General features: G+C 35.1%; 1 pseudogene; it reads left to right on the top strand.

Moving 5' to 3' along the window:
* Nucleotides 1-27,350: 27,350 nt before the first annotated feature.
* LOC129079809 (cilia- and flagella-associated protein 300-like) lies at nucleotides 27,351-44,653 on the top strand (annotated as a pseudogene).
* Nucleotides 44,654-72,089: the final 27,436 nt, after the last annotated feature.

Raw genomic sequence — 72,089 nt, 5'->3', positions numbered from 1 at the left:
TTTATAAGAAAAACAATACTTTGAATAGCTCATTAACACGTATTTCTGAAAAAACCCCCTGTGACTTTGTGACCTCCATAAAGTATCCCTGAATATAAAAGCAGAAATAAATCAGATGTGCGAACCAAATCTCGTACAAAAAACAATTGTGAAATTGCATTAAAATAAATGCTGCAGAATTTATGGGTAAATGATACTTCATGGACAGTAGTATGGCCTGTCTAGCCACCTTGCTAAAAGGCTGAGTTTTTAAAAGGCAATAACATTTTTCCTCAATATGATTCAGACTTCATTTTTAATCTTGCAAGTGTTTATTGATAGGCTACTATGTCTTTGACATTGCACTAGACACCAGGCACTCAGGGATTGATCCTGATTGTATAGGAACCACAGATGTTTTATCTGCAGCCAACTGATGTTCTCCTTTAACTCTGGTCTCTGTCTAAAACTACTTGGAAAAATTTGGATTAGGAGCAATAGAAAATTTTTAAAAAATGGCAGAGACACTTTTCATGAAGAACTATTCTGCAGAGCATACCTTATTTTTTTTCTTTTCTCTTTTGTCCCAAATCTAATCTATTTATCATGTTGGCATTTATTTTTTGTCAAATGTTTATACATTGCCATTGGTTTATCCTTTCACAAAACTTACCATTTTGTTGATACACTCAATTACTTGTTTAAGAAAAATTATAGTTACTGTAATCTGTGTATGCATTAAAGCAAATTGGATTTGAGGTTGAGTTCTTCAGTCTGGCTTTATATACACTTAAGAAAAATTTCCTTCACTCCTTTCCTCTGCCTACTACCCTTAAGATTGAGTCAATATCTTGAGACAGATGAGGGTCAGGAAAACCCTCTGAGGGCCAGGTAGATTTTTAGATTGAAACAGGTAATAATATATACATAAACTATAGCTAATATCTTGCAAAATTTTCAGAGTCTAATCATTCCAAAAGTGATTTACTATAGTTGACAGAAAGAACTAGAGGTTGAAAATCATGAGACAAACATTTGTCACTTTATAGCCAGATTGAAAAAATAATTTCTTATAAGAAATTGTAATGGACTTCTTTTTATATATCCACTACCAATACTAATATTTTAAGTGTGAAAAAAGATCTATTTAAATTATTAGTTATACAAATAACTTTTTTACCTTATTTAAAGAATCTAAACTCCATAGATATTTTGCAACCCTACCTTTTTTAAATAAATAAACACACACAAATATGTTTTAAATAAACAGACAAATAGCTTTGTAAATAGAAGTGTTCAAGAACAATTAATGAATCTCTTTAATAGCTTTCTTGGTCTCCCACTGCATCTGAGGCAATGAGTCAGAGGCTGGGATTAATCACCTGGTCAGGAAAAAGTTCCAAACAATCATTAGTGTCTGGAATTATATGAGGCATCTTCTCATGATAACATTTTAAGATTGCCAGGGATTTGCCTTACTGAATTATAAACTGCCAAAGTGGGAAGTAGCATCAATTACAAATTTATCCATTCACTAGAGAATCTAAATCTTTTATCATTTTGTAGAGAAAAACCCCGTACTGATATTTTATGTGTTATTTACACAGTTTTTTTAAAAAACAGATTTACTGACAGGATGCTAAACTTCTGTTTTTAGAGGTTATCTCAATGGTGCCATGGAAAAATTTCTATTTCACTCTAAAGCAATTATCATCAATAAATAAATTGATTGGGGGTAAAAATTTCAACCCACCAATCTTCTATGTGAAGATTTTACATTTTTCTTATGTTATGAGATTATGATGTAGCTTAGGCTGTGAGCTAGCAAGACAAGAATTTAATGAGGTATAAAACATATACACAACTTGCAATGTGAATGATAATGTCTTAACAGCTTAAGAAGCTTGCAAAACTGCATTACAAACTGAGGCATAAAGAGATACAGCATGTTAATCTCAAGTATATAAATCAGCAATCCAAGGGCCTAAGAGCTTCATGGCCTGGGGCAGAGTCAGTTTTCTTTAAAAAAACAATTCAGAATGTACAACACTCATAAAGTACCTTTTTTTTTCTATTCTAAAAGTAGGTCTAACAACATAGGTCTTAAAGACAAAGTGAAGTTAATTTTTAAAAAATTACATTTCCCTTTGAAATTTAGATAAAAGAACAAGAAATTACTTCCTTATTATAACTAAAAGCTGAAGCAAAGACAGGAAGGAAGAAATGAGTGTTGAATGGGAAGGTGGTCCTTTTCAAGTGTGGAGAGCACCAATCTAGTCCCTGTTTTGTCAGTTTAGGTAAGAGATCTCTGAAGGGTTACTCAGCCAGACTCATTTATTTTACAACTTGAAGACTTTCTGAGAATATGTTCCTAAACCATTAGTTCTAAAACCAAGTTCTATTGACTGACACACCAATCTTTCCTTACCTTTCTCAGTTTAAAACCAGCAGTTAGAGTAGCGGTAGAAGCTTGCTGGATGTCCTGGAAAAACTCCTGACACAACACTCCACAGCCTGTCAAATAGAGAGTTGTCGTTTTTTCTAGATTTTTTTATCCCCAAATTGGAAAAAAATAGTCTATTGGATTACAAAGGATTCCAACTTAATGATGGTTGTATTTGATTAATATATTTCAGGGAAAGACCAAAATGAAGTAGCAATATAACAAAGAGGTAAAGATAGAGGGTTTTTAAAAAATTATTATTTATCAGACTTCATAGTTTTATTTTCTAGATCTGCTAGTTAATACCTTAATAAATGTATAACTTTGGATAATTTATTTTCACTATATTTTTATCTCCTTAACTGTAATGAATTACAGTTAAGGAGAATTAAGGGGAATTATAATGGTGATAATAACAAGTTTGCTTTTTTACTTAGAATAAAACCTGGTGCACTACACAGAGTAACATTCTGTATAGAATTAAGCATTGTACAGCTCAGCCCTCCCTTGAAAACTCCTCATAATTAATCAGGGACACTAGTATACTTCTGTGGATATGTATTTCACATGGATTCAGAATACCTTCATAATTATTTTTGAAGTCTGACACTTCTATACACATTAGGAAAAATCTTGAGAAAAAGTTGCTTTGAAGGCAAAATGTTAATATCTAAGTTAATAGTATTTCTCTTAAAATGTGTTTTCTGTTGAAAACTTTTCCTTTTGTTTAAAGGAAAGCAGTCACATTCTCAGGTTTACAGCCAAGTTAAAAGTTAAAAAACATTTGACTGTCAAAAGTTTTATTACATGTCAAAACAGAATTTTTATTAGAATTGAATGAAAAAAATTCAAAGCTATTTTTATCACCTAAACTGGAAGGCAGAAATTTTGTTTTTTAATTAAAGTTGGTAGTTGTCTCTATCTTTTAGTGCTTGGGCAAAAAAGTTATTTTCTGTATATGCCAATAGAACTAAATAAATTTTAATTTAAAAATCCAAGTATACATTCCAGTATTTTCCAAAGTTGTCTGATTTTAAGTACCACCGGGAGTCCTTTGTGATAATTCAGATGCCTATGGCTCATTCCAAAGCTATTGAATCAGAAGCTCTGTGAGTTTCTCCCTAGAGTTTTTCTAGAGATAATCACTCTAGGTGATTTTTTTTTTTAATCCTCACCCAAGGACATGTTTACTGACTTGAGAGAAACAGAGACAGAGAAAGAGAGAGAAGTTGGGGGGAGGCATTGATCAGCTACCTCCCATACATTTTATAAACATTTTTATAAACATCTTTACATTTTATAAACAAAACTAAACTAAGTTATCTTAATTTTTAAAATCATTTCACACTATTCAAATTAGTTATATTTAAAATTGTAATTTCATTAGATTCATAAAGTGTTTTGACTCTCTGATGATCAAAAGTGAAAAGTGTAGACCATAGCTAAAGAGATATTTAAATGTAGATCTACTATTGCTGGTTTAATAGTGAAGGAATTTAAAATACTTTTTTCTTTAACACATGATTGAAACTATCTGCATGTTGGTGCCTGCTAAATATTGTGTGAAATTTTACCAGCTGGGAATTATCCCCTCATTCTCTGGTGTGATTAACACTTCCAGCTGTAGAATAATTAAAATGTCAATCAGTTCTGAAATGGAGCAAAACAGTTTCTCATTTGATTCGTCTGTTGGAAGGTTAAGTGAGGAGCACATCAGGTGTCTAGATCTCATCACAACAAGAGTTCACAACAAGAGTGCACACCCCGCCCCTCTCTTTTCTCCTTCTTCTCTCCTTTCTCACTCACTAATACAGACACAGAGACACACACACACAAGTACAGGCATACGCACATGTACATACACACACCACTCTGGAGGCTAAGTTTGGGTTCTGCTCAGATTTGACATTGATTTTTCAAAATTTGTTTTGTTGATTATCTTTAAAGAAAATTAGGGGACAGAAGGGTCGCAAGATGGCTGTGGAGTAGTAGGATATATCGCATATCTCCTCTCAGAACCAAATTGGAAATAAAACTAAAGAGAGGACTAGATACCCAAAATAAACTGAAGATTACCTGAAAAAGACTTTGAACCAAGGACAGAAAATAAAAAACCATCATTACTGATAGGAAGGATAAGTTTGTCAAAGGGGCCTGTCTGTTCACAAGGGAGGTGGGCCAAGGCGGCAGTGTGGCGCAGGAGCTTCCCCTTGAAAAGAGAGAAGCTAGGACCGCAAACCAGGCTGCCAAGCACAGAGCTCAGTGCCTGGAGTAGCAGGCCACATAGCACCCAGAAGTGAAAGGCCATGAGGTTTGTCTTTGCTGAAGAGTGACAAGACCCGCTGGAGACAAAGCCTCTATTTTTTTCTTTTTCTTTCTTAATTCTTAAAGGTGCCAAAGCACAGATTTTGTGTTTGCAACCACTGACCTTGGGCCCAAGAGAAGGGAGGGCAGTGCAGACTGGAGTTGCACAAAGAGAGTCTGGCGTGGGAGACACTGGAGAGAGATGTGCTGGGATATACCTGGATTCTGCAGCAGCCATCTTTCTTGAGAAGAGCAAGCCCCTTCTAGGGGAAAAATAAATTACCTTTCCCTGTGGGATACCACTCCCCTCAAAAACTCTGGAACCCTGCTCTTCTTATCCTGCATCTTTTTTCCCTTTTGTTTGGTTCTGTGTTTTGCCTTGTTTTGAATGTTTTTTTTTTCCTTCCTTTCTTCTTTCTTTTCTCCCATACTGCATCTTAACCCCTGCTGAGGAGATAGTAACATACAGACCCAGGGGGTATCAGAGATGGGCTTTAGGACACAGCCATACCATACATTTTCCTGGGAAACAGACTGGTGCTTCTTTTTCATGGGAGAACAGTAGAAACACACTCCCAGTTTCCAGCAGACCCAAAATCTGGGCTCTGCAGACTCTACCCATTAGCCTATTAGGGGTTCTACCCTGCCGAGTACAGGGGAAAAAATCCTGGACAGACTCAGACTAGGAGCCTGGGGGCATGAAAACATACCCACCATCTCTCCTGAATTCTAAAGGGCGTCTGCAATGGGAGATCCAGGAGTTCCACCCCTCCTGATCCTGACAGAAACCCTCTCAGAAATAGTTGGGTCTGTGACTAGTGTAAAACCGACCTGAGGCCTGCAGGCAGAGAGACAGGCAGGGGCAGATCCTGTGGTGACTTGGGTTGATTGCTGACATACTCCTGGGCCCAGTGCTGATAAAACCCAACTTGGAGAGCAGCTGGGCCCAACCTGGGCACACCTAAGCTCAGAGGAATCAGCCACTAACTGTGGATTGCCTGTAGCTTCAAACAGGCTGCCAAGGGCTAGACATAGATAGCATCTGACATTGGATTACACCAGCTTCAGACTACATCAGAGTCATATCCAAAAACTGTAGCAGGCAAGCACTAAACTATGCTTAGATGAATTCCACTTTGTTCTTTTTCATTGACCTTTTATTTTTATTGCTCTAGTTTTTCTTTCATATCTCTTATCTTACTCTTACCATTGATTACCCCATTGTTCCCTCTTTCTTTCCTTTTCTTATTTTTCTTATTCTTTCTCTTTTTTGAACACTTTTTTCTGTTTTCCTTTCATTTCGTTATTCATATTAGTTCTCTCCCTTTTTCTCTTCCCATAATCACTTTGTTGTCCTTTGGTCTTCACTGATTTTATTTTATTTTTTACTTTTGTCTTTCCCTAATATTCCATTTCCCTTTCCACTTTAATTGTTCTCTGAACTTTTGTTGTTGAAATTGCTCATGTTGGAAAGTGCTCATTTTGTTTTTGTTTTTTTGTGTTTTGCTTTGATTTCTGCCAGCACCTCAACGATAGCATCCAAGATGTGGTGGGGGTTGAGCCTCTCAGCCAGCCAGCCAACCAGCCAGCGAGAGGAGAGACCCTGCCAACGAACAAGCCAACAACATCCAGGACCAATATACAATAGGAGAGTCCACATACTGCACACAAAGGGCATTTTTAGAGCATCCAGATCAGAAGATCAAGGAGTCTGCACCACTGGGTCCCACAGGACTCCTACTACATAAGCCCACCACATAATATAGGGTGTCAAAGCAGTTCTATACAAATTATAGAAACAAACAAAAAGAGACAGTGAAAATGGGGAGACAAAGAAGCAATCTCCAAAAGAAAGAAAAGAAGGCATCCCCAGAAAAAGAGCAAAGTGAAACAGAGGCAAACAAATTACCAGACATAGAATTCAAAGTAATGGTTATGAGGATACTCAAGGAACTTAATGAGAACTACAGTAGCATGAAAAAGGACATAGAAGTTATGAATAAGAACTACTTGGAAATAAAGAATGCAATATCTGAAATAAAGAATACACTAGAAGGAACTAAAAGTAAGCTAGATGAAGCAGAGGATTGAATCAACAATTTTTAAGGTAAAAAGAAAAAGAAAGAAACACCCAGTCAGAGCAATAAAATGAAAAAATACTAAAATAAATGAGGATAGTCTAAGGGAGCTTTGGGAAAATATGAAACATAACAATATTTGCATCATAGTGAAAGAGAGGGAAGGAAAAAGAGATAGATAGACTGAAGGAATAATTACAGAAAACTTCCCTAATTTGGTGAGGGAGGGAGTCACACAAGTTCAGTAAACACAGAGAACCCCAATCAAGATAAACTCAAAGAGGTATATACTAAGACACATCAAAATTAAAATCAAAATTAAAATGGCAAAGTTTAGCATGAGAGGCCTATTTATTCATAGCATGAGAGGCCTACCTAAACACGCAGCAGGAAAGAGACAATTAGTTACATAGAGGAGCTCTGAAAAGGCTGTTCACTGATTTCTCAACAGAAACAATACAAGCCAGAAGGGACTGGCATGAAAAATTCCAAGTAATGAAACAACAAGGACCTGCAACTAAGACCACGCTATCTAGCAAGGCTCTCATTTAAAATGGGAGGTAAAATAAAGAGCTTCCCAGACAAAAAAAAAAAGGGGGGGGGGCTAAATAAGTACATTTTCACCAAACCAGCATTACAAGAGATGCTAAAAGGACTGCTTTAAGAAGAAGAAATAGAGAAAGAAACACAGTTACAGAGGGAAAAAATGACAATGAATAGTGCTTATCAATAATAACATTAAATGAAAATGGATTAAGTCTCCAATTAAAAGACATAGGGTAGCTGAATGAATAGAAAATGTGAGCCACATATATGCTGTCTATAAGAGATGTGCGTCAAAACAAAATATTTGCACAGGCTGAAAGTGAAGTGATGGAAAAAGATATTGCATCAAATGGAGGTGAAAGGAAAGCTGAGGTAGCAATACCTCTATCTGACAAAACAGACTTTAAAACAAAGACCATAACAAGAGACCATAACAAAGGTCGTTACATAATACTTAAGGGGTCAGTCCAATAGGAGGGTATAACTCTAGCAAATATATATGTACACAATATAGGAGCACTTAAATATATAAAGAAAATCTTGGAGGACTTTAAGAAAGAAATTGGCAGCAATGCAGTCATAGTAGGGGATTTTAATACTCCACTATCAACAATGGACAGATCTTCCAGACAAAGATTCAACAAGGATACAGTGGCATTAAATGACACTCTAAATCAACCGGATTTCATTGATATTTACTGAACATTTCACCCCCAAGGAAGCAAAATATACATTCTTCTCAAATGCATATGAAATATTCTCATGGCAGGACACAAAAGAAGCCTTAACAATTTTAAGGAAATTAAAGTCATATCAAGCATCTTCTCAGATCACAATGATGTGAAACTAGAAATCAACCTCAAGAAAAAAAACTCAAAACATTCAAAGGCATGGAGGCTAAATAACATGTTATTAAATAATGAATGGGTTAACAATGAGATCAAGGAAGAAATCAAAAGTACTTGGAACACATGAAAATGAACACACAACAACCCAAAACCTATGAGACACGGCAAAAGAAATCCTGAGAAGGAAGTTCATAGCATGAGAGGCCTACCTACAGAAGATAGAAAAATCTCAAATAAGTAACCTAGTCTTACACCTAAAAGAACTAGAAAAACAACAAACAAAGCCCAGAGCAAGTAGAAGGAAGGAAATTTCAAGATCAGAGCAGAAATAAATTACATAGAGAGTTAAAAAAAATTCAAAAGATCAATGTATCTAGGAGCTGGTTCTTGAAAATATAAACAAAATTGTTAAACTTTTAATCAGATTCATCAAGAAAAAGAGAATGGACTCATAAATAAAATTAGAAATGAAGGGGAGAAGTAAAACATATACCACAGAAATGCAAAGAATTGTAAGAAATTACTATACATAATTATATGCCAAGAAATTGGACAAACTGGACAAAATGGATAAATATCTAGAAACATACAGTCTTCCAAAACTGAATCAGCAAGGAGCAGAAAACCTGAATAGACTGATAACAACTAGTAGCGAATTTGAAGCAGTAATCAAAAAACTCCTGGCACACTGAAGCCCTGGACCAGATGGCTTCACAGGTGAAATTTACCAATCATTAAACAACCAAATAACACCTGTCCTTCTCAAACTATCCCAAAATATTCAAGAAGAGAGAATACTTCCAAATTCTTTCTATGAGGCCAATATTATTCTAATTCCAAATCCAGGTTAAGACACAACAAAGAAAGAAAATTATAGGCCAATGTTTCTGATATACATAGATGCTAAAACCCTCAATAAAATATTAGCAAACTGGATCCAGTAATACATTAAAAAGATCATACAGCATTATCAAGTGGGATTTATTCCAGGGATGCAAGAATCAATAAATGTGATCCATCACTTAAACAAAATAAGACAAAAATCACATGATTATATTGATAGATTTGGAAAAAGCATTTGATAAAATCTAACATCCATTTATGATTAAAAAAACACTCAGCGAAGTGGGAATAGAGGGATCACACTTCAAAATAATAAAGGGCATATATGAAAAACCTACTGCCAACATCATATTCAATGAGCAAAAATCAAAAGCATTTCCTTTTAAATCAGGAATGAGACAGGGGTGTTACTTTCACCACTCTTATTCAACACAGTACTGGAAGTCCTAGCCATAGTGATCAGACAAGAAAAAGAAATAAAAGGCATCCAAATTGAAAAAGAGGAAGTAAATCTGTCATTCTCAGATGTCATGACAGTGTACACGGAAAGCACTATAGGCTCCACCAAAAAACTACTCAACTTAATAAATGAATTCAGCAAAGTAGCAGGATAGAAAGTCAATTTTCAGAAGTTGTTGGCATTTTTATAGAGCAATAATGAACTATCACAAAGAGAAACTAAGAAAACAATCCCATTTACTATTGCAACCAAAAAGAATAAAGTACCTAGGAATAAATTTAACCAAGGAGGTAAAAGACCTTAACTTGGAAAACTATAGGACACTGAAGAAAGAAACCGAGGAAGAAAAAAATAAGTGGAAGCATATACTGTGTTCATGGACTGGAAGAATTAACATCATTAAAATGTCCATACTATCCAGTGCAATCTATAGATTCAATGCAATTCCTATTAAGATACCAGTGGCCTGTTTCACAGATCTAGAACAAATATTCCAAAAGTTTATATGGAACACAAAAAGACCCCCAATAGTCTCTTCAATCTTGAGAAAGAACAACGAAGTTAGAGGGATCACAATACCTGATATCAAACTATACTACAAGGCTATTGTAATCAAAGAGTCTGGTACAGGCATAAGAACAGACTCATAAATCAATGGAACAGAATAGAGAGACCAGAAATAAACACATGTCTTTATGGTCAATTAATATTTGGCAAAGAAGGCAAGAGCATATAATGGAGTAAAGGCAGTCTCTTCAATAACTGGTGTTGGGAGGACTGGATGGGTATACTCAAAAAAAAAAGCGGGGGGAAGAAAGAAAAGAAAAGAATGTAGACCACCGTCTTGCACCATACACCAGAATTAACTCAAAATGAATAAAAGGCTTCAGTCCTTGTGGGAAATTTCAGCAGTAAGATTTCAGATATCTTGTGCAGCAATATTTTTGCTGATATATCTCCTAGGGCAAGGAAAATAAAGGAAAAAAAAATAAACAAATGGGACTACATCAAATTAAAAAGCTTCTTCACAGCTAACGAAACCATCATCAAAATAAAAAGGGAACCTACTGAGTGAGAGAACATATTTGCCAATGATACATGGGATAAGGGTTTAATCTCCAAAATATATTAAGAACTTACATGACTCAACACCAGGAAGACAAATAATCCAATTAAAAAATGGGCAAAGACCATAAATAGACATTTGTCCAAGGAGGGCATATAGATGGCCCATAGACATATGAAAAAATGCTCAACATCACTAGCCATCAGAGAAATGCAAATTAAAAACAATGAGATATCACCTCACACCTGTCAGAAAGGCTATCATTAATACATCGGTAGACAAGTGCTGACAAGGATGTGCAGAAAAGGGAATCCTAGTGCACTGTTTGTGGGAATGCAGACTGGTACAGCCACTGCGGAAAACAGTATGGCATTTCCTCAAAAAACTAAAAATGGAACTGCCTTTTGACCCAGCGATTCCACTGCTGGGGATATACCCAAAGTATACTGAACACCAATTCAAAAGAATATATGCATTGCCAAGTTAATAGCAGCAGTATGTACAGTAGCCAAGATTTAGAAACAGCCTGAGTGCCAATCAGTAGATGAGTGGATCAAAAAACTGTGGTACATTTACACAATGGAATACTGTGCAACATAAAGAAGGAATTCCTACCTTTTGCAACAGCATGGATGGAACTGAAGGATACCTTGCTAAGTGAAATACACCAGTCAGTGAAAGACAAATACCATATGATCTCACTTACAAGAGGAATCTAATGAACAAAATAAACCAATGAGCAAAATAGAACCAGAGGCATAGAATCATGGAACAGAGTGACAGCTGCAAGTGGGGAGGAGGGAAGGGGGGACTGATCGATGGGAGGTGAAGAGGTTTATCAAAGAATATATATGAAGAACCCAAGGACATGGACAATGGCGAGTGGACTGATTATGAAAGTGAGGGGTGGGATGGGTAGAGGAGGATGAAGAAGGAAAATGTGGGACAACTGTAATAGCATAAACAATAAAATTAAAAAAGAAAATTAGGGGGCAAAATTAAGCAGATGATTAAGGCACTATTGAAGATAGTATTTCTCCATGGTACATATTTCTCAGATGTTAACATATGTTCCATTTAGGCTTTCCCCTCTGTTTTTTTGAGATGGAATTGACATATAACATTGTGTAAATTTAAAGTGTACATGTGTTGATTTGATATACTCATATGTTGCAGAATGATACCGCCATGGTGTTCGTTAACCCTTTCACCATCTCACGTATTTACCCTTTCCTTTCTGTGGAGTAAACACGTAAGATATTCTCTTAGCAACTCTTAAGTACATCATACACATTATTAACTATAATCACCATGCTGTACACTAGATCCCCAGAACCTACATTGTTATAACTGGAAGTTTGTTTAGTTTTGAAACTTCTTCCTCCCTGATCTGTCAGCACTGACCTGGTATATCTCCCATACATAACATCCCATCATCATCTCCCAAAAGCAGGGCCTAAAAGACCGATCACCTCTTCCAGGTGATAGAGGCCTTAAAAAAAAAAGGATTAATATTCAGAGCATGCAGCTGTACTTTAGAATGTTCTAGAGTCTTTTGTCTTGCATCAGTACAGTGGCTGGAAAATGCAGTGCGGAAGTAAAAATTTAAATCCATACATCTCTGAGAGTTCCAGCCCTACCTCTGCTTCTTAGATATCCTTTTATAGGCCACAATGCCTGGAGTCAGCAGTGGCTGTGTGGCTTTTATGTTTTTCTGTTAGAGTTCTTTTTAACTTAATTAAGGCTTTAATAGGAATTTTGTTTCCCTTAGAGGGTTATTGTGAAGTTTAAAGTGGTCTTAGAAATAAGTACCCCAAATACCTGCTCCATCAAACATCTTTTTGAACTTCCTGTTTTACTCAGAGGAATATTGCTAATCAGATATATGAACTCTTTTGGATGAGTCTGATATTCACTCTAAGTAGCAATCCCTAAGACTTTTGTAGTGGTTATTTTGGCAGTTTCTTTGAAGTCTGTTCAAGAAGAGTTGGTAGCAAAATGTGAGTGAAAAGGGTGTCTAATTGGTGGAAGCTAAAAAGGTTGGGTTTCTGAGAAAGGTCCTCTCACTTGTGGGAACCCTCAGCATCTCTTTAGCTGGAGCCTGCTTTGCTGACACCAATCTCCAGGTGATGTGGCAAAGCCCCTGTGATTCATTTGCTTCTAGTCAATAGCGCTTTTATAGATTTAACCCTTTGAAGTTCCTTTCTTATCTTTTCCCTTCTTCTAAAGTCCTTGTGCACACAAATAATATCTATTGAATATTGAGAGTGCCAGGAAATTTACTCTTCTATTTTTTTTTTCTCTTCAATACTAAACCTCCTTGTTCCAAAAGAAAAGTTAAGATAGCAGTAATCTTGATTTAGTTTTATGGGCAACAGAATCACTTCACTGATTTTTGGAGACATTATTCCCATACATTAAAGGTAATCTTTTCCTCTGATGACTGTTTATTCATCGAGAGGCTGAGATTATATCAACAAAGGCTAGTCCATTGATCCCTTAGGAAGGAAATTTGGGATACAATGAGGGAACTGAGACTTGTTCAACAACAATAAAAAATTTCCTTTTTAAAAGGAAAAAGCAATTTCTTCAAATACAAGGCCTGTGCTTGAAGTGTTAAAAATTGTAATTATTGTTGGCATTTTACTCAGTGTCACCAGTATTTTAATGTTGGTGGGCCCCAAATGCAATGCTCTGGGCTATTTTTGAAGAGTATGGTACATTAGAAAGTAAAAGATATAAAGTTACCAGAAAATGTCAACATTGCATCTGAATGAGTTCAAAGCAAAATCAGTCCGTGCCCTGATGGTTTGTGCTTTTTCTGGGAACACAATAACTACAAACGATGCCAGGGGAAAAGGGAAAGGGCTTCTGTTGACTTCAAATAAAGGCGGCATCTGAAAAAAGGGAAGCAAATGGTACCTTGATACGCCATTAACAAAAAGCCTTGTATATCTACAGCTGCACTCTGTGAGCACTTTGGAAATTAAAGAATTGCCAGCTTTTCCACTTTGGGACAAAAAGCATTTGTGTTAAACAGCCGGTAAGTAAATGCAGTAAACATATTTTTACAGTGAATAGAATTGTTTTATATTTTGGGGACTGATTGTGAATTTCCACGACTTCTTGATTAGCAAACATTTGGCAGTTCTGCATCTTTAGACATTAAAATGCCAAAACAGATTTTTATTCTCAGACTGAGCTCCTATACATTTTTTTTCATCCTTCTAACAATTATCCTCAAAGCATTTGAAGGCACTAAAATAAAACGTGTTCTGAAAACACATTCAGAAAACACATTCTGAAAACATTTTACCTGGGTGACTTTAATAAGCATGTAAATAAAAAAGTATTGGGTTGCTGTCAGAGGCAGAGATGAGAAGACAGTACATGTGTAATGAATGAACTGTTGGCACTTCCTACGGCCTTGCCTTGGGACAGCCAAGGGCTTTGCTGCAGTACAAGTAAGAGTAAAAACAGATGTTTTGCAAAGCCTCTGGGGTTTCTGTCTTAGTAGTAACATTCCTGCTTAGTTTTTGAAATGAATAAATTTCCAAGAGATTGAAAAGTTCTCAGCAATGACTTTTATCCATTTTTACTTTTGAGTCATGTTCTTATGAATTTGTTTAATGTTATCACGCTGAAATTATCTCCTTTGGGAGGATTTTTTTCTTAAATGATAATTTTGAGTACTTACACTTTGACATTAGCAATTCTTTAACTTTTGTGGCAGCATGGATGGACCTAAGATTATGATACTAAGTGAAATAAGCCAGTCAGAGAAAGACAAATACCATATAATCTCACTCATTTGTGGAATCTAATAAACAACATAAACTGTCAAACAAAAGGCACGGATATGTGGAACAGACTGACAGCTGTCAGAGGGGAAGGAGACGGAGGGACTAGATGAAAGAAGGTGAAAGGATTTAGCAAAAAAAGTATGTACACATAACATATAGACACAGACAACAGTGTGGTGATAGCCAGAAGGAAAGGGGGCTGGGGGCTGGGTGGAGGTGAGCAAACTGCGGGGCAAATGGGGACAGAAAGAGACCGTCTGAGGCAATGGGCACATGATGTGCAGATGATGTTTTATTAAGTTGTACATCTGAAGTCTGTATGGTTTTGTGAACCAATGTCACCACAATAAATTCAATAAAAAAAGATTATGAGACTAACTGTATTTGTTTTGCATCTCACCTTTCAATGTTATTTTTGTTATAGTTAGACCTTGTACTCTTTCTTATAACTAAATAAATTGAAGCCATTTTAATTCTGTCAACTTTATACAAAATTGAAAATTTAGAAAAAAAACTCAGTAAGTAAAATTGTTTAAGTTTGTACCGCCTTACATCCCGGTTGTAATACAGGAATTTACAAATCTTCTGTGATTATGTGTGTGTGCGCGCGCATGTGCACAAGAGGGCATTCATGGTTTTATCATTATAATTAAACTCGAGCTTCTGAAATAAATTACTACAAAGTGGCTTAAGACAATACACATTTAACCTCTTACAGTTCCAGACGGGAGCAGTCTGAAATGGGTTTCACTGGGTTAAAATCTAAATGTCAACAGCATTACCTTTCTTTGGGGGATTTTAAGGGAGAATCTTTTTTCTTGCCTTTTTCATTTCCTAGAGGATGCTTGCATTGCTTGGTTCCTGGTTCCCTCCTTCATCTTTGAAGTTGGCAACTGCATCCCTCTGGCCTGTTTCCAACAGCACCTCTCCTTGTCTGACTCCTCCTGCCTACCTCTTATAAGGACCCTTGTGACTATATTGGTTCCACTTCGATAACCCAGGCTAGTCTCCTTATCTCACTCTCAAAATCCTTCCTCTCCCAGATTAGCAAAGTCATTTTTTTGCCACGTTAGGTTTCCACAGATCCTGGGCATTAGGGCATGATTGCCTTGAGGGTGAGGGGGATCACTCTGTCTGCTATGATCCTCTTAGTGGCAGGATATTTTCTAGTAAGGAAATTCTTGCTATTCCTCTCTCCCTTCAGCAATATCATGATTTCTTACTTGTTCTGAACTTCAGCATTTTTATCCATATAGTTCACCTATTACCGTGAATATACACAAAATAAGTGCGGATGTAACTTGCCCAACCCCTCCTAACACACCAAATTTAACAGCTTTGGGACTTCCCTTACTCCCCATTCCCCATGAGGTGGGAACGTCTTGTACAAACTTTCTCAACCTGCATTTGTTTTTCTTCTCTTTTTCTAGTGCTGCTTTAGTTCCCTGAAACTGAAGCACAACTTTTTCCTGGAGGTGACACTTTCATTAGAATACTTTACAATGGAAGTGATTTCTTTTCCTACTTTTCCTACTCGAGGTGCAAGGAAGGGCAGCGTACTTCTTATTCTTGATGCCACTACCAGATCATTCAGCCATCCCTCCTCCCTTGAAGTTGATGATATCTAATGGCTACTTTTATCTCCCCATATGTGCTATGAATTATTTGCCTCAAGGACCACATCTTCATATTCTTTATCACTTTATTTTTATGGCTTGCAGGGATTATTTCTCTCAGAGAGTTTATTGTCTATGTTGCTGTTATCAAGCAAACTAGTTTCATTTGAAACATCAGTGGCTTCCATATCACAACCACGTAGGCTCCTTAAGTATGATACCTTAAACCTTGAAATTTCTTGGAACTGACCAAATGTAAGATGATGAACACCAAGCTTCCACTTTGTGACTCCCATTTTTCTCCTCCAGATTTGTTCCTTCATTTACTTTTTTTCTGAACCTGTTCTTCGCCGTCATCTGGTTGTCTTTTGCCTTCCTATCCTGTGTTTCAGCCTCTTTGTGATTCTTTATTAATACTTTAAAGCAGTGCTTCTGGAAATATCTGAATTGAAAAAACAGTTTTTATTTGTAAGCCTGCTGTCAACTGATATTTTAGTAAAACACAATAAGTGTTAATTATTTGAGAATTAAAAATAAAAGACCAAGACAATAATAAATGCAAAACAAGTATTTTATTGTAAGATTCAATGGACATAAAATTATATTTCAATAAACATAATTGAAACAAATAAGATGGCATAAAATAAAAGAATTATAAAAATTAAACAATGCATTGAGAATATGCTTGTGAATGATTAACAGAGTATAGCTATTTTATTCATAGTTGTAGTATTCTGCAATCATAACTAAATATAAGAACAAAATGTTTTAAGTGAAAAAGCAACTCTTCATACTTACACCCATGTGTTCTCTCTGAATAAATACCACAAATACAGAACTTTGTCTTTAATGTAAGAAAAAAAGTTTGATTCTTACCTGTTAATTTATCTATTTTAGAGCTTGTTGATAATGATGTACTTTTAGGAGTTAACCATATCTAATTTGTTTCTATTCCTTTCATAATACTCAAAGTACAGAAACTAGTCTCACAAAAGTATATCGGCAGGAATATGAGAGTTAAAGTAATTTTAGCAAGCTTAGGTTATGTTTTAAAAATTTTAATCCAAAATAATGTAAATGATGCTGTACTTTCAAAATGTATGTTCAATCCTTCATCAGTAGCTGATTTTAATAATTTATCCTGGAGAGTTGTAGTTAAAATTAAATTATCCTTAGATAAGGGAAATGGATTCCAGAGCCATGAATTGCTTGTATATGGAAAATTTTCTGCATTCTTCTTTTGATGGAAGATTAAATTAATAATATTCTATAAAATTCATGAGTTATTTGGTGATAACTTTTTGAAGATGAACAATATTAAAACAATCACCATTTGCAATGACAATTATTGTTGACCCTGGAAGACATCAAAATAACCTGTAGAAATTCTGTTCTTTCAAGCTTCTAAATTTCACTTTTTCCCTTTGTTTCACCTGCCATCAAAAATATATTTGATTCCTTCTTTGCATGGAAGTATTAAGATAATTATACATACCAAAGACATCAGATAAATAAGCAAGCCTGACTATAAAATCATATTTTTATAAAGCTGGAACTAAACTGGAAATATGTTGAGTTTATTCCCTAGTTTAAATATTTTCAATAAATCTTTCCCCTTAATAAATATTGTGCCTTACCACACAGTAATAATTTTTAAATAATCAGCTTCTATATTTATAAAATAATAGAGAGTAATTTCAAAGTTAACGCATTATCCTATATATAATCACAATTTTCACTATGACATCAAGCTTTCAGTTTAGTTCAGCTGAAAACTTTTTCATAGGAGAATTTCTTGATGAAGGGATCTCTTTGTTGATAAATTCTTTTGGCTCAAGCTCTGGGATCTGGGCAATAACCCCAGAATGTTTTCCTTGTCTTGTGTCTGTGAAATGTACCATCAGAAAATACTTCTACACAAAGCTTAATTTCCAAACACATTTGCTGACTCTTACACATTTCAGTTAGTTGTGTTTGTTGGCAATAGGCTGAAAAAAAAAAGAAGAAAATTGTCCTTCATATCAGGATCATACTGGAATTATTTATACTAAAAGTATACTAGAAAAAAAAACACATTGGCAATATCTGTGCATTCAAGAAATTGCAATTAAAAATATATCACTAACTTTATTTGATTTACTTATCTGCCCTTCTTAGCATTAGTCAGTTCCGAACTTTGAAGCTATGTTATCACTAGAAAGTGGCACTTAAACCATCTTGCAACAGACACACCCAGAATTTTTAAACAAACATCTTTGATGTAGTCTTTTATGCATATCTTTGGAATTAACATAGACTTTTATTCATAGCAAATCAAAGTGTTACTGTCTCAGAAGTTATCAAGTTATAATGGTGAGAATTATTGAATATCTCCCTCTGTCAGCTTTGAATTTAACAATCTTTCAAAAAAATTTTTTATTTTAAATTACTTATGTTCTTTTTTTTTTAAAAAAAAATATTTTATTTATTTATTTTTAGAGAAAGGGGAAGGGAGGGAGAAAGGGAGAGAGAAAGCATCAATGTGTGGCTGCCTCTCGAGTGCTCCCATCCGTGGATTTGGCTGGCAATCCAGGCATATGCCCCTGACTGGGAATCAACCCAGTGACTCTTTGGTTCATAGGCCGGTGTTCAATCCACTGAGAAGCACCAGCCAGGGCTTAATTTACTTATATTCTTTATATCATGTTTCTTTATGATTTTAATCCTTTACTAGCCAGTGTATCTCTGAAGTAGTATACTTAGGTTTCAGCATTTCACCATCAGTTCTGATTAAAAAACCAAATTCCATATATAAGCAATTTTATATGCTTTGTCATAAAACCATTATTAACTTTATTAATCTTAAGATTTCTGGAATTACTTCCACTGTCCTCATTTATTTGTTTACATGACTTATTATGACTACATATAGAAAAATGATTTTTTTAATATTTTATTTATTCATTTATCCTCACTCAAGGATGTGCTTATTGATTTTAGAGAGAATAATAGGAAAGGAGAATAAGAGAGGGAGAGAAACTGATCGATTGCTTCTCATATACACCCTGACCAGGGACTGAACCACTACATAGGTGTGTGCCCTGATAAGGAATTGAGTCCTGGACCTTTCAGTTTACAGGACAACACTCCAACCAACTGAGCCACACCAGCCAGGGCAAATTATGTTTTTTCTTGGGAAAAAAAAGGAAAGTGAAGCTTATTTCACCTCTGTAAATTAAGATTCAAAATAAATACAAATTTTATTTTCTAAATTCATTTAATAATGTTCAACTACAAATTTTAAAAGAACTTGATGAAAAATTAAAATATAAGTAAAAAGATATGAAATATAAACAATTACTTTTTATATTTGAATATGATTTTGAGTTATGGTTGATGAATTAATCTTAAAATGTCAAACATTATAACACTGTCACATGGGGCACATGTGACTCAGCATGAGAGCATCACACCAGGTCTGGGTTAAACCCTACTCAATGAGATGAGACTACTGATCATGCATTTGGGTGTCACAGTAATGTTGAATTTCTATAAACATTTATTTTCAATTTTTATACTTATCTCTTTCCAGACAGAGGGATATACACCAGGTCACAGACCATGCTTTGGTCTTAAAATTACAGGGCATAAAAATCTCCTGTGAAGGTTGTTAAAATGCAGAATTAGAGTCAGTAGATCTTTGATAGAGTTCAATAATCTGAATTTTTGAGACACCCCCCCCCCCCGCTCAGGTCTCTCACAGGAAATATTTGCATTATATTCTCCAAGAAGGCACTATTTGACTTCATTTTATGCTGATTATACTTTTCCAATCCTTGGAACTGAAAATGGAAAAGTCAGTGCTTGTGCTTACTGTTACTACCAGAACCAATAAGTAGAGACAAGGATTGAATTTTTATGAGCACTGTATTCAGATGGCCGGTGATCTGAGAAGATGGTAGATGGGTTATGTACCTTCAAAAACCATCTTACCAACTGATCTCAAGCTGGTGTTTTTTATAAGGAGAAGAAAGTATAGGTAAGGGGTTTGGAAGAAATGGTTAATTGGATTAAGACTTGTAGTCCCACCGTTTTCCTAGTACTTCTTTATTTGTTGATCAGCAATTCTTTATCTGCATCACAGCATTCCCTCCCTGGTACGCAGGGGCTCAGATATCATCTCCATTGCTTGCAGACCCCCCGGGGCACAAAGGTTGAATTGCTTGTTGGACCTCCTGGAGTCACATGGTCTTGCTTTCCAGTTCCTGGAGTAACAGTTTTCCACATATATTGGTCACTTAAGCCTATCAACTAAAGCTAAAATCTTTAACTCTTGAGTTCCCCTGTCCAAACCATGTTTCTGAAGATGTTGACTAAGAATTACTTGCAATGAATGTCAGCAACCTAGGTTAATGGCACTCATTGCAGAATCTCAAAGAATGGGATTTGGGAATCTGCATTTTTAAAAAGTTCTACCAGGCACATTATGCATACTCAAGTCTAAATCCTACTGGCCTGCATACTATGTACTATCTACTTTTTCCATTTATCTTCTATTTCTAGTCATTTTAATTCAAACATAGAACATTTATTATACTTTTATATTTCTAATTGCTTCCTCCTTTTCTTCAGTGTCTTCTAGTCCACTCCCTCCAAGGTTTTTCTTTTCTATTTAATGAGGCAATTTAATCTCATGACTTTAACATGTAACCCCTCTGAATCAATCAGTATTTATAATTTGGACTTCCATTTTTTTGTTCCGTCTTATATTTTCAATTCTTCTAGCAACTCATCTTATATTTTTGGCATACCAATAAAAGTATGAAAAAACTGAACTTATCTGCTCTCCCAAACTCTTATATGTTGATTTTGATTATTTTTGGTTGATTTTACCAATATTACTATTTCTCCAGCTCCCTGGATGAAGCCTTTAGAGCTGTGCTTATTTCTCTCTGTAGCAGGAAAGATTTACAATAGCTTCTGTGATTCCCAGCGCCTGAAATATACACTTTTCCTTAATCCCATCATTTTTTGTGGAGGCAGAACCTGTGGCTCGTTTCTAACAATAGAAGATGGCAAAGATGAAGGGATTGCTTAGATGTAACTAAGGTTCCTCATCAGTTAAATGAGTTAAGCAAAAGAGAGATCATCCTGAGTGGGCCAGATCTAATCAGGTGAGCCCTTTAAAAGTGGCTCTCTGCTCTCCTGAAATAGGACACTGAAAACAGTAGAAAATCCCCTTTGACAACTTTTAAGAAACAATCTGCCCTGAATTCTATAGGTGCAGGAAGTGAATCTTCCAACAACCTGAGGAAATTGGGAAGTGGATCCTCTCTTTGTCGAGCCACCAGATGAAAAAGCATGTTGGTTGCCACTTTGATTTCAGCTCATGAGACTTTAAGCAGAGTACTTAGCAATGCCATGCCCAAATTTCTGACCTACAGAAACTAGACAATAAATTTGTGTTGGTTAACCACTGGGTTTGTGGTAATTTGTTATGCAGCAGCAGAAGACTAATACACTAATTTTCCTTCAATTTTTACATTGGCTCTTCAACTAAATTCTGTCTCTTCTGCCTATGTAATATTTCTAATTTCTATCATTCACCTTTCATTGCTACCATTTTGTTTCTGAATTTTATTTTTTCTCTTTTCTATCACTGAAGTGGTCTTTGAAATGGTCTTCTGTTCTCACCACTCACCCTAAGAATCACTAGAAACACTGATCATGCCTCTCCAGCTGGAAGTGGAGAAGATCCCTGTGGCTATAAAGTGGAGTTTTGATCAGATGATTTTGGTTACAGAGTACAATTGAATGACCATAATGTTCAGGACAGGGCTATAGAACAGGTGGCTGAAATGGAGAGACAAGGACTGATAAGATCTAGAGATGGATAAGAAACTGAGAAATCACTGTACTGCATAGGCTATCCAGGTAGACATTGAAAATATAAAAAAAAAAATGCTGGTTATTTTAAAGTTATGATGTGATGAACTGAGTATAAATGAAATGACTCATTTTGTATTGTTTCTTATGCCTTTGCTCATGGAAACGTAGTAATAGGGTCTCTTGACTTTTTGAGAAGAAATAAAAGGAAATATGCATTTTATGTAATAACAATTTAATATTAACAAAAGTCATGTATTTCAAAATCTAGACAAAATGTTCGATACCACATAGGAAAAAACCCTGTGGTTGTTAAACCTGCTTAAAAAAAAGGTGACTCACTCAAGCTCTTTCAAATAGTGGCTGCTTTCCATTAGGAAAAAAACAAATGTTGGTGTTAATCAAACCAGCATGGAAGTTAATTAGAACCCCAAAAACAAGCAGATGGACTTAGCACCTTGGACACATGAGTATCCTGTTTTTAAAGATGACCTCAAAAATTGCATAACAATCAAGTCTAGCACTAGTCAAAAGTAACAAATTAGCTTTTCATTTTTTCCTTAGCAATTTAGTCTTGTTCCTTGAAAATATTTCTTTTTTAAAGTATATTTTATTGATTATGCTATTATTATTGTCCCATTTTTTTCTCCCCTTTCTCCCCCTTTGCCTGAACCCACCCTCTCTCCAGCACTCCCCCTCCTTAGTTCATGCCCATGGGACATACATATAAGTTCTTTGACTTCTCCATTTCCTATGCTATTCTTAACTTCCCCCTGTCTATTTTGTATCTACCAATTATGCTTCTTATTTCCTCTACCTTTCTCCCATTCCCTCCATTCCCACTCCTTGCTGATAACTCTCCATGTGATCTCCATTTCTGTGATTCTGTTCCTGTTCTATTTGTCTCCTTAGTTTGTTTTTGTTTTTGTATTTTTTTAGGTTCAGTTATCAATAATTGTGAGTTCATTGTCATTTTACTGTTCATAGTTTTGATCTTCTCTTTCTTAGATAAGTCCCTTTAACATTTCATATAATAACGGCTTGATAATGATGAACTCCTTTAACTTCACTTTATCTGGGAAACACTTTATCTGCCATTTTCAATGATAGCTTTGCTGGATAGAATCATCTTGGGTATAGGTCCTTGCTTTTCATGACTTTGAATACTTCTTGCCAGCCCCTTCTTGCCTGCAAGATTTCTTTGGAGAAATCAGCTGATCATCTTATGGGATCTCCTTTGTAGGCAACTGTCTCCTTTCCTCTTGCTGCTTTTAAGATTTTTTCCTTATCTCTTTAATCTTGGGTAATGTAATTATGATGTACCTTGGTGTGTGCTTCCTTGTGTCCAACTTCTTTGGGATTCTGAGCTTCCTGGACTTCCTGGAAATCTATTTCCTTTGCCAGATTGGGGAAGTTCTCCATTATTTTTGCAAATAAGTTTTTAATTTCTTGCTCTTCCTCTTTTCTTTCTGGTACCCCTATGTTTTGGATATTGGAACATACAAAGTTGTCGCAGAGGTTCCTAGGCCTCTCCTCAGTTTTTTGAATTCTTGTTTCTTCATTCTGTTGAGGTTGAATGTTTATTTCTTCCTTCTCCAAATTGTTGATTGAGTCCCAGTTTCCTTCCCTTCACTGTTGGTTCCTTGTATATTTTTCTTTATTTCACTGTGCATAGTCTTCACTTTTTCTTTTATTTTCCAACCATACTCAATCAATTCTGTGAGCATCCTGATTACCAGTGTTTTGAACTCTGCATCTGATAGGTTGGCTATCTCTTCATTGCTTAGTTTTATTTTCCTTTTTTGGAGCTTTGATCTGTTCTTTCATTTGGACCATATTTCCTTGTCTTGGAGCACCTGTTCCATTGTAAGAGGTGGAGCCTTATGTATTCGCCAGCTCTGGGCAACTCATTTTGCTGTGTTGTGGCTCTGTCTGTGGGGAAGGGGTCAGAGAGGGAACAGTACCACTTGCTCTTCTCTCACCCCACTTTCAGTCATTTCCCTCACCACACACAAATGAATTGGACCCTTCTAGTGTTGACTGCCAGGTGGGTGGGTTTGTGAATTTTCTAGGACCCCATGAGTCCCTCCAATGGACTTTCCTATGAGACTGGAGCTTTCTCCTGCCACCACAACCACCACAGATTTTTATAGCCAGAGGTTTTGAGGTTTTCTTTTCCCATGCTGGAACCCTGGGTTGTGTGGTCTTTTTTGTTCCCCAGGTGTTCCTTCTGATTTATCCACATGTGAATTTGGGACTGCCTGGACTGACAGCTGCCACCTTGCCATGCATCTCTCTGTCCTGGCTGCCCATCTCCATCCCTCCTACTAGTCTGGATGAATGTTTCTTTAACATTTTGGTTGTTGGACTTCCATATAGTTTGATTTTCTGGCAGTTCTAGTTGCTTTTCGTTTTTATGAGCAGTAGCCCAAACAATTTCATACGAAGTTGGTTGTTGTCCTTTTGGTTGTGCGAGGAGGCAAAGTGTATCAACCTATGTCTCCATCTTGGCTGGAAGTCCCCTGAAAATATTTCTGAACTGAGAAATCCCTATTAATTGTTGCATATTTGTTGCTCAAAAGAGGGTAATGACCCTTTACTTTATTGTATATACCCATCACTTATTTTTTATGTGTGCCTTAAAAACAACTCTTAAACATGAAGCTAATTCAATTAATAGTCTCATTAAACTTGAATATAGATACAGAATTTTAGAAATTAGAAAACTTTGTAACACTGCATGGACAACATTTTTTTACATGCCTGGGAATGAGGGAAGAAGAGATGGCTCTAACCTCTCTAGTAGACATTGTTAGGATAACTGCCTTATCATCCCAAACCTCTGGAGGCTTGTAATGGAAATGCTGAGAAGACAGTGCAGCAAGGTGTGTTTGTTCTCAAGAGTTCTTTGATGTTTTAGGTGCTTCTCTCACCCTTTTCATGTGAACAATCTGCCTAATCATTGGTTGCCCAGACCCATCTCTAATAAAAGAGAGGTCAGGAGTCATATCATATGTTGCTGGGACAGGTTATATTATGTCATGTCACATTTGTTTTTGATAAATCAGTAACTCTACCGATGTCCCACGATTCTACTAAAAGATCAGAACAAACTCAACTCTGTGTGTCTCTCATTTTGACAACTAGCCCAAATTTTCTCTTAACTAATATCCCTTGAGCTTCTAGTTGCTTGTGACTTTTGTATCCTCCTCTGGTTCTGTGGAGCATCTTCTCTTCTTAACTGTAGAATAAAATTTGGGCCAAGACTAACAACTCAGGCGTGGACTGCTGCACAGATACTCATTTGATTGGTGAATTGTGATGTCAATTGTTTAACACTTACTATGTTAACTCATTACTTCTCTCCAGTCATTCATAAAAAATGAAATAATAATAACAAAAACAAGTGCACATTGGAAATACTGCACTTGAGTGACTGGTAAAAGAAACAAAAATGAGGGGAAAAAAGGGAAAAAATTAGAGTTTTTACCCCCGTAGAAATAGATCACATGCTGTATATCACTGCTAGAGAAACGATTATTACTGATTATAGAACAGTGAGTTGGAGTGTCAGGGGAGTCTCCACTCATTGGCCAAGATGGCAGCATGGGAGGTTCTTATACTGAGTGTGCTGAAAACTAGAGGCGTGAAAGCTAGGAAGAGGAATGAATAGAGCCCCCAAGCTCACCTAAAACTAGAAATACAATTGCATTAGGAAAAAAGGCCTTCCCATCCCTATCTCAATAACAACTGAGGGCTTGAGCAGGAGGATTGAGATGTTCTTTGATAGGAGAATTTACCTCTCCCCCAGGCTGTGAGGCATATGAATAAACTGTTTTCCTTTTACATCAGCACCTGCCTCATGACTTTAGCTTTTGGTGATAGCAGAGGTTTGCAAAACTCCCATTTTTGATTGGTAACACCATGAAGCAGGAAGACATAGCACAAGTGTGGCAAGAAATGTCTTTTTATGTTGGTAGGTCTTGTCTGGGAACTTGGACCCTGTCCAGTGTAATGGCAAAAAGCAGTTAGTGCTGGCCATGGGGTACTCTGGCTGGCTTAGCAGTCTCCTCCACATGTAGCTGACAAGATTTGGGGCAACCTTCGTGAGGAACTGGAGAGGTCTGGGGAGCTGTGTTCTTTTTTCCATTTGTGTGAATCCTTTGTATTTCTTGCTTTCAAGTTTTAGCAAAACAAATTGAAGACAAATAAAGCCAAGTCTATGTCATCTTGCTTGTCAATATCTGAATCCTGATCAGACTGTAGTTTGTTTACTTCATTTCCTCCTCCAGTTCAACTCCAGAAATGATGTACACTGTAAAAAGGTAAAAAGTCTTGATCTGGAGAACTGAAGTCAAGGTTGAGAAGAAATGCCGAACAGAGAGAGGTGGCTCTGTGCTGGTGTAAAAGGAGCAGCTGGCAAAGCCCAGGGGTTTGCAGGTACAGCATGGAGACTGGTGGAAGGAAGGAGCTTTGGAGTTGTGCTCCTTTCCCGCAGAGATACACCACCTGCAGAGATGCCCAACTGCCCATAATTCCTCACAGAAAAGCAGCTGCACCTGTCCAGTATGGAGACATCAGAGAGGCTCAAGACCATTCAGGCTGAGCTTCTGGCTTTTAAACAAACCTGCTCCCCTCTCCTACTCTCCCTTTCCCCTAAACTCTAGATAACCAAACCAAGTGAGAAAAAGTCTCTAGGTAGAGAGTGATGTTGGAGCAAAAAAGTCCCTGAGTGGCGATGCCAGCCGTTGGGGAAAAAATAAATATGACAGAGGAGAGAGGATCAAGTTCAGTGTCTTCCCAGTCACTGCCCTGGGCTACAGTCCTCCAACCTTAACCAAGCCAGGAGCAATAAACACTGCTTTATCCCAATCCACATTATGAGGGAGAGCCTGGATACCCCCAGGGGAGGGTGTGCTTACTGCCAAAAGGAGCCAGACATATGAGGGACAGTCCTGATAAAGGAGAGTAAATAAAATGAGCAAGCAAAATTAGTTGAATCAGATAATATAATAGACAGCTCTAGAATTAACAATAAAATTACTATTCTTGAATATATGCTAGAAAAATGGTAAAATGAAGAAAAAGCAAACCATTGTAAAAAAATAAAGTGGAAAAATTTTGTATAAATATAATAATTATAATTTGCCCTGGTAGGTGTGGCTCAGCTAGTTGGAGCATCATCCCATAAAACAAAAGGTTATGGGTTCAATTCCTGGACAGGGCACCTGTCTAAGTTGTGGGTTTAGTCCCTGGTTGAGGCATGTACAAGAGGCAGTAGATCAATGCTTCTGTCTCACGTTGGTGTTGCTCTCCCTCTCTCTCTCCTTCTCTTCTCCTCTCTCTAAAATCAGTAAGTATGTCCTCAAGTAAAGATTAAAAAAAACAAACAAACCCAAGTTGATCACCTGTGTTCCATAAGTGTTCATCCTGTTAAAAAAAATAACAATTATAACTAAATAATAGATCGGATAAAAAACAGAATGATTACAACGGAAAATGAATAAACTAGAAAATCAGGTCAAGAAACTCATGGAAAGAATTAGGAAGATAGAAAGAAATTATGAAGGAAAAGTTGAGGTATTTGAAATTTAGACATCAAAATCTAATTATTAAGAGATAGAAGGGAGGAAAAATTAAAGAAGAAATTATTGAAGAAATATCATGTACAACTTCCTAGAACTAAAGCAAATTTAAATGAGTCATATCAAAAAGATCCTAAGGTGCAAAATAGAATCAATGAAGAAAAAAATCTCATATGTAGATATATTATGGGGAAATTTAAAAACATCAGTATTGAGAAAATTCCAAAAGCTTGTAGAAAGATTGTGTAGATCTTCACAAAGAAAAGAAAATGAACCTCAGTCTTCTCTAGTAATATTTGAAGCAAGAATTAGGTGAAGGAAAAAAATGTGAACATGAGATCTTATTCCATTTTTTATTATTAATATTTTTAATATAAAATATAAAGAATAATAAAATAGGCACTATATATCTACTATATAGGTTATGAAGTAATGAATCTTTACATTTCTTGTGGAAGTACTTTTCTTGCCCACAACAAATCAAACGTCTTCCTAGTATGCTGACATTGTTAGACATCCTTCCATGCATGTGCTCATATTTTTAGCACTTGTGAATACACTTCTGGACATTATATTATTTCATTATTTTGTTCTGTGCATTTTTTAAAATACAGAGGCCAGATGTCTTATTATCATTATTACTGTCATTTTTTTTTTGATGCTCGGATGTTTCTTCATCTTCATAAAATAAAAACAGCCAAAGAGGCACATGGAAAAATTAAGGTAATACCGTGTATATTTTGATGCATGCAACTAAACAAGATTTAATTCCACTTTAGTTATTTCCAATGGCACAGGCAGGAGCTCAGTGATGCATACGTAGGTGCAATATTACTTAAGGCCTTTACAGAGAATAAATAGTGCCAGCATTAAAATATATGTCCGTAGAACTGTTTTTCATCACGTAGTATTAGAAACTCTGAACAATTTTAGTTAGGTTCTAGTTTGAAAATGACCAGTGGATTGTATAAAAGATATAAATTGTGTTTATCTGCAATTATTGACAAGCTAATGAAACTTTTCTTCCAATATCATAGTTATAAAAGCAGTGTCTATGTTCTCATTGATATTATTAAAAATTTCTATTTCTGATCTTTTCTCCATTACTCATTTAAGATATTGTTGAGACTAAGTTGTTTCATAACGATATATTTGTGGTTTCCACTTTCACTCCTTAAATAGCATTACTTCTTTTATGCAGCCATCTTGATCAGTTACTTGCTCATAATATGACATGCTGGCACTTTCTGTATATTCAAGAAAGGGCTCACTTATGCTACTTTTCAGATAGAAAATTGTTCACTAGATGATTTCTCACTTTCCGAAGTGCCAAATTAATCTTCTTTGCTCAATTTTGTCCCAATTTCTAGGACCCTAGATTAAATGCATTTCACCAAGCTGTTTAAGATTATTGATTCCCAATGTTCTGGTACAATTTTCCTGTTCTATTTATTCATTTTAAATATTTTATTTTTAAAATATTAAATATTTACAAAAGGTTGTAAACAAATGTACAAGAAAGTTACATGGACCCTTCTGTAGGTTCACTGAGTGTTAATGTCTTACATAACTATACTACAACGTCAAAACCAAGAAACTGATATTGGCACAATTCATAGAACTTACTTAAATTTCATAAGTTATGCATGTAATTTTATGCAGTTTTATCATATGTGTACACTGTGTATGACTAATGACTGTCATCAACATACTCAACAGTACTATCCCCATGAGGCTCCCTCACGTTTTCTCTTTGTAGCCACCATGCCCTTCCGCTAGCACTCGTTTCGGCAACCACCTGTCTATTCTCTATCTCTATAACTATGTTATTTTTATGAATACTACATAAAATCATGCAGTATATATCTTATGGAAATTGGTATTTTTCACTCAGCATAATTTCCTTGAGGTTCATCCAAGTTCTTGTCTATATCAATAGTTTGTTCCTTTTAATTGCTGAGTAATATTTCATTCTATGAATATACTCGTGCTTGTCTTACCATTCACCTGTTGAAGGATATCTGAGTTTTTTCTAGTTGTTTTCAAGCTATTACAAACATAGTTGCTATGAAAATTCATGTATAATCTTTTTTTGTGAATATAAGTTTTAATTCCTCTGAGATAAGTACCCAAGAGTGCAATTACAAGATAGCATGATAAGTCCACTTAGTTTTTAAAGAAACTGTCAAATTATTTTTCAGAGTGGTTATATTTTACATTCCTATCAGTAGTTTTTCACCAAATTTAGAAGTTTTCAACCATTATTTCTTTGAATACTCTGTCAGTCTTACTCTTTTCCTGGGACTCTGATGATATGAATGTTAGGTCTTCTGCTACTGTTCCATTGATTCCTGAAGCTCTGTTTTTTATCATCTGTATTTTGTATGTTTTTCAGATTAAGTTCTATTGATCTATTCATCTACTTTTACATTCACTGATTCTGTCCTTGATCATCTCTAGTTTACCTTTCAAAAAGGTTTTCATTTTGCTTATTGTGTTTTTCAGTTACAAAACTTTCATTTGTTTAAACTTTTACTTATTCGTTGAGATTTTTTATGTTTTAAGAGAATAGTAATTGATTGCTGAGGCATTTTTAAGACAGCAACTTTAAAATCTTTATAAACTAATTCTAAACTAATCTTAATATCTGATTTATTGCAATATTTACTCAGTTGATTGTTTTCTCATTCCAGTTCTGATTTTTCTGGTTTGTCATGACAAATGATTTTTAATTGTATCATGGACATTGTAGTTATGATGTTTTGAAGTCTGTTGACCTTACTTAGCTCTTTTGTTTTGAGAGGTATTTGCTCAGTTTGGGTTCAGTGTCTAGGTTCTGGTCTATTTTTGTGGGCTGTATTTCCCATGACAGTTCTGTTTTCAGAGCTCTTGCAATGCTATTTCAGTGTGCTTCACTTTTGGGGTACTTCTGGGAGTCTCCTTTAATCCCTGCCAGTAACATCTGTGGGGTGAATGGTGCTAGGTGTTATTGGGCTGTGGGCAGACGGGACCTGAGCCTGGATCTTCTTATGTCACTGGGAAACTCAGGGGCTGCTTACACTGGCCTTATAGTAGTAGATCCATGCACTGCTGATGTTTGGGTGGTAAGTGGAGACTAGGACTGCCTGAGGCTTCGTTGTTATCACTGCCGCTGACAGAGGCTGCAGCTGGGGCCTGGGCTGTAAAGCAGAGACTGGGCATCCTCCCAGATATATACTGGACTCCCTTTTATTGCTCTTATGGGCAGAGAAAGCAGACATCATTGGGTGATGTGCATGTGTAAAAGTGTGTGTGTGCATGTTGGGGATTGCTGTCGTAGACCTTTCTGGCATCTTTCCCACAAGTGTATGGTTGGTTAAAAGAAGCCTCAGAATCTCACACATTGTTATTTCTCAAGTTCTGAGGTTCCCAGCCAACTTTCTTCTTGTTTCCAGCCTTCAAAGTCATTTTATCCTTGTCTTACAGGTAATTTTCAGGATATTTGGCTGTATTTAGAGGAGAGAAGCAGGAAGAAGTGAGTCTATGATATCTCATTTCAGAACCAGAGCTACTCATTTTTGACTGTAAATGTGTGAGCCCAGTGTGGTGGTGGGAATGTAGAGGAAGCAGGGAAGCAATTACCCACAGGCTCGAAGTTCTCATTCAGTTGCTTTGTATGTTTTAAACTTTATATAAATGAGATCATACTTTAGCCTTTCTTTTGAAAATTAAGCCTTTTCTTTAACTCTGTATTTGTGAGATTCATTCATATATATATGTACGGTTCAAACTTAACTCACATACTACTATCTGGTACATCTCACAAATTATTCACTCATTTCTTTTGATGAGTATTTAAATTGTTTTTAATTCCATATTTTATTTTTAAATACTATCTAATAATTTATTTTATACCGAATTGCTATATTTTACTCTACATTTGATAGTGAAAGAGTAATCAAACACATTTAACTCTAAAAGTACTTGCTAAAAATATGTAGATATCAATAAAACAAAAAAGAAATAGGCATAGTTAGGAAAACCAAGGTTTTCTTTGAAATGATCCAATTAATAGGCTCAAAAATGTTTTGGCTAGAATGACCAATTAAAAGAGAAGTTGCAAATTAAGCAAAAAAGGAAAATAAGGAAATAGAGGAATAAACTACTGACACAAGTGGGATAATAACATAAATAATTATGAACAACTATATTAACTGAATTATTAAAAGATGATAATTTATCTAGACAAATAGATAAAAATGTAAAAAGCCAAAACTAAGGCAAGAAGAATAGAAAGCCTCAATAAATAGTTATTTAAGAAGATGGAAACAGCATTCAAAGACTTTTCCCCTTCAAAATTTCTTGACACAGTTTGCTTAATAGGTACACTTGACCAAACTTTCAAAGGTTGTACACTCCAGCTTTTATGTTTCTCAAGAAAATAATAAATGTGGAAGAGTTACCCAACTACCTTTTATGAAGTTGCTTTAATCTTGATTCCAAAACCAGATAAGAGAGCAAATAAGGTAAAAGTATGAGTTCACTTAACTTATGAAAATATTTAAAATACCAAAAAAAAAAAAACTAACCAAATTGAACTATTTTTTTTTTAAACAGAATATATGACAATTAAATAGGGCTTAATATAAAGTCAAGGCTAGTTCAAAACAAAAAAATCTGTCAATGTAATTTATCACATTAATGGACCAAAATAAAAAAATATCATTAAATAACATTCAACAACTCCTTATTATAAAATAATCAGACAACTGCATTTGGAAGATAACTAATTAACTTGAGGACATCATATATTAAAAACACCTATTGAAATACAATTTATAATATAGAAAAGTATATATATGCCCATCAATTCCAAGAATAAGAGAATGATGCCCATTTTTACTCTTGACTTTGTATTACTAGAAATCCTGTGCAGTTATAAGGGGAAAAACATAAAAACTGTAAGGATTAAATAGAAAAAATGAAAGTATCATTATTGGTAGGTTATATCTTCTAAATAAAAAATACATTGTGATAAACTACCAGGAATAATAATGATACAGGGAAATCTGATCAGATTATTGGAGAGGAGAAGGGAGAAGATGTAGGGGGCGTTGCCAGAGGCAATGTTAACAGTTTAGGACAGGATTAGCTGAGAAGCTGAATGCCTACAAAGTGTAGGGAATTATGGGCCAGAAGATTTAAAATAAAAGGAGGGCAGAGACTGGCTCTCTTGATGGGGGGTTACCATGTCCCATGCAGAGTTCCCCTGCATCACTGTGGATGGAAGAAAATAAAATAAGTCATTCCAGATCCCTCTGGGTCTGCCAGGAAAAGGGGGTGGCAATTCCCTCTAGTGGAGAATGCCCCAAGGTCTTTTCTTGAAGTGGCTTTTATTGAGAACGATATACACAGGGGTATACAGCATGCATGCAAAGCTCATCAATCAATGTCAAAAGGCTATGATTGAAGGAACACAGACTTACCTCAGGCCAGGGTTTGGTAGGAGATGGTGGCACCCATTCAGCCCTGAAACCTGGGAAACATCACATTCTATGCTTGACCCCAAACATCAGTACTCATTAACTCGAGGGCATTCTTAGCAAAGTACATTACATAGGATCTAATGCATTCCTTTTCCAGGCCTAATTGTCCCCAGGAACTGCTCAATCCAGTTTAGGTCTATACTTGCCTTTAGTAATGTTTCACTGACCCAGTCAGGCAGCGGGCAGAGTAGCCTAGAGATAAGGAGACTTCTTTCAGATAGAATGAGGACTCTGGCCTTGACAAAGCCGAGGGGTATCTTTTGCCCCTTCTCCATGTCTCCCAAGTCTTTGCCTGATGGCCCCCATGTGACTGCCTGTCTTAGGTTGCCCCTGCCATTGAGGGGTCTTACCCGTCATTGACTAACCAGCCATTCTCCAGGGCCAAGTAGGGTGATGTGAGGGAGGCAGGGGCTGTGCCCCTGCCAAGGGCATAGGTTTTATCCCCTCAGGGGCCTATTTCCCCAAGGCCTCCTTGCTCAGCTCCAGCCTTGGGGCCCTCTCACCTGTTGGCGAGGCTACAGTCCCTGATGCCAGGCGGGATGGTTCCCAACACTCTCTGGCTGCCTTCCTTGAAGATGTCTGGATGATCATGGGGCAGCTGCCTGTGTTTCCCAAAGGAGGGTATTTTGGATGGGAGAAGAAACTCTGGGTATAGCCTAGGATGGGGCTAGCCTGGCAGAAGGTGACAGGGTTATTCTCTGGGTGTTCTGGAGGGGAAGGGCTCTAAGGCAGAAGCATGCCATTCTTCCAAAATTGTGTAGTTTTTGTATCTTATGTTGTTTTAGTTTGTAAACTAACCCTATAGAAATAATTACAATATACCCCAGGGGGATGATAGGGGAACTCAGGAGTTAAAGATTTTAGCCTTAAATGATAGGCTTAAGTGACTAATGCATGTGGAAAACTGTTATTCCAAAATTGTGTAGCTTTTGAATAAAGACTCCTTTCCTTTATCATCAAAAATTTGCCTCTGGAATTTTGCTTAGAGGGTGGTGGTAGGCAGCAGGACCCCACTTGTTGTTTGGTAACACTAAGGGTCTAGGGAAATGGCAGATAAAAAAGTAAACTTACAGACTTTTAGTTTCCAAGTAACAAGCTTGGATGTCACTGTTCCACCATAACAAGGAAAAAGCTGAACAGACTGAAATATTAACAACGCTACTTGGGTCCATAAAAGAAGTGAGGACATAAGATAACTCTCTGCCCCTAAGATTTGAGAAAGAGAGAGCTAAATACAGGAGCCATGGCTTAGCAGAGCAGAGATTCCCGTCAGAAACCTCCATGGGAACTAGTGCCACAGTAGAAAAACATGACTGTAATTAATGGATTGCTGGAGGCTCAGTGTGGAGAAGTCTGAGAGGCTGAAAACCCCACAGGGCCTTGATCACAGGGAGGGCTCCACAATAGTTTGAGATTTACTTCCAGGACCTCCACTAGGCTCTCACAATATGTATTGAAGAAAAAGACCCTTGACCTCTTGGCAGGAGTAAGGGGAAAAGAACCTTTTTAGAAACAGACCAGAGCACTCTGTTACTCTTACTCAGGCCCATTCTTGAGGGAAACAGGTAGCCAGAGCCTCACCTCCTGGAGTATCATCAGAGCCTCACTGACCTGGGGGGAGGGGAAAATCCAACTCCAGCCACTCTGACCTGCCCCACTTAAGATTCAAAAAGGTCCACTGGATGGACAATCTGCAATAAGCTTTGCAAGAAAAGCAACAATGACAAGGGTAGAGTCTAGATTTTAGTGGGTGAATTGGAATGGTGGAAGGTGGGGTGGGGTGGTGACTATAACAAGTGTAGCTCATAGCCAAGATGTTTAAAAGAGAGAAGGCAAAAGAGAGACTAGTAATAGGCACATGTGAGATCAAAGAAGCAGTTTTCCATCTTTCTCTTCATCATTTTCTCCCTCTAAAGCCAATTCTGGTACAACTGTGAGTTCTGTAAAATTGAACTCCAATAAACATTTCCATCTTTATGTAAGAAAACTTATTATTTTTTTTTAGATGATAAAGACAAGAGTGTATTAATAGGCTTTGTGGAGAGTTCAAGCAAAAATAGAGAGGCAGAAGATAAAACAGAGGCAGACAATTGGTATAATGAGGCCCTAATATAAGAGTGAAAGGATGGAAGGAAAATTAAGATCAAGGATTAGAGCTAAGAGGCAAAATTATCTTCAGTTTCAAGTGTAATAAAAAGGAAAATTGGGGGAGGGAGAGGAATAGAATTTTTGTACGCAGTAGAAAAGGAAGTTAAAGAAATTCATACTATGAAATTGCCTTTGTTTCTCAGTGACTTAGGAGGCAAACTCATCTTCTGAAGGTATGGTGTCAGGTTAGGAGCTTGGGAACAGAAATTAAAGTCTCAAATTGAAAAAAATGGCATTTTCTCTCCTTTTTTGGAATGGAACCAGCTTCAAGATGCTCAGTGAATGGTCATGTCACCATGACCTGAACTGTCTTCCCCGTTGTACATCTTTCCTTATAAGTAGCAAGCCAGGGCCAGGTACCTGTCACAGAATTCCAGCTGAGTGCTAAATGTGTGGTTTTCTTGAAAACCTCCTCAACAGTCACTAAACAGATGGCCTTCTACAGTTAACTTCACCAGAACATCTTGTCAGGCCAAGCCTGTTTAGCTTTGAAGATGGTTTAAGTCATAGCAATTTTCACTGGCCTAACTGTATTTCCCTGTAGGGCTTTTCACCTACTAATTATTTACCCAAGGATAGTAGCTTTTGTAAAAGCTAAGTTCAGTAGAAGAAGATGCAACTACCCTTTTCTTTCTTTCTTTTTTTTTAAATCTAATTTATTCCTTTACTAAAATGGTTCATTTTAAAATATGTCCAATTACTTGATTTCCTTGCTTAAAATGTGTCATAAGCTGCTTATCCTAAGTTGGGATAAAGCCATCATTTTTTGTTATGGCTCCCAAGGGATTAATTGCCTGACCTGGATCCCTCAACCTCGTCACTTTTCCCCTCCGCAGACCCACCTCCCAGAGGAGAGTTTTACTCTAAAAATTATAATTTGCACTTTTGTCTCTGAGGTTTCTCATGGGTTCTTCTCTATTACTGATTTGTATTTCATCATGCTAATTTATGCTCATGGGTCATGTCACTGCTTAGATATCACTTCTTCTGAGAATCTTCCCTAACCTTCCAAGGATGAAATACTCCCACCATATGCTCCCAAGCCACCAGGCGTGTCTGCTTGACAATTGCCTTTTTATCTGTCCATAACCCTTTGTATTTCCAGTCACATCAAGTCAGAGACCATATCTAAAATGTCACTGTTCCTTCTGCAGCACCTTATACATAGTTTCTGACACATGGTAGGTACTCAGAAAATATTTGTTAAACTTAAACCATGGTTCTACTGTTTTATGAGTTTGGGAACAGACTGTATAAAAACAACAAGATTGGAGTTTGGAGAAATGATCCAGTTCTGGTACTACATTTTACAAGCTATATAACCTGGTAAAACTATTTAAACTTTTGTGAATCTTATTTTTCTTAGATATAAGATGGAGACAAGTCTATCTACCTACATATCTCGTTGTTGTAAGAAGTAAATAAAACATGTATAAAAAGTACAATGAATAGCACAGAATAGGGTAACATTAATGACACATAGTGTCTTTTACTTAACCCAAATAAATCTCTGCAAGATATACAAAATTATGACAGCCATATCAATTACCTAGAAAGTATTTGTGTAGTGTGTACATCGTTTTTTCCACTTAAAATTTTCTAATTGTTTTCCCCCTTTTCCTCTCCTTCTACTCATTCTTTTAAGATGGCAGCACAAAATACATTTGAAAAGCATTATTTATACAATTAGCTATGATATCAGTAACAACTAAAAGTAGTAATATTTATTAAGCAATTATTCTGTCTGGCATTGTGGTAGGGAGTCTATATTCCTAGCACTTATTTTTTGTTATTACTTTATTCATTGTTATGGAAGAAGTCATTTTCTCTCCTTGCAGTTAGTGGTGACTGGCTGAGAATCATACCAATTATCTTAATAATTTAGGTGGACAGAGTGTGTCTAATATTTCTTTTGTATTCCCTCACCTTTTCATAGTGCTGGTGCACCCTAGGAAGAGAGGAGATACATGTGGAGAAATTGACTCTGAGCTGCTCCAACTCCACAGGTTTTGCTCATAAAACATGCCAGTCTATGGCTGCACAGATGCAGCCCTTTCTTCTTGAAGATGCCACTGATCTCTGGGCTATCCTTTCCTGGGAAGTGCCATAGACATCCTGGACATTTTAATATTACTGAGATTTCATGTTCTTGTGTCTTTGGGTTTCTAAAATACATAATTGTCATATTCTTCTGTTTCCTAGTAGATTTTGAGCTTTCGAAGGAAAGAGCTGCTTCTTGTCTTCGTACGCTGAGAAACTAGTATTGTACCTGTTACATATAGGCTTCCCCAAACTATTGTTAAGTGACTATTTTGAATAAATCACCCCCTTCACTTGCACACATGTACACATACATGAATACTTTCTAGGTCATTGACATGGCTTTCATGCTTTTGTGCATCTTTCACAGATTTATTTAGGTTAAGTAAAAAACACTATATGAGCAGTGTTGGCTCCTGTGGAAAGTTTGAGTTCTGAGAAGAACAGCTGGGGGAAAAGGGGATTTGCAAAATGAATAGTTTGTGCTTCTCTGCTGAAGACTGGAGAAAGGAGACAAAATAGGAAGCAAAGAGTGCTGGCATGACCTTGGACATTGTTCTCGGCTCCCAGCTAACCTTTTCTGCCTCCTCAGTCAAAATAGTTTTTTTTTTAATTAAGGTCTTTGTTCTCATCTGTCAAATAAACATGCTAAACATGACCTTCACAGGATAATCCTCAGGAAAAGCTAATAAATGATTGCAAAATCTGAGAGAAGGAAAAACACTGGGTAAATCTTGAATAATAAACCAGGACCTTTCTGTACTAAGTCAAACTAAGAGGCATTTAATTTGGAGTCTTCCAGTGTTTGGCTATCTGTTGCAAGAAAAGAATCACAAAAAACATATATATATAAAAGAAAAAGCTGACAGTTGAAAAACTAAAATGAAAAGTAACGACATAAACAATGTTAGAAGATGCCTTCAAGGAGACAAGTTATCTGAAAGTTGAGATCTCAATTTAGAACATTTCTTTTTCTCTAATTGTTGTTATGTGTGCTGCTGCAATATGATGGAATAGCCATAAACTTAGGGTGATAGGCTTGCAGAATAATTTAATTATAATTTAACATTTACTTTTATGCTATGCAATTACTTACATTGCTTTTTGCTGAAGACAATACATTTAAGCAGCTGCACACAATGAAAAAATAGCTGACAGGGTCAATTCTAAAGTTATACTAAGGTTTAGTTACATTCCTTTCTCACCCAGTGGACTTAACAAATTAGGCAGCATGAGACTAATTGAAAGAAAATCAGACAACTAATCAGGGACCCTTGATTCTTCTCTAAATGTTTTCATGATTGAACTCCCTGAATTTTGTAGTTTGCTCCCTCTTTAGTTGTTAAATCATTATTATCTGTAAATTTTGCCATTGGACGGTCTGTGTTTCTTTCATGCACTAGGATTTTGTGAGAATGATAACTAATGTTGCTTAAAGAATCCAAGAAAGGCTGTGTTATCTATGAGATTAAATTCATCCCAAAAGCCAGTAATTTATGTATGTTGGGTGTCTATGTTATTGTGCAAGATTGGTTTATAAAGTTTGGCTGTTATTTTGTACTCTAGATTCCTTTTTATCTTTCCTCTTCCAGAAAGTGTGTATTACAAGTAATTTTCCCATTAGTTTTTACTGCAAAATACTTGTTGCCTGGTTACAATGTAGAAATGGCTATGTGAAAACATCACTTAAGACATTTTTTGTGTCAAATATCATTTCCATGTTCTCTCTTTGTGACTTGAGAAATAGTCCATGTTAATTTTAATATTAACAGATATATCTTTTGCTATCAATACATCAATTTTCACTTGCATAATTTAGGATTTGGAGTGATTCTGACAGTATCAGTGTCTGTTAGAAATACAAGTTCCAAATAAAAGGTATAACTTAGATGTCTATATTTTTAAAGGAGACATAGACATTTTTTAGTCAATTTAAATATTTTATGGAGTAAACCAGACATATTTTAAAACAGTTTCACTGAGATATAATAAACATAAAAATTTCACCCACTTAAAATATAAAATTCATTACTTTAAAATGTATTCACATAGCTGTGTGTCCATCTCCACAGTCCAATTTTAAAACATTTTTACCTGTCCTAAAAGAAAAGCCACTAAGCAATCAATCTGCATCTCCGTTCCCCTCTCCTCCTCCTTCTACTCCTAAGCAACCATTAATTTACTTTTTGTCTCTATGGAATTGATTATTCTGACTATTTCCAATAAGAGAAATCATATAGTACATGTCTCTTGTGATTTCTTTCACTTAGTAAAATGCTTTCATGGCCAGTAATGAGGTAGCATGTACGAGTACTTCATTCCTTTTATTTTCAAATAATATATATAGAACGAATATAACATTTTTTATTTATATATTCATCAGTTTGTTAATATTGGAGTTGTTACCAATTTTTGATTTTTAGGATATATTAATATGGATACTTGTTTATATTTTTTGTATGGACGTATGTTTTAATATTTCTCCGGTATATACCTTAAAGTAAGAATCACTGGACTATAGGCTAACTCTACGTTTAACATTTTGAGGAATAGTCAGTCAACTGTTTTTCAAAACTGCTGCACAAATTTATATTCCCACTAAAAATACAAGGGTTGCATTTTCTTCATACCCTTGCTATCCCTTGTATTTTTTATTATAACCATCCAATAGGTATGAAGAGAGAGCTTCTTGTGACTTTGATTTACGTTTCCCTAATGACTAATGATAGTGAGCATCTTTTCATGTACTCATTGGCCATTTGTATATGTTCTCTGGAGATGGCTATTCAAGTCCTTTGCCATTTTTTAAAATCCCTGACTTGAAAATGTCTTTATTGATTTTAGAGAGAAAGAGAGAGAGAGAGAGATGGGAGAGAAACATTGATTGGTTGCCTCCAGTATGAGCCCCAACAGTGATCAAACCCAAAACCTAGGTATGTGTCATTACTGGAGATACAACATTTTGGTGAATGGGATGATTGATATTCCAAAGAACTGATCCACCTGGCCAGCACAATCCTTTACCATTTTTAAATTAGGTTTTCTTTTTGTTATTGAATTATATACATTAAAAAAATATGTATCACATTTGTTACTTTCAAGTTACTTTTATATAACAATCCAACAGGTGTGATCTGATGTTGAGTACTTTCTCAGGTATTTATTTGGGTATTTGTGCATCTTTGGAGAAATGTTTTTCAAGTTCTTAGTCAATTTTTGGGTTGTATTTTTTAGTTTTTCTTTTTGTTGTTGAGTTTTAGAAGTTTCTTTGACATTCTAGATATTATCAGATACACAGTTTAAGAAAAAAAATCTCTTGTTTTATAGGGTTGTTTTTTATTTTCTTTGATATTGTCCTTTGATGTACATTTTTAATTTTGATAAAGTGCTATATATCTATTTTTTGTTTTGTTGCTTGTGCTTTTAGTGTCATATCTAAACTCCTTAATCAAATCCAACTTCTTGAAAATTAACTCCTGCTTTTTTTTCTAAAAATTATTATATTTAAGTTATTGATCCATTTTGAGTTAATTTTTATACATGGCATAGGGTAGAGGTCCAACTTTATTCTTTTGCATGTAGAAATCCAGTTTTTTCAGTACCGTCTGTTGAAGAGACTATTACTTCCCTGTCAAACAGACTTGGCATCCTTGTTAAAATCAATTAGCCATAGATGTATGGGTTTACTTTTGGACTCATAATTCTGCTCCATTGGTCCATATGTCTATCTATCTGTCAATACTATGCTTTTTTTGATTACTATGTCTTTGCAGTATGGATCACTTGTATACCATACAAATTGAGGATCAGTTTTTCTGTTTTTGCAAAAGGCTATGGGAATTTTGATAGGGGTCTCATTGAATCTACAGATTTCTTTGTGGAGTATGGGAATCTTAACAATACTAAGTATTGCTGATGATGAATATGAGATGTATTTTCTTTTATTTATTTCTTTTGCAATATTTTGTTGTTTGCAGCACATTAGTATTCACCTCCTTGGTTAAGTTTATTCCTAGGTATTTTATTTTTTCAATGTTATTGTAAATAAAATTGCTTTCTTAATTTACTTTTCAGATTGTCCAGTGATGGTGTGTAGAAACACAACTGATTTTTATGTGTTGATCTTAAACCCTGAGACTTTGCAGAGTTCATTTATTAGTTCTAGTTGTTTTTTTGTGTATTCTTTGGGATTTTCTATTTATAGAATTTCATCTTTAAACAGAGATAATGTTACTTCTTCCTTTCCAATTTGAATGCCATTTATTTCTCTTTAATGTCTAATTGCTACGACTAGAACTTCTAGTACAATGATTAATAACAGTGGTGAAAGCAGGCATCCTTGTTTTATTTTTGATCTTAAGAGGGAAGCTTTCACTCTTTCACTATTGAGAATTAGGTTTGCTGTGGCTTCTTCATAAATGCTCTTTATCATATTGAGAAACTCCTATTCCTAGTAATGTCATAATTTTTTCTTTCAATCATTACATGTTTGAAAGAACTTGAGAAAGAAAAATGGTCTATTACACAGGTATTTACCATTTTTTTGTTCTATTTTTTCTCTGAAGTTTTACTATTTTTTCTTTTTTTTTACATGGGTATTTACCATTTTTTTGTTCTTTTTTTCCTCTGAAATTACCATTTACCCTCTATTATCATTTTTCTTCCATCTGAAGAACTTTAGTACTTCCTTTAGAGTAGATATGCTGGCAATAAAAATGTTTAGATCTCCTTCAACTGATTATGTGCTTATCTAACCTTCATTTCTCAATGATATATGTTTTGAATATCAGAATAGTGGATTATGGTTTGACAGTTCTTTCCTTTGAAAACTTTAAAAATGTTATTTGGTAGCCATGGTTTCTGATTAGAAATCTATTGTCATCTAAGCCATGATGCTCCAGAGATATGTAATTTTTTTTCTGGCTGGCTTTAAGATTCTTATGTCTTTAATTTTTAGACATTTGATGTCATGATTCTAAATATGGGATTCTTCATGTTTATTCTATTTGGGATTTGATGAGCTTCTTGAATTTGTAGGTTTATGCATTTAAATAATTAATTAAGTTTTCAGCCATTATTTTTCTTTTTTTCTCCTGTACCTTGTATTCTCTTTTCCTCTGGAATTCTGACTAAATAAATATTATAGCTGTTGATGTTTTCCGACAGACCCATGAGTCTGTTTAGATTGTTTTCATTTTTTGTTTCTGTCCTGATTGTATAATTGCTATTAAAATATCTTCAACTTATTGACTCCTCTGTTTCCTTTATTTGTTATTGAGTCATTCTAAGGAATTGTTTTATTTCAATTATTGTGCATTTTAGTTTTAAAATTTTTATTTGGTTCTTTTTCATATCACTTGTTTTCTCGCAGAGAATTTATGTATTTCCACCCTTTTACAAATGTTTCACCTTTATTTCTTGAAGCTTGGTTATAATAGCTCCCTTAAAATCTTTGAAGCTTGGTTATAAAAGCCCCCTTGAATAGATGTCAATCCTGAAATGATGCAAATATTGCTAAAATGATGCAACATTTGCATCATTTCAGGATTGACATCTATTAATTTTCTATTCTTTGTAGGTTATTGAGATTTTTCTGGTTTTCATATGCTGACGAATTTTAGATTGTATCTGGGAAATTTGGTGTATTGTGTTCTAGATTTCTGGGTTGTTTTTAATTCCTATGGAGATTATTTATTTGTGTGTATGTACATGTGTGTATGTGTATCATGCACATACTCGTATTTTGTCAGTTAATAGACCTGGCTAAATTTAGGCTGGAAGTTCTAGACTCCCTTCTGTGGGCTATGGTTTTAAGGTGGTTCAATTTTCAGGGAGAGTGCAGTGTTAACTGGCTCCATCTGTGTACCCACTATCTAGAGGACAAGTCTGAGGTCTTCAGGTGGTCTATCAGTTCAGTTCTCAGAGCATTTGATTTGTTGTTTAGAGCCACACTCATGATCATATTATATGCAACTTTATAGGATCACTTTCTTGAATTCCCTTTTCTTAACAGTCTCTGATACTTTCTGACTCCCAGAGGCTCCCACTTTTCTCTTCTGTCTAAGAAGCTAGGTCTTTAGTGTCCTCACTCTGCTATGTTCTTCCCTCAACTGGGTCTGCCTTCAGGGCCAAGTCCCGGGACTACAGAGAAACAAGAAAAGTAGGATACTCCCTCACATTCTCAGGATCACAGTCCTTCCTGTTAAGAGTGAAGAGTTCCATTCCCTAAGAGTTGAGGTGCCTGCCCAGATGCCCATGGCATCTACTGCTCTACTACTATTGTCATGGGTTTGCCTGGAACTAGGATGGAGAGAATGGAAAAAATAAAAAGCAAAAACAGTGATTTTTTCTACTCTCTCTTACCCCTGGTGCTTCCTTCCCTGATGTCCAGATCAGAAATGGGAGCTTGTTTTGTAGCTCTTTCTGCTTATACAAGAGTGGAACTCTGGCTTCTGTACTCCTTTTCAGTCTAGGCTTAGAGAAGACAAGTAACTCACTTTCACATGGTCTTATTTTGAGTTCTGGCTTCCCTTTCTCATTCTACCTGCTACCATGGAACTTTTCTGTCCTAAGAGAGTTGCTTAATGCTATATTCAGTAGGAGAGACAGAATATGTTGCTTTTATTTGAACTGGCACCAGAAACTTAAAGGTATATTGAAAATATTATATTAAAATAGATTGCTTCTTATTTTTGTCTAATTCATTTACTCATTCTCCTGCCACATATTTTTAGGTCTACATTTTCTAAACCACTCAAAGCAAATGGCACAAATTATTTTTGAAAAAAATAATTGAGCAAATGGAATATTGCCTTATAAGACAATATTCCAGCCCTCCATGATATTTAGCCTCATACTTTAATTACCTTACCATCAACAATTGCTTCTTTGTATTCTGGCTCTGCCAGTGGGCCATGCTGAGCAGAATCAAAGTGTAGACATTAGGTTGACCAGAAATTTCAGACCTATCAGAAGGATGATTTCATTATGAAACTAAAGTGAAAAAAAAATTGAAGCTATAAATATTCCTTGCATACAACTGGTTAAATAATGAGGATCTTGTATGAGACAGTGGACATATTGTTAAATATTTAGATTACTTTTGTGATTTCTTTTTTATTTCTGATTAGTTACAAAAAATTTTGCTAGTGGAAGACTCAGAAAAAATATTAAGTTTTCACATATTTAGATAGAAAAGAGTCCCTGCTTTGTCTTTTCAAACATTTTTGCCTTGGTGAGTCCCTTTGTCAATATAAAGATGTGTATAATCCATATCTAGAAACACCAAAACTTAATTGTAAGGATAGAAAGAATTCTCAAACAAACAAAAAAATTATTTCTTATCAACTTTAAAGTTATAGTATATGATTCTTTTGATGTGTACTGTCCTTTAACAAAGAGTCACAAACAGACATTTCCTTACTTTATTGTGAGTCCTATCAAGCTTCATGTTCATATTTTATTATTTTTATACCACTGTTACAGTGTGGGGGAAATTTCTTAACAATATTATTTCAGGTTATCTATATTTACTCTTAGTTACCAATTTTTTATTTTATTGATAATACTGATATATAGATAGACTGAGAGTTAATACAAGTAAAATGTAAAAGAACCTACTTAGAGTAGAAGCAAACAAATGCCAAGATGGCTTTCTTTAAATTTGTCTGGAAAACTAACATAGGAACAAAATTTCATCCCTAACATAATCTATAACAACATATCTGTAGAATATTTACAGAAAGTTACAAAGAACTAAAGATCTAGTTCACATTTGTTACATTAAGATTCAAGTGAGCCCTTGATTTTTTATTTATTTTATTTTAGAAGCTAATTCTGCATTGAAATTGTAGCAGAAAAGTAAACATCTCTAAAACTAATCATTAATATGAGTTGTTAGCTTTTTAAATTTTAGTTTTATTTAATTACATTTCTTCACTGCATACTTACAACTTGAAGGCTGTGAAAAAAAATTACTTCTTTATATCATCCCTCTAAATTTTAAGCCAATTTTCTTTAGTTTTACCTAGGGCATATAATATTTTGTAAGTGAAAAATTGTTAAATATTTAGTGGATTTTGGAATTTAAATTGAGTGTATCAATTTAAATAAAAATTCTTATAAAAATATATATATACATATTTGAAAACAATGGCACAATGAAATGAAAGAATATTTCAATAATTCTCCCCCTCTGATTACAGGAGAGCGTAAACCTCCATCTGTCGTATAAACATCCACAATCCATAGAGTTTGCTGAATATATGCTTCAAAATAACATACATATGTAGAATGTTAATTTAGGCAAACTGGTAGTTCTGATTGACTTGACATATATCACAGAATTTTTTTTCCTCTAATTTTATGGTCTTCACAGCTCTTTATACATTTTTCACTACATAATTAAAGGTATACCAAACATTTTGCAGTGTTTAATAAGGATGTAGGTAAGTCTGAGGATGGATAGTAAGCAGCTAGGAAAATTTCTTGGCAAGTAGAATGGGCAATCTGAGACAAGGTAAATTAAATAAGTCCAAACAACTTGAACGATTTATAGCAGCTAGTGAATCACAAGACCTTATCTACCCTAACTAAGGACACTTGAGAACAAATGGTTTATACCTCCACTCCCTGACCACAGAATAAATAGCTTAAATCACCCTGGTTAGGGAGATAGAGGAAAAAAAAACCCAATAGATGACCTTTGTGCCAGCCAAACCTAGGGACGGATGAAGTCAGGGGAACAAATAACAAAAATCCAATTAAAGCCAGAAGGACCCAAGATTAAAGAAAAACCATAAAGCAGACCAAAGAATAATGCCAAACCCCCAATATGCTCAATTTTGATGCATCAGCATACTAAAAACACACCTGGAATGGTGATGGATATTCTGCTGAAAGCCTCCCCTAAGATTCTCCCCTGCAGGAGAGAGATAAAACCCTCAATACAAAGGATGCCAGTGCAGGCTCTCTCTAGAGCATGCTCATGCCTCTTCTTGGGCGTGAGCTTTTTGCTTTCTGGTAGGCTCTAAACATGCCCATGACACTTGCAGGGGCACAGTGGGTAGCAGCTGGTCGTCCTGGGCTTACTCACCTGACCCTATCACCAAGGCCCCCTATTTCACTGACTTTCCAGTGAGTTAAAAGCAGCCTTGCCTTGGGTCACTTGTTTCCTATAATGTTTCTAGGGAGCCAAAGCAGAGTGGGCAGATGCTCTCTCTTCTTGATTGTTCTCCTAAGTCCTTCCTTTGTTTCAATGTTCCCTACTTTCATACTCTCAAAATGACCTGCTCTTGCAAAATCTTTCCTGCATAAAGTCAAGAACCCACACAATACAAGCCTACTCAAGGCAGACCCGCTCGGTACTGGTTTCCAGCCAGTAACAAGTCCAGGTTTAACCTATAGAGGAGGTGTAGGAACACTGGTGGCGGGAGTAGAAGAGCAGCACATAACCTCAACATTGTAAAGAATCAGATATACCTGAACTTTGTGTGAGTTGAAGAAGCAAAACTGATTTATAACAAAACTAGTAAGTGTAGAGATAAAGATTTTTCAGAATCTGAAATGGAAAAAAAAAAAAGGAAAAAAACAAAAAGACAAAAAAGGGTTATGTTTCCCTGAGGTGAATCTTTTGTGGTAGACTATAACAAAGCAATAAAGGAATCGGCAATACTTGCATACCCAGTGGACTATTTAAATATTACTGTGAGTGAGAACAAAAGACTTCAAAATTTCCCTAGCTCTCTTGTTTAAATCTATATGGGAATACAGATTTAGAGCTAAATGGAGCACAATCACACAGGGAGCCTCAGGAGGCTACAAGGACAATGAATATTGATGGGAATTCACTTCTATGTTGTGCTCTGAACAAATGACAACAGAGTAGTAAACAACTATTTCCTTGGAGATGCAAATAGATTCCATAGGCTGTGAACTGAGACTCTTTCCTACTCAGATCTTATTCAAAGCAAACAGTGTATTTAGAAGGGTACACATACCCTAACAATTAGACTGGGTATGGCAAACTAGAGACAAAGAAACCAAATTAGTTCCAACTCATTATAAGTATAAACAAGACTTTTTCTCTCTCACCAAGTAGGCTAGAGATGGCCTTATTTTTGTTTCACACTTTTAGAAATAAATAAATTCATTCTGGAAAAGTTAACTTTAAGTATTTAAGATTTTCCTGGATCTGAAGTCTACCAGTGCTACCCTTCAGAGAGAGATACAGTATTTTCTGGAAAATTGTTGCTAATATCATTTTTTCTCCTTTTGAAAAACTCTATTTTCCAAATAAGGAAATTTCTCTCTAGAGTCTGCAGTGGTCCATAAGTGGTCTTTTAGATGATAAAATGCCATGAGGTGTTAAGGGAAAGGTAGGTAAAAAATTAGAAAAATTGACTCAAAATCTAAAAATGACATTCTGAAGAGAATTTTTTTTTCTTTTTAGAGGTGAAAAGCAGCAAAGGTGGTTGAATGGAAATTTGGAGAAGAAAAAATATACTCAACATGAAGGTAGATGAATAAATAATCAGAAATAATGGGGTTGACTACTAAAACTGTCCTTATAGAATTTAGTATGATGTCTATAAATAACTATAACACTTTACAGCATTAGCTTAAAGAACAAATTTAGATTATTTGAAAAACAGACAAAAAAAGTAAATTTCTGTATTGCTTTATTTCTTCAGGGAAAAGTAGTCTCAAAACCTATTTTGGAATACCTGTGACTTTTTGGATAACAAGGACCCGCATTATTATTCTTTGTGTTTCTAGGATCCAAGCTGGGCTTCATATACAGAGACAAACCAAGAGTATGTCTACATAGCAAGTGCTAAGTGTTAGTCCATAGGGGATCTCAGATATCACCAGACATGCATTAATATGGGGGAAAATGTAATTTGCTGACTTTCTCTTTCGGAAGATGATTGCATTATGTAAGAAGAGATTCTTTGGTATGTTAGAAAGGATTCATTAGGAAGCTAGATTTCAATGAGCGTGTTCAAGAAATAATAGATGTCTAGCGAATTGCCTCCCAAGGAACATCTTTTGTTTTATTTTATTTTTTTACTTACTGCAGAGCTTTAGTGTTCCCTGTAGAAGGTACCAACTTGCCACAGAAGACAATAGCAGGAAAATAAAAGAGCAAAATAGAAGGGGAATTTGAGCTTTCACCTGTAGCCCTCATTTGCTCCTTCTCACATGAAACCCTCAGTCTTCTATCTAAATAAAGGAATTTAGATAATGTCTGTTAAAAGAGTCAGCAAATTGCTAGCCTCCTTCAGGCACCCACATGATTCAGTATAGATCTATTTGTATATCACCATTAAAGGTGATGTATATACATTGACTGCTAGTTGTTTCTCTTCTGTTTCCGGATATTTCTGCAAACAGGAAGTAGGGAAAGCCAATCTTTTCTTTACCCACACATTTGAAATTATGAACTAGATATGGCAGATTCTGTTGGCAACTATGAATTTCATCAACTTTCCTGAAACGTTTCTCTATACCTTGGTGCCATAAACCCAGCTGTCAGCTGTCTCAGCTTTCCTCATCCCTTTGCTTCTGGTACTTGTATTGTACAGAGCTGCTCTCAGATGTGCACAGGTTCTCACACCTTGCATTCTCAGTGCCTTTCCAAGATGCGGTGGAGTCCTGATGAGTTGAGAATATTATCAGTTCTTTTTATCTCAACACACTTGCAGCAAGATGGCCCAACCATGGCCCTATTTTCCCCAACCATCATTAAAGATATAACTCCCTTAGATCATCCTTTTTCCCTTTAGTTCTCTCAACCAACTATTTTTGTCCTTGACAAACTCCTAAAATTTCTCATACATTATCTGAGAAACTTTGTTCTTGGATAGTTAAATTCCCATTCGTCCTCAATCATGTCACTGATCCTTCAGAAAATGCTTACCCTTAAGTGATGATGGGCTCTTTTTTGAGAAACTCTTCTTTGAAGCTTTTACGAGTAGAAGGAAGGCTGTATTCTGCCAAACCCTTTAAATTTTCTGGTCTGTGGTTTGTTGGGTGTTTGGCCAGAGGCTGCTGGTCGTTTTTGGTTATTATTCTTCTTCCTTCTATGGTAATAAAATGCTAAATTTTTTAGCTGAATCATAGCCATCTTAAGGATATTTCACAGAATCTCTTAAAACTTGCTGTCGTGAAACTAGGTTCTAGTTAATGGTATACTAGCAAGAGTAACATATATAACTTCCTCCAATATCTGTAAAAAAAGGAAAAACCTTCCTCTAATTTCTCTCTCTTATTAGCTGGAAGGTTGACATGATGGAGCTGGACCAGTTGTGACTTGAATAGAGGCTACAAATTAGTATATTAGACTAATATATTTGCCATGTATGTAGCATACACTCAAGTATTTATATATTGATTAATTAAAATATAAAAATAATTTTTATTTTGAAGAAATATATACATCTAAGTCAATTTTCATTCAATTATGAAACAATTTCTGTAACATACAGACAAGCATTTGCTAACCTTTCTTTAAAAATTGCTTAAAAGGAGCTGCCTCATGGCATAATTAATTAATATTTGTGTTATTATGTGGATATGGTTATTTCAATGGCACTTTAGAAGGGCAGAAGTAAACATGCAGGATTGAATCCCATCATGAACTTAGAAATTCTAGAAATTTTGAATCTCTTAATGTTAACACTTCATTGTAACAAGTTGAGATTTAGCTCTTTATAACTTTTCTCATTTCGTTCTTAGATGAGTTTGGAGCTAAAGACCAGGCTAGTAAAGAGAGGTTTTGGGCAAATTGAAGTGCACATACCCTCTCTAATGGAGGTAATTTTTACTGTGTTCCAGCCAACTGTATAACCCAGGAAATTGTTCTATCTTGTCCATTGGTTCATTAGCCCTTAGTTGTAGAAATGAGTTCCTGTTAAAGATGAAACAAACTAACACTAATAGGCCACTACAACATACTTGCATGCTGTAGCTGGCCTAAGTGTCCCCAGCATGTGACCACTGTTTTATACTAACATGGTTTAAGAATAACTCCTCTCCTCTGGATCCCTTTTTGTATCAGCAGCTCAGTTATGCCTTGTATTTGAAAAACTGATAGGAAACAAAGTTTTGAGAACAGCAAAGACAGGAACTGGGAGCACTTTCACCTTAGGTGCTTCTTGATCTGTGAGTTTCATGACACCATGGAAAGAGACAGTACGGTTGTATACATGACATTGAAAATGTCATCACAACATGACTGGGCCAAGTAGGAAAAAATGACCAACATCTCTCATGCACATGGTTCTATCTTTGTATGGCTATAATCATTGATGAAGCTTTTTTAAAGGTAGATAATAAAAAACAGTATTTGTAGTGTGTGAGCCTGTGAAAACTACCTCCTGGTAAGACCAATAATGAACCCTGTCTGTTTATTGTCATTCAGGCAGCCATGAATCCATAAAACAGCAGTCCTCCTTTTATCCAATGTTTCACTTTCCAAGGTTTCAGTTATAAATACTCAGCTGAGGTCGAAAATTATTAAAATGAAAGTTCCAGAAATAAACAATTTGTCAGTTTTAAATTGTGTGCCATTGAGTAGAGTGATGAAATCTCTCATTTATCCCACTCTGTCTCCTGGGGACATGAATCAACCCTTCGCCCAGCGTTTCTACATTGTACGTGCTATCCACCCTTCAGTCACTTAGGAGCCCTCTCGGTTATCAGATTGCCCGTCACAGTGCTTTTGTTCAAGTAAACCTTATTTTTCTTAATAATGCCACGTTCACATACCTTTTATTACAATATAGCGGTCTAATTGCTCTATTTAATTATTGTTGTTCTTAACCTCTCACAGTGCCTAATGTATAAATTAAACTTTATCACAGGTATTGTATACATAACAGAAAACAGTATATTTAAGTTTTGGTACTAATCCGCTGTTTCAGGAATCAACTGTCGATCCTGGAACTTAGCTCTGCAGATAAAGGGAAACTACTGGATTTCTATTGATCTGCCTAAGTGTTTCTTGTGTTTATAAAGATATCTTGAGACTTCTTTTGCTAAAATTGAATTATATGATATTTCTTCCTCTTGTTTCATATGTTTGACTTCCTTCTGAGAATACAATTTCCTGGAGTGCTCACAGCTTTTTATCCCACATTTCTCTCTAGAATTATACCGTGAATCAACCTCTAAATCTTTATAGTCACTAGTTTCTGAAATCTTATCCTCTTTTCTCATCTTAAAAGGGGGTGAAATGCATGATGATGGAAGCAGAAGCCTTTGGGTCGTGGGCGCACAATACAGATGATGTATTATAGAATTGTACACTTGAAATATATAATTTTATTAACCAATGACACCCCAATAAATTTAATAAAATTTTTAAAATTAGAATACTTTTTCTGTATTTCAGAATTTGTCATATTTGTTACTATTCTTAAATAATTAATAACTGTTCCATGATTGTATCCGCAGATTTTGTTTCCTACGGTGTAATTAGATGGAACCCAGGATATTAAAGTCATTTAAAACAGCCCATTGCTCTTGTATTATTTTGATGTGTGTGTCTGTTCACCAAATATTTACTTTAGCCTGAAGTGTTTGAGTTCAGAGTTGAGAATGGAGTTATAATAACTAGGTACAGATTTTGTTCTCTAAGACTTAAAGGAGGAATAAAGGTAAAGACTTGGGTTCAAATCATAATAGTTAAAGTAATTGAGTGTTGCTATTCCACGTTTGCCTCCTAGATGCTAATTTTCCTCACAGTGTTGTGGAGTCGATGCCATTCATTTTACAGATGAGGAAGCTGCTGAACAGAAAGATCCAGTGAGTTATTAAACATCTCACAACTCATAAATAAAAGTATCAATATTAAAATCTAAAGTTTGTATTCACATCAGGTTACAACTAGGGCTCATTAGCCTTATTTGACTGAAATTCTGTCTCTTGTTAATTCAGTTGACTGTGCTAGTTTTGGTGTTAAGGTCATTCTTCTTAATAGAGAAGTTAGAAATAAAATACAGTTCAGAAGTGGTATTTGTTTTCTATCGCCCTCAGTTGCATTCTGATTTCATATATGACATATATAACTGTGCAGTACTGATAGAAGCATAATATTATATTGTCTTCTCCCAACACTGGGGAATGTTTTTTTCATCATCCTTACTCTAGCTTTAAACACATTTGTAAATCCCTTTATATTGTTTGTCCTAAGACTCATTCACAATTGTCCCTTCTATACATTTCAACATCTATCTCATGAACTTACATGTATTTTCCCCCTTTTTTTTTGTGTTTCTTCTTCTGCTTATTCATATGTCCTTTACCTGTGATTATCAAAAGATATCTCTGGTGAGCGGTATTTTAAATAACATTATGCTAAGTGAAATAAACTAAACACAGCAAGGTTAAAAAAAACCAAAACCCTGCATGATGTTACTAATATGTAAAATCTAAAAAAGTCAAACACACACAGACTGAGAGTAGAATGGAGGTTTCTAGGATGTGGTAGTATAGGAAATGCAGAGAGGCTGCTCCAAGGGTACAAAGATACAATTATATAGGATGAAAAGCTAGAGATCTAATGATCTACATGATGACTATAGTTAATAATATTGTATTAACTACTGGAAATTTGCTAAGAGGATAGATTTTAGGCACTTCCATCACGCGTAAAAATGGTAACTATCTGAGGAATTGATATGTTAATTACTTGACTGCAGTAATCATTTCACTATGTATGTGTATATCAAATCATTGTTTACACCTTAAATGTATATAATTTTACTTGAATATAATTTCAAAAATAAATGCTTTTTTCCTTTATGGTTTATCCTTATTAGGATCATACACAGCCATTACATTTTCTCTTTAATTGAAATATCTTGCTTCTGAATATAATTTGATTAGGAATAATCCTTTCCATCCCCTAAACTTCTGCAAGTCAATTTTTCTTGTCTTTTGTGATAGCATGACAGCATATAAAAAAATAAAATACATAATCTTATATAACCTTCAATTTAGGCTCTCCAAGTACAGTGGTAAAGTTTGTGCCCTGCACAAACGTGCCTTGTTAAAGAAATAGCCTGAGTTTAGTCATGGGGCTTTGGCATGAAATTTGCACAGTTAATTCATCTAAAAAATAGTGATAAAAATATTTCCTTGTTAACTGTAAGGAATAAATGTGATATTGTGCATGAAAAGTGCATTATCCCATGTTGTGATTATTCTTGAAAAAATGACAGTGTATACCATTATAAAATTAAGAGTCCACCTAAGGTTATGTAATGGAATTGCACAACTTTATGTGGTGCCATATCCATAGCATTCCAGGTAAATGGCATGCCCTGCAGTTGTGCAAAGCTTTGACTTTGAACTCAAGCACTTATTTCATGGTCTGTGGACTGCACTAATTAAACAAACATGCATTTAGTGTCTACTAGGAGCTGGCACTGTGCTAGATGACAAGAAAATAAACACAAATAGGACACATCCTTTTTCTAATAGAGCATACAATTTAATAAAAATTTCAGGAAGTAGATTATGCTAGAAGAAAAACAAAAGGAGCAAAGCCTTTTACTTTCATATATGGCTTCTTACTTCACCTTAGGAAAAAGCTCCTTCTCTTTGTGGAGAAGTTAGCAGGAGCTCCTTCCTTGGCAGGAGGGTTGCAGAAGTGCAAGCTTCTTGTACTGTGACCATGACTTGGAGAGCTAAACCCAGGCTGATTTCAACTCCTAGTCATATTTCTTAGCAAAGCATCTTTGTGCAGAGTACAACCTGCAAACTATATTTGGAGGCCCTGAATTGACAGTTGCAAATAAAGCTGTACTTGACTTTTGGATATGCTGTCACAGAAGATCCAGTGACACTATCTAGTGAAACGTCACATTTTGCATTATTTGTATGAAGCCAAGTTATCATGGATTGGCTCACTGTTGCATTAAATAAAATATAAATCTGGCATTTACAATAATTGAATAGCAATTTAAAATTTGACTGTAGTGTTTAGAGAAAATGGCAAAAGGTATTGAATTTGTACAATAGTCTTTCTTAATTGTTTTTCTTGTGTCTTTCTCTTTTAATACCTCGTACCTTGGGTGGATAGGAGTAGAGAAAATATGTTTCTTATTGTCCCACAGGGTTAAGTCATCAGATTTTTATAGAAGTTGGCATTATTTACAGGTAGAACAAAGATGAGAAATGTTGTAATCAGCATGATATTTAAGAAAAATATTCTTATTTGCAGACATCATTAAGCCTGTATAGTTGGCAAATTAAGCTGGCAAACTTCTTTCTTTATCCAGTATTAGCTCAAGTTAGTGGTGGTGTATTATAAATTGCTTGTTTCCCAAAAGTCCTGTAAAATATATCACAAACCAAAGTTTAAATAAAACAAACTGCTGTACTTCCTTTTGACTCCTAACCCCAAAGGCTCATGAAAAATATATACACTCTGGGATAGGGAACAGATAATTAATGGTTGCCTATAATTCTGAAGCTGAGCATGTTCAATCTGGGTAATTACACCAAATCAAGCAGAAACACTATTATCAGCTGTTAAATGCTATTGTACACTAGGCTTTTTACCTTTGTTTTTCCACTTGAAATGAGACATGACACCTTAATTGAATATATCCTCAAGTTGATGACAAATTCTAAAATATACAAAAGTACTTTCCCCCTACTGAGTACTCAACTAGAGTTCTAAAAGTAGCTGAGACCAATATCACAAGTCTACAAAAAACGATGTATTTTACCTGATTGTTCTGAAGTCTTTTCTGGAAGGGCACCAAATACTGCTATCTTTGTGTTTTAAGCTTTAAAATATGTTTTTCAAATCAATATTTATTTATTTTATTCATGTGCATCCACTACTATATTTCAGTGAGATCAGCTTGAGAACAATATTGAGAAGCACATCATCTCAGTTTGCAAAGCAGGACCATGACACTCAGAATTTTGTACTTTAAAATGTATCATCAAGCTTGCTTGTGACTTATCAAGAACTAATACCTAATTCCCATAAAGTAGCATGCTTTCAATTCTAAAATGCTTCCAGGAGTTTTGGGGTTCACAGCTCAAGGTGGTGTCAGCACTAGGACAAAAATTGAGACAATGAATTCTATTCAAACTGTTATTTATAAGCTTATGTCCATCACTGTGTTGTTCAATAGTCATAGTAATTTTGAAAATACATGAAGCAATAGTTGGGATAATGAGAGAGAGAGAAAGAGAGAGAGAGAGAGAAATATACATAGAGGTATATAATTTAAATATCTTCAAAGGTATTTTTTGACTAATAGGACAAGTATTACCTCTTATATTTAACTGTCTATATATAGAGAGAGAAGAAAAGTATAAACCGCTCTTCCAATTATTCTCTTCCCTTATTTAATATTTCTTAAACACTTATCTTTTAAGAATTTTTGGTCAAAATTAGATCAGTGCTTCCTTCAACTCTCTTTATTCAAAAGATTTAAAAATAATTGTTTAGATCAAGAATAGAACAAAAGATAAAAAATAATGTATTTGTTGTTTCATCCATCAATGTTTGTTCTAAAAAAAATGAAGGGACTAGGTTGTGGAAGAAAGAGGAAGAAGTTAAAGATGAATTGCAGAGACATACAGGACATTCCAAATACAGTTATAATTTGGGAAAATTTTATTGTTTCAGATGTATACCTATTTAACTTGTAGTGATGCTGAGACATCTAACTGAAATGAACTAACAGGAAGGAAGAGATCTGGGTCACAATTTCATAAATTCTAGTTAGTTATTTAGATTGCACATGTTTCCCCAGGGAGAGACAAGCAAAAGAAGGACAAAGGGGCTAGAACTAAATCTTAGAGGATTCTCTTGTTTAAAATGAGTTTAAAAAGGCAAGAAACCAGAAAAGACTAAACAAGAACAGGAGTTGAAAAGGAAGATGAAAATCAAGGCATTTAGCATTCCAAATGACAATGCAGTGAAACAGTGTTGGAGAGGTTACCTATAAATGATCCTGCAATTCTGGTCATCAGTGTTTGCAAGGGAGCCAGTTCACCCAGCGCATCTCAGACTTACGTAGGCCTGCACAATGTATCTCTCTCCCCAACCTCCCTCTGTACTGAGCCCCATCTGCAAAATTCTGGAGTCATTAAGGATTGAAAATAAAAGATTGCAAATATGTACTTAAAAGTGGTTTTTCCTGAATGGCTGTGTACAGGATAAAGATTGAGCATTAAAATAATTATAGAATAGATAGATATTTTATTTTTGACACTCTTCTTCATGATTCATCATTTTGTTAATTGATATGCTGACTTTTCCACTCTGATTTTTTTCTTTCCTGGTATACTACTTCAGTGTTGTGAAGACTGCTAGCAGCTTTTTATCCTAGATTTTTAGAACTCAGACATAGCTTGCGCATCATTGCATTTAGTCTCATGTCATGGGAAAGAAGCAGGTACAAATCAGGCTAAGTGCTTTGTCAAAAGCACAGCTTAACTAGCTTAAGAGGTTGGTCCAAAGTTTCTATATTGACATTATGAGTGAACTATATTTCTCTTATTTTAAGTGCACATTTATACCATATCAAGAACAGAAATGTTTAAATAAAACATAATGATAATAAAGACTAGGTCTCATCTTTGTTGTTACTGTGTGACCTTAGACAAGTTACTTCACTTTTTGGCACCCCATTTATCTCTATGTATGATAAGCATAGTGATGGGACCTTTTACACTGAGTTGTGAAGAGTTGTGAAGACTAAATAGGCAAATATATGTAAATATTTAGAACAGAATCTGAAAGTAGTAAGCAGTCAATATGCTATGTTAGTTAGCTACGTTATTGTTGTTTTCATTGTTATTATTGTTATTCTTTGGTAGGTACCAAACAAACTTTAGGCCTTTTCTGAAGCAATTTTTTATGTTGTATACAATTAATTTAATAACATTAAACATAAATTATGTTCCTGAGCAATTTATGGACTTAGAGGATCTCAGTTTGATTCTAATTGTGGTGTTTGTTATCTGAGAAAGTCATTTAAACTATGTGAACCTCAGTTTCTTCTTTTGTAAAAAAAGGCAGAAAATGATTTCTGTCTCATGGACTTACTGTGAAGATGAAACAGACAATGTGTATGAAGGAACTGTGCAAATTATAAAGTGATGTATACAAGTAAAACACTTTTTTTTTTTTTTTTGGTTTAAACCTTTGTAAGACGCCATAGCCAATGGCACACTGTCCCACAAAATTATTGCTTAAATAGAGTATGGAAGTAGACTGCATACCACATTCATTTTCTCTTGTTCACACATATCTGACTTCCTTTTTTTTCTTGCTCCTTCTCTTTCTTTCCCTTTCTTCCCCTTCTTCCTTTCTTATTTCTTTCTACTAACTATTTTTGAATGCTAATATATGCAGGGTCCAGTACTACATATTTATAAACAAATTAACTTTCCCACAGGGTATCTCATTGTCTACTATGGAAAATGAACACACACAAAATAAATTAAAAGGGGGCAAAGTCAAGGAACATATAGCAAGGACTCATGGACAAAACCAAAGGGGAAGAGCTGAGGGAGGGAAGGTGGGAGGGGGCAAGGGAAAGAGGTGGGGGGAAGGCAGAGACAAATGTATTTAAAAAGTAAATAAATTAATTAAAAATAAAAAAAAAAACAACCATTGCCCGTTTAAAAAAAAAAAAAAGGGGGGGGATAAATGATGATGGAAGGAGATTTGTGTTGGAGTGGTGAACACACAGTACAATATACAAGATGACATATCATAGAATTGTATACTTGAAACCTATATAATTTTATTAACCAATATCACTCTAATAAATTCAGTTAAAAAACAAATAAATTACTATGCTAAGTACAATAGTAAATATATGAATTAGATAAGGAAGTTGAGTTACGTAATTATTGAATTGGATCTTTGGGAATGTGTCTTAATCTATTTGTATTCTCTTTTTTGTATTACAAGATGTTTAAACACAGGAAATAAAAGTGGTGTCTGAAAAATGGAGTCACAAATACTTTAGCACAACATTTATTTTAAATGCAATGTGCTCAAGAACTATTTGTCAACTAATTCATTCAAATATATAAATTTTTAAATATTTAAGTGAAATATGTTTGATGAGGAGTCTAATGATAATTTTTAAAATGACTAAAGTTTCCTGAAATCTCAAGTTGGTGCTCTCTATATAATTATATATAAAATATAACTATATACTATGAACAAGGAGAAACAGCCTCTAAAACATACAGAATTTTTCATTAGTTTCTCAATTCTAAATAACCTTTTTATCTTTGAATTCAAGTTAACCCATGATGATGAAAAATATTGGGTCAATATTTGAAGTATTGTCTCAATGACAACTAATACTATTTTAAAATTCATGTCGGTGTGAAGAAATACTGAAGTACAAAATAGAATTTTAGGCCTTTATAAAATTTAATCCAGTGGAAGGTAAACAAAAGTGATATTCATATATTTATACAGAGATACATGAACACAAGTGAAAAACTGTCAGATCAATTCAGATAATTATGGTTGAGTGACTTAGTCTGAGGAGGACTGCGAAAAGAATTCCAGAAAGATCCCAATGAGTCTTTAATCTTTCCTTTTGTAGTTCGTTCTCAGAGTTATTTTTTCGTTGGTTATTTGTGGTAATTGGGACATATCATAACCTTTCCCCTTCTTAGCTGAGTCATCACTGAACAATCTGTGTGCCCCGGTCTTTTCATCCACCCATCTGTCTAACGGCTCCATTGGCCTCCTGCCGTGTCTCATTCCAGTCGGCTCAGAGCTCAGCTTTGCTCCCACCCACTTCTTCCCTTTATGTTCCAATGCACAGGGAGCTCAAAATGGCATCAAACTGATTTCCCTTTACTCCAAGGAGCACAACACCATTGCTGAAAAATACAGGAAGTTTCTAAGTTGACTCTGCTTCCTTCTCTGTCTGCTAGTTAAATGCCATTTTAAAAATAATTAAAATTGCTTAATTCCGATCGTTTCAAACTGAGTGAGCATTATTTTCATATATACTCTCATGATGAATTTCAAAAATACGTATTACCATCAACAGTGAAAATATTTGTAGTAAATAGGTAGTCAGAATAACATTTAAACCTTAAAAGCTTATCTTTCTCTATTAAAAGTCCTTAGCACAACAAAGTAGTTATTAATTTACTGGTAATTATATCTGACCATATTGACTGAATTCTAGGGAGAGTGAGGAAAGCAATACCCGAGAATTCAATAACGAAAGGTTACTCTGGCTATGGAGGTATGTTGTACATCATAATAGCTAACACAGTGGAGCCCTTTGCTATGCACTGTTTTAACATATACTATACTCTTAGGTATGCGCATCATTATCCATATCTTACAGGTGAGAAAACTTAGGCCATGGATTATAAGTAACCTGTCCAAAATGATCTAGCCAGTATGGGCTGACCAAGGATTTGAGCTCAAGCACTCAGGTTTCCAGAGCCCACTCAGTCAAAATGTTGTCTACTTAGTAATAATAGCAAGGCTTCTGTTTACTTTAAATATATTTTACTTAGAACCTAGTATATGAGCTCAGCCACAGATGATTAACATATTTCATGTCTGAAATATGTGTATATATTTTTACGAATACTCAGAACTCCAGCTGAAAGCATAAAAGACTTGGCTGATGAGCTAGGATGACCTAACCTCAAAGGAGGCTCTATTACCTCTTTGAATCTCCATTTTCCTAGATGTATAGTGAGGAAAAAAAATAAGCCTATTTTTAGGGTTATTGAGGGTTACATGAAGTACTAACATGATGGAAACACAGAAAATGCCTAGTAAATAGTAAATAGCTGTTATTTTTAGTGCTATTATCTTATGGTAAACCCATCCATTTTAAATGTCAGTCTTTCGAAATCATCTATTTTGAAATTCCAATGTCATTTAGTTGCTTGCAACAGATTCCAGTGAAAGAAGTCAAAGAGCAGTTCTTAAAATCATCTGTTTCCAAATTTGCAAATGTGAAGTGTTCCCAGCTTTTTCAATTCCTTCTGTTGAGTCATATTATTCCTTTGCATTTTCTCATACAAAAATTTCATTATTTTTTCATTTTAAAAAAATTGATACATCTTTCTTCATGAACACTTTTCTCAAAAGACAAAATATTTTGCTCCATGACTGTTACAGTCACAAAAAATGTAGAAAAACCATCAAGTTACATTGAGATGTAGAGACTGGGAATTTCTTTCCTGACTTACATTTGTGCATTAGCAAAACATGACACTAACCTTTCAGATTAGTGGAAAACAGTAGCAACTGAGAGTGGTAAATCTTCAAGTGACGAAAGCCTAGAAAATTCACTATACATTTAGTGTTACAAGGATATTGTGTAATTGTAGTAAATGTTTATAATTTTAGCATATCACAAGGTAAATCATATTCTATTTTCAAGTATAAACCATATATGTGTTCTATTTCTAAAACTTTTTTCAGAGTATTATGTGTAGAAAACTTGAAAAACATTTTGCCAATACTTTCCCTCCTTAGAAAAAATTGTCATTTGGAGGAAATAAAAATCCATGTTTATAATTAAGGAATGCATAACTTCCAAAAAAATTATTTGTGGCACTTACCTGGTAGTCACAAAGCTGTATGGCTTCTTAGAAGCTTTCTTCTAAATAGAAAGTCAAACTTTTCTAAGGATAAACAAGAACAATTCCCCAAAGATTTAAAGCGAGTTTAAAAAGTTTCTGATGGGTTCTAATCTTGGCAAAATCACATCTTTTAGGTGTTGTTTAACAAATTTAAGGCTTTCTTTTTTCAAAATAATTTTCTTATTTTTAATTACAGTTGATGTACAATATTATATTAGTTTCAAGTGTACAACCCAGTAATTAAACATTTATATAACTTACAAAGTGATCACTCTGTTAAATCTAGTGCCCATCTGAAACTATACATAGTTACTACAATATTATTGACTACATTCCTTATGCTGTACTTTTCATCCCCATGACTATTCTATAACTACCAATTTATATTTCTTAATTCTTTCACTTTTTTCACCCATCATCCCAACTTCTCTCCCATGTGGCAAACTTAAAATGTTCTCTTCATCTGAGTCTACTTCTGTTTTGCTTGTTAGTTGTTTGTTTATATATTTAATTTGTAGGTTCTTTATATAAGTGAAATAATATGTCATTTATGTTTCTCTGTCTGACTTATTTAACTCATCACAGTACCCTCTGGGTCCATCCATGTGGTTGCAGATGGCAAGATTACATTCTTTTTAGTGGCTGAGTCATTTTCCATTGTATATATGCACCACTTCTTTATCCATTCATCTATTGATGGACACTTAGATTGCTTCCATATCTTGGCTTATATAAAAAAAATGCTGCAGCAAACGTAAGAGTGCATATGTCTTCTCAATTTAATATTTTGGGTTTCTTCAGATAAATAACCAGAAGTTAAATTTCTGGGTCCTTCTTTTCCTCTTTGTTTTAAATTCTGTTTTGTCTGGTACAAGTATCACTACCTCAGCTTTGTTTATTTCATTTCCATTTTCATGAAATATCTTTTCCCATCCTTTTGTTTTCACTCTGTGTGTATCTTTTGTCTGAAGTGAGTCCCTTGTAGACAGTATATGTAAAGGTAGTGTTTTGTTATTTATTCAACCACCTTATGTCTTCTGATTGAAACATTTAATCCATTTGCCTTTAAATTGTTGAGATATATATTTTTATCATCATTTTAGTTTTTATGTTTTTGATCTTTTTTTTCTCCTTGAAGAAGACTTTAACATTTCCTATAATGCTGGTTTGATGGTGATGAACTCTTCTAGCTTTTATTTTTCCTGGAAAGTTCTTTATCTGTCCTACAATTCTAAATGATGGCACTGCTAGGTAGAATGATCTTGGTTGTAGGTCCTTGCTTTTCATAATTTTGAATATTTATGCCAATCCTTTCTGGCTTGTTCCTTTGAGAAATCCAAATGATTTTTTTTTTGAGGTCGATGAGGGTTTTTTTTTCACCTTAAATAAGCTCTACATTTTCTAGGATGTCAAGGATCACATCAGACATTCCTGTAATTTCCAGTTTTTATCTCTATCTTACATTTCTACCTTTAACTCTAAGTCTATTAATATATATCCAAAAGTAATTAGAATTTATTAACTGGAACATGCTTCAAGTTCAACAAATCTAAAATAAATTTAGCACCATCTATCCCAAACCTAACATTCCTCCCTTATCATCAATTTCAGTTAAATACCCCACCCACTTGCTTAAATGAAAAACTGGGAATCATGCTAAACTAATTGCCCCCACCCCACCACCACAATCATCACTTCTTATGTCCAGTTCTTACTGGGTTATGTTGATCCTACTATACTTTCTTGCCAATAACTGTTTTCTCTTGGCCCAGTGTCATCAAACATTGTTTAGACTTGTATCACCAATTTTCTAGACCATTGCAAAGCTTGTTTCTCATCTTTCCCATTCTAGTCTTTCCTCTTTTCTATTCACTTTCTGTTCTGGTCCTCACCTCTGTTTGACATGAACTCATTCCTATTTCTTCTTTGAACTGTCAAAGTGTTAAATTTTATGTCCCTTTCCAAAGGAGCCATGCTCTCTCAACCACATTTGTAATGGCACAAAGCTCTTTTGCTCCCTTCCTGTTCTATTTCCAGTGCCTCCTCTCTATCATCTAGCTGGCCAGCTCCTGAAATGGAGCCACTTTACTTCTTGTTCACTGATGTTACTCTTATATAATCTACCTATCGATTTATCGATGTATCTAACCTATTTGCTTATCCTGTATTTTGTCTAAATTTGTTTTATAGATTCATTAGAATCTTACTTAATAAATGTTTATTTGGTGCCTACTGCATGCCCAACACCGCTGGATATTGTTAATAAAAGTAAATAAGTAGGTAGGATTCCTGACTTCAATAAAGGTTTGCAGATAAACCTTAACTTGTTCATTGCTCTTTTCTTCCCTGAAAGCTTTTCTGACCTTGGCCTACCATCGTGGCAGACTTAGGCAATTGTTGGCATGCTCTCAATGTATCATGCATTCAACATCTCTGTAGAAATTATATTATTCTATTATAATTGTGCAGTACCTCTGCATTAAATTATACACCATTTAGTTTCAGGAACTGTATCTCCCTTCTTTCCATTTCTGGTTTATGGGAACAACTCAATAGACAAAGTTTCTTAATGAAAAAAAATAATGTAAAACTCTGAAAATGTCCACAGAACTTTCTGAGCTATTTAAATTAAATTATGTCAAGATTTTACTGTTTTTGATTATGTGTACCTTTGTTTTCCTATGAAATTTTTCTTTTAAAGATTCTAATTTAAAATGTCTCAAAATACAATTTGAATTTATTTTCTTTGAAATTATTCAGCTATTTTTTTATTGGAAATGAGAACTGTAGTATAAGCATTAAGAAGTGGGAAGCATGACCATCATTTTTACAAAGATCATATTCTAATGAGGAAAGTAAGATAGATCTTGATATTTATGTAATAAATATGTTACAATTTAATAATAACTTTTAAGGAGTGCGTAATCTAGGTCAGACAGTGGGCTAGCAATTGTGGATTTTTACAGATTAAGATGGGGTTCTCAACCTTAAGAACTCTGCTTTACAAGTACAGACCGAATACTGCATATAGCCACAACAAAGAGAAAAACAATTAACATATTTATTAACTGTGCTTTGTAACACCTTTATTATAATACATTTATTTTAGTTAAGACCTTCTACCCAGATCAAGGGTGGTAACTGGCTTCCTGATGTGAAATGTAAGAATGAAATTCTAACCACCTGCCTTTAACCAAGGCTTGTAATTGGAAGAGGACTCCTTACTTAAATAAATAATTAACTTTGATAATGGGATTGTGAAAACAGATGCTGTGGACATTAATAATAATATATTCTTTAGTTATATACACAGTAAAAACAAATAAAAGTTAAAGTAAATCATTGACAATTATAGAAAATATATATTTTATTTATTTATGCATGCGTATATTAAGTAAAATGACAAATAGGCAGAATAATGCCTGAGTTCACAAGATAACTAAACTAATTAATGATATGAGTTAAAGAATTGTAGACTGGTGAGACTTAAGCTAACTGATGGAATGAATGGTCAGAAAACATTAATTAAGAAAAAAGAAGTGTTTACCAAGCAGTCTGTCCAGAAGGTATCCAGCCATGGACTATGAAAAATAGAGACGTTTACTGAAGAAGATACAAGATAGAAGAAACACTACATAAGGTAATGGTGTCTCAGTCCTCTTCAAAGTAGGCACCTAGGGACCTCACATAGTTCCCCCAGGTGCCATCAGCTGTCCCATTGTATTCTCCTGAATCTCATCAATGGTCTGAAATATCTCCCCTTTCAAAGATGATTTTAGTTTTGGGAAAAACCGGAAGTCACAGGGCACGAAATCTGGGCAGTAGGTGGGCTGAGTCACATGGATGATTTGATGTTTCACCAAAAATCTCTGCAGGGACACGATGCAGGAGCAGGCGCATTATTGTGATGAAGCTGCCAATCACCAATTGCCCATAGCTGTGGCCTTCTGCATCATCTGAATAGTTTCCATGGAAGAATGCTTAAGCTTAACACAAAATTTGATGCCTATTCGTTGATCTATTCATTCAGTCATTTTGAATGGGGTGGCCCCTCAGTACACATGCTCACTCTACAGTGTGTACTCCTCCCACTGACTAGTACAGAGAAGTTGTCATTGTTTGTGCATGTGCATTCCAGTTCACGCTCCTTGGCTGCCAGGTTGCATCGATGTCATGCAAACTGTTCTCATATCAACAATGGCTGAACTTTTTCTGGACAGGTGTGCGTGTGCGCTCGCTCTCTCTCTCTCTCTCTCTCTCTCTCTCTCTGTATATATATATAAGGGGAGAAAGAGAGAGAGAGATAGTGTGTGGTGGGGAAAAAAACAAGTATAATTTTGATTTTGGAGAAATAAATTACAATGGTACATGTCCTTTAGCCTTGATATTATTTAAGTTATGTAGCTATGAATGTTGGTGTTGACTTGTTTTTAGGTTGGGAAACAAAGCAAAAAGGCTTAGCTTAAGAGAAAATTTATGTTGTAGCACATATGGCTATCAAGCTCATTGAAATTTTGTGCAAAATATTTTTGTTCATAATTGTAGGTATATTAGAAAAAGTGCAAGGTGTGTCTTGCATCTTTAATACTATTATTGCAAAAAGGGACAGCCACTCATGTAATGAAGCAATAGTGTGTGTGTGTGATGAACAGAATGTAGAAATTAAAAAAGGAAATGGTTAATATTTAAAACATACTGTGGAATATTCTTATAAATTTGATATTTATTGAAAAATTATTTATTTAAAAGATAAGGTTTTGTTCAAATAGATGAAAATTCCTTTTTAAAAATGAACTTAGGAAAACCTTATATATCCCATCTTATGAGAAAATATTACAAAGCCTAATTATCCATTTGTTATTCCTAGGTATTAAAAATACCGTAAAAAGTGTGGCAGTGGTCATAGTCCTGTTCGTACTGTTATTTGGAGTGCTTCTAGCTAAATGATGAAGTTAAAGTAATATTCAATATTTCCTGTGGATTTATGTTAATTTGTAGTTTTAATTTGTTACCATTCACAGTAGAACAATTTCCTCACTAGGTTTCCTCATTGAAAACAATCCTCAATTTGCCAGAGCTCCTACCACACAATCTCTGGAAATAGAGAGGCAGAATTGATTTTCAATAAAAGAGGAAGATTGCATCCTTGTACAATGTCCATTATCTCCAAAATATCTTTAGTTTATGATAATATGGGTTCTAATTACTTCATTAGTCTTAGCTGCAATTTTTTTATCATGAAATACCTAGTCATTTTTCCTCTTCTCCAAGAGCAGAGAGAGCTCATCTGATATGTGCTCTTCTGACCACAGCTTAGTTCTTAGAAACAGAGTATTAACCAATATTGTGAAAAAAACAGAGAAGAAAAATTAAGTGAAACTTTTCAAAACAGAGCCAAAGTCATTATCTTAGAGCTCCTTTTCATCACTCCCAGAGTCTGTCCAAAGATTTAAAAATAAAGAATAGAGGGAATATAATATTATTAGCAAAAATAAACTCCAAAACATTTTTCCCGGATATTTATAACAAATTTAAAGATGACTTTGGGAACTGAAGTTCAGCTTCTTTCCTGAAGATATTAGTGCATTGTTGTGAGAAATAAATGGAAAAAATTATCAAATCCCAATAAATGCACTGATTAACAGACCTCATAGTAAAGAAGGAAGCTCCTTCTTCTACTACAGATCAGTAGCAATCCATATCTGGTAAAAGAACTGAAAGAGAGAGAATTTGACCATATCTCATTGTTTCCTGGAAGTTATCATTTTTTTTTTTTGATCCACTGCCCTTGGAGAAGGCAAACAATAAATAACAGTCTTTGCCAGACACTGCTTTTGTATAGATGGCTATATATCATTTCTTAAATTTATTGTTAGTCTTAAACTTAGAGACAGAAAAAAAGAGGCAACTTGAAATAAAGTCACAGATTTGTATTTGTGCCTTTCACACTCTCTCCAGAGTCCTCAGAGTTAACTATCTTTGTAGAAATTGTGCACAACAATCATTGGACATTTGGGTCACTGTCTTCCATTCGAAACTGCTATGGGAGTGGCTGAACCACTTTAGAAGAGTGGAGAGAGTGAACAGAGTCCAGGAATAGAACCACTATACTACCTGTTAAGCTTCTAGCTGTAATCCCTGGATAGTTGCTTTTTTGTACTTGTAGCCAGTTATAGTTTATGAAGCAGAAAAGACTAAGTTTGGGTAATTCTTTACAGAGAGACTATCTGAACAAGTTTTACATTTTACAGGGAATATCTGTGCCTACTTTCTTTACACACACAGTGTGTGTGTGTGTATGTGTGTGCATTTCTGTCAGAAGGTATCCAGCCATGTAATATGAAAAATAGAGACATTTATTCAAGAAGATACAAGAAACATTGTATATAGAACAATGTACATTGTACATTGATGTCTCAGTCTTCAAAGTGGGAACCTTGGGACTTCACACAGTTCTCCCAAAAGCCATCAACTGCCCCATCACATTTTCCTGACTTTCATCAATAATCTGAAATCCCTTCCTTCTCAAAGGTGATTTTAGTTTTGGGAAAAGCCAGAAGTCACAGGGCAGTAGTGGGAGCTGAGCCACCTGGGTGATTTGATGTTTTGCCAAAAAACTCTGCATGAGACATGATGTATGAGCAAGCTCATTGTCATGATGAAGCTGCCAATCACCAATTGCCCATAGCTGTGGTTTTCTGAATCATCCAAATAGTTTCTGCAGAGCATTGTTCAAGCTTAATGCAAAATCTGATGTAAATTCATTGCTCCACTAGCTCAGTCATTTTGAATGTGATGGCCACACGGTACACATGCTCACTCAACAGCATCTACTGTATCACTGGCTAGTATAGTGAAGTCATCATTGTTCATGAATTCCAGTTCACTCTCCTTGGCTGACAGGTTGCACTGATGTCGTGCAAACCATTATTGTTATACTAACAATGGCTGCACTATTTTTCCAGACAGATCATATATTTTTACACACACACACACACACTCACACACATATTTAAAATTTTTATGATTTTAGAAAGAGAGGAAGGGAGAGAGAAACATCAGTTGGTTGCCTTCTATATGTGTCTTGACAGGGGATTGAACATGCACCTAGATATGTGCCCTGTTTGGGAATTGAACATGCAACCTTTTGCTGTGTGGGACAACACTCCAACTGACTGAACCACCAGGCCAAGGCTGATATAATATTCTATAAAACAATCTCAACTCTATTTCTATCACAATGTAAGCTCTATGAGGGCTGCCATTCCCTTCTGTTTTCCTTATTGCTATATTCACAAAGTCTACAATAGTGTTTGGCAGTTGTTAATTTCCATAAACTCATTCTAGAAATGTTTCTTAAATAAACTAATATCAGTATTTAGTTTGCTGTACAATTCCACTCCTAACGTGTATCTTAAACATGTAAACAATATGCAGAATTTTTAAAAATGCAAGTGTATACTTATCATTCTTTATCCATAAATGTGAAATACAGGGTCCAGTAGAAGTAAGGCCTGCTTGAGCATAGTTGGTAGGGTAATAATATGGGTATAATAATTTATAGCTTTAATTTGAACATTTCATTTAAAAGGTCATATGGTGTGCTTGAGTGTCATTGTTATGTTACAGAATTACATGCTTATGATTTTGTAACGAAAGATTTTGTAATAAAAAAGGGGTGTATGAGGGAAAAGATCTGACTGTTTAGCAATTAGTTCTTGGTTAAATATACTACAATCTTTACATGCAATATAATTTTACATAATTTAAAAATATGGATGCATTAATATGAAATAATATTCACAGCCCATTACTGAGTGCAAGAAAAACAGAGTGCAAAATATTTTCTCTTTCGATCTGATTTGTTTTGCAAAATGAAAGGACATCTCTATACATGCATACTTGAATGAACAAAAGCATGTTAATTACATACCTCAGAAGGGTAACAGTGGCTCATTCTTTATTCCATCACTTCCCTTTCTGAAAACATCATTCCAAACACCCTTAGGGGAGATCTCTACAAGGAGAACGGTGCTGTAGAGGACACTTATTTTCAGGAGTTTCAATATGTATAAAATCCCAGTTACCAACAAATTAGTCTTGGCTAGTTTTTATTTTTCCAGGCTCAATCACCCTAGATCTCTGATGCACAAAATTCTTTGTGATGTACAATACAATTACTGTTCTACTTTTTACTGCGTGGTATCTTCCAGATATGCTCACTTCCTTCCTTATCAGCTTCATTTCCATGGTTATTTTTAAAATTACTCCCTTGTATACACCCCCAGCTTGTTCCTCTCATCTTCTCTTAGAAACCATACTCATCTTAGGGGGCACTAGGAAAAAAGAAAGACAGTAAGGAAACTACTTTATGTTAGGTAATGCTAATAGCTATGAAGGAAAAGAAATGATGAAAGAGGAATAGAGTGTGGTTATATTTTACATAGGCCTCTTATGGGTAGGCTACCTGAAGAGATTCAGGGAGCAAGCTATATAATATTTGAGTGAAGAACACTCCCAGTCAAAGAAATGGCAGGTGGAAAGGTTTGAAGGGAGTGACATGCCTGGTGTGTTCAAAGGACATGAAGGACAGCAGTGCAGCAATAGCATAGTAATGGGGGGGGAGCAAGAGTGAAAAGATGACCTCAGAGAGGAACGAGTTACCGAAATATGTGGGGCCTAAATTTACCACCTAAAATCCTTACCACTCAACATTTTGGCATATTTTCTTCCACTTTTGTTTCTTGTGTAATTTTTTTTAAATAGTTGAGATTATACCACTTCTTAAATTTTTTGTCATGTCTTTTATGTTATACCTTTAGCATTAACATTTTCCAATGGCATGACAAAATTTCCAACATCTTTTAAATCACTGCATTGTATATTATCAGATATTCATATGCAATACTAATGACTACATACTAGTCCAAACATTCTGACCGTTCCTGTAGAAACCAGATAAGGAACCACGGGCTAATGATTCTGTAACTCAGAATGAGCCTCTTTATTTTTAATTCTCCTGAATGTGTGGAACAGTTCTTCCCTTATTTCCCTGATTATACCAGTTCCCTGTTTCTTGGTTTTGGGTTTTTTTTGTTTTTTGGTTTGTTTGTTTGTTTGTCTGTTTGTTTATATACAGCCCAGGCCAGACCCAACCTTGATATGGTTCCTATTCCTGTTTCCTGGGCCTCAAATGTCTGGGGTTCTCCCTATGAGATCTTAAAAAAAAATCACTCCACTTCTCTAGACCTACTTCTTCTAGGTAACACAAGGGAGATACATTTTTGAATTGTTATATATTAATACTGCACAAATCTATGATAAAAAGTACTTCAGCCCATAGTCAGCTGACTTAATTTTCCAGTTGTGGGACGTCATATGACATTTGGAGTAAAACAGAAAAAGGCATGGTTTCTATAGTGAGTTTCACACATAATTTACAAATAATTTAACCTACCTACTAAACAGTGAGATGCAGGTGCCACATTGAAGACCCTATTAGTTTATAATGACTCAAGAATCTTAGAAGGAATGCATGATGACGGCCTTTGCCCACACAGCATGTGTACAGTTGGAAGTTCTCTGAATAGTAGGGAACCCAGAAAAAGAAACTTATAATGAAGGTTGATAGGAGACGCTGGACTCTTTCTTTGGGGAAGAATTCTAGAGAATATCCCGATTTGGGCCATGGAAGGTGCAGGGAGAGCAGATAATGAGATGGTCCTGGAGTACCTGGGACATTGTGTGTCTGTAGCAGAAACATTAGTTTCTATCATAAAGGTCCTCTGGGCCAGCATTTTCCACACTTTGCTCTATTGAATCAGGATTTAGGGCCATTATGTGGATATTTATCCCAAAAGAGAACAAAAGATCTGCATAATCATATCACCTTTCATTAGATATTAGTGGGGTATCTGATGGGATGCTGAAAACCTTCTCTGAAATTCCTACGGATCTGAGTGCTTTAGTGAATTAATAGTTACTACTCCTTGATTTTTAAATGGCAACAGATATTAAATCTCTACATGCCTTTTTTAAATAGTATAACAAAGAGAGCCGATGTTTTCCAAACTATCACCTGCCTCCTGCTATCTTTATTATTGTGGTTGTATATGTGGGAAGTGTGTGCGTTGCTTAAAAAGCACAATACTGTGAATGTAGTGTTTTTTCACTACAAATTTCTGTTCAGAAAATGTAACCTCAAGAAGAGAATAACACTTTTTTTTATGCTGAAACCCAGATAAATTATCATTTTGTTTTTTGAGCTCATGGAAATTTCCTTTATAAATCTTCCTCAACACCTCTAGATTGTGGCTTCTGGTGGAGCCGCCTAATCACACAGTGGGAAAGATACATTAATGGAAATCAGAAGTAGGGATATTGAATAGACTAATGGAAGCTTTTAAGAATTCCAAGTACTCTTCATATTAGAACCTTTGTCATAAAGGTGACAATATTAACAATAATAACCCTCTCTAACAAAAGACTATTATTAGGTCTGACTCAGTATGAGCCACTGGTTCTATTCTATGCTGTCCAAGTATGCTTTGAATTTTCATTTCTAGTCTGAGTACATATTGTTCTATTCAATAACCTAAATTTTCACTGGTAAAACAGAATGTCAAAATGAATTCAGTAATTAGCTTCCCCATTAGGGGGCTCATTTAATTTCAAAGCTAATGCTATCCACATTTCCGTTTCTAATTAATCCAAATATAAAAATGCGATAGTAACCAGACAGTATGTTCTTTGAAGAGCTGAACCTATGACATTGTCGTAGTGTCAGCAAACTTTCATTAGAGGTATGATTACAGAACTTAATTCTAAACAAGTAGATCTCTTTCTCATCTTTTTTCTTGAATTTATTTGTTTCATTATTTTAAAACATTTCAGAAATATGCAACTTCTTCCAGTTTAATTTTTTGAGATTTTTTTTAACCATTTGTAATTAAAAGATTTTTTTGGATAAGTTTCAGAATATAAATACATGGCTGGAAATTATTTTGAGATCAAATCCCAGAAATGTAAAGCAGCTACGGGAAGTTTCCATGAAAAATATTAAAAATAAACGTATGCCTATCTGGTGGGATTGGGTAGAAGACACCATTTCATGAACACATTTTACATATGTAAAATTATATAATATGATAATCTTAGTTCTTTAGGTGGATATATACTTATATTCTAAACTTCTTAACAGTCCAGTCAATGATTATGGAAGCAGGAAAATGACAAAAAGAAACCAGTGGTATTTGAAGCTATGTCTAACTATGCTCCAGTTAAGTGGAATATGGTATTGTCCTGTTGCCTCT

This window comes from Pteronotus mesoamericanus, unplaced genomic scaffold (assembly GCF_021234165.1).
Source record: "Pteronotus mesoamericanus isolate MK-2021 breed Mesoamerican mustached bat unplaced genomic scaffold, CSHL_Meso_final contig_82, whole genome shotgun sequence".
Classification (NCBI taxonomy): Eukaryota; Metazoa; Chordata; class Mammalia; order Chiroptera; family Mormoopidae; genus Pteronotus; species Pteronotus mesoamericanus.
This window is presented reverse-complemented; position numbering and strand designations above follow the sequence as displayed.